Source organism: Artemia sp. Qi Xiang Cuo, chromosome 17 (genome assembly GCF_049724085.1).
Source record: "Artemia sp. Qi Xiang Cuo chromosome 17, ASM4972408v1, whole genome shotgun sequence".
Taxonomy (NCBI): domain Eukaryota; kingdom Metazoa; phylum Arthropoda; class Branchiopoda; order Anostraca; family Artemiidae; genus Artemia; species Artemia sp. Qi Xiang Cuo.
The window spans coordinates 46,230,152-46,302,240 of NC_142810.1; the positions used below are offsets into that span (position 1 = coordinate 46,230,152).

Below are 72,089 nucleotides of genomic sequence, written 5' to 3' on the forward strand. Positions count from 1 at the left end.
TGCAGGCATGGAAGGATGGCTGCTTGTGAAATGCCTGCCTGTGATGGCTTCAAAGTTGGGTTGAGGACTCTGGGTAGTTCCAGTGTAGATGCCATCCCTTTTACTCTCAGTCCCTATCCTTGCCATGCTTGAATGGTTCCAGGGTTTGATGGTCTGATTGCTTAAGGAGTTTCAAAGTGGGGCATCATGGTTGGAAAAGAAGTGGTAGCACCCTCTGCAGTTGGTAGTTTTTTCAGTAATTTTCTGGGAGTTTCCCTGGGCTCTGCCTGAGGCTGGTGGGAAGAAGATTTGAGATAGGGTTTGCAGGCAGATGCTTGAAAACTGTGATGATGGTACCCCTTTTCTTTCAGTAAACAAGGATTGAAATTTTCAATGCTGTAAGCTTCTCATGGTAAGGAAGGGTTCTCAAGTTGCATGGTATTTTGTTGGCATGCTGCTGGACACTTTCAAGGTGTTGTTTATCTCCCTTGAATTGAGGGAAGGCAAGTGTCATACCAAACTCAGGTCTGGGCAAACCATAGAGGTGTATAGTTTTTTTTTTTATAACATGGGGCTTACAGCTGACAAATGTTCTTTTGATGGTGCAAAGACAAATTCCTGTGTTTGCAGCAGCTGAGAGGTTGTGATGATGGAACTTCAGCTGGGAGTTGACCATAACACCAAGATCTTTCTTCTCTTCTGCTGGTCTTAGATTGGAGTTGCTGCCAAGTCTAGGGTTATTTAATTAGTAATGTTGCTTATAGTTATTGGGTCCTTGGTGGAGCACCTTGCATTTTTTCAGCATTATAGCCTACTGTAGCAGCCACTTTTCTGGCAAATAAGCTAGGCTATCCAAATTTTTATATAGAGGCTCTTGCTTCAACAGTATGTACCATTTCTGCAAGCTTACAGTCACCAGCGTAGAAGGCTATTTTATTTTTGTGCAATCAGGGGCAACACTTATATAAATGTTGAATAGTGTTGGGCCAAGCCAAGTTTCCTGTGGTACTCTACTCTTCACTGATTATGGGCTGGGTAAATTAGTGAGCCTCTGTTGACATTCTCAAACAAAGGCTGGATGTTGAGTGGTCCTTAAGGGAGTCAAAACTTGACAGAGAAGTTATTGGTTGTCCTACTAACCTGGTCAATAAACAATATTAAAACAATTTGTTGATCATCAACTTTAGAGCTTCACAAGGAAAAAGCCTCATATTACTCAAAGCTGCAATTTAAAGTAATTTTGATCTTTTGGCATTCAGAAAATATATAGACAAAATTATTTCTCAATTTAAAATTCAATTCAGCATGGTTTTTTTTTTTATTTGTTTGCTTTTTGACCATTACTTCAGAAACAGCTTCTTCTATTTCATTTTGTGTTTCTTCTTTAGGTTTGTGTTTTATGTTGTCATGGGGGCTTTTTTACTTTTTACTGCTATTATTTGTACTGAGGATGTCTGAGCAGACGTTTTAGCTGAAATATTTTCGTTTTTCTCCTTTTTCAGTGGTTGCTGAATCACCTTGTTTTTCTTCAGTGTTTTACATTCTCTTATTTTGCCATGATTATCATGACCCATTTCATCTTGGAAATTTTTCTTAGCTAAAACTAGGTGATAGACATTTTGCTGTCTAGGAAAATTGCTTAGCTTAATTAAGTTGTTCAGTACAACTAAGTTTGTAGCATACCTCAATTATTTACCATACCAATGACAGATAAGGGCACTAGAGTTGAAAAGCTTGGAATTCTGATGGAATCAAACTGGCCTCATTAATGCTTTTCTATTATTTAAGGTATTGATAATGTAAATCTGAATTTAATTTATGAATTTTCAAGGTACCAGGCTATATGTCTACATATCTACATAACATCTAGCATATAACGTCTATTGACTAAAGGTCTTAGGTATGAATCATCCCCACCAGAGCCTTCTTTATACTTTTTGTGGTGACTGAAATAGTAGACCCCTCAACACAAATACTTGACAGTCCAGGTTAGTTAATTAAGAATTTTGTCATCTAACACACTTTTGAAATTATGAAATTTCTATTTTAATAAATTCTCTGAATTTGTTATTCAACAGCTTCATTAATTTGGTTTACATTTGTAATAAAAATACATTAATTAGATAATTTATATAGATGTAGGGTAAAGGACAACTTTTTTCTGTGTTCAAATTAGCTCTATTTTGGAAAGCATGACATTTGAAAATAAAAATATTTTTCTGGTTATCAATTTAATGCATCATTGTGTCATTTGATTTATGGACTTGATATTATTGGGGGAAGGGGAAATTTTCCATGGCGGAAAGGCTTTCTGCATTGAGGGAGGGATTGATCACCAATCTTGAAAACAGAAGTGACATTTGCTGTTTTCTAATTAAATTATCATTTACTAGAGCTCAGAGACAGATTAAACAGTCTTGGAGTGACTCCACCAAAAAGTGACAATTGATTGAGAGAGGCAGAGAGTAAGGCCACATGGGCCTGTAGATTTTAGATATTCGATTTGGAAATTTTTTAAATATCAGAATTATTCCTGTTGGCATGCCACTGCCTAGTACAGTAACATCTTTAGAAGTTTGTGGTTAGAAAGTCTAATTATTCAAGCAGTTCACCTACCTAAGTTCAACATTTTACTCTAATGGAGGCCTAGATGCAGAGATGGCAAAGGCATTTGCCATCTTCTAAGAGTAATAATTCACAAACCCCAAATCAGCTGTCTCATTAAAGTGCAAATCTACTCTGCCTTAGTAGCTAGTTCTGTGCTACACTTGTCAGAGATGTTGTCTATGACCCAGGTGGTGAAGGGAGGTGCCATCCAGATGAAATACCTCCGAGAATCACTGCATCAGATTGTTTCAAATGGCAGAGAATCTGGAAATTCTTTTTTCCTTCAAATTTCCACCCTTGTCCAAGCAGCTGGTGTCTACTTTGTCTGCCCTTGCAAACTCCTGTCCAACTCATCTTTAACTTTGACCTAGCTGCACATGATTGGAAGTGCCCCAGAAGAAAACTGCACACCAGATAGGTAGACATAATTTACATTCAACTCACTCCCAGAAACATCTACCCCAGCAAAGTTGCAGCCCTTGACCACAACATTCCATTATGGGGAAGACTTACGGGGCTGATGGCTGGTTCCCTGGTTAATGCTGCCAAGCAAGAGTTTCAAATACCTCATTAGTAGTCAAAATAACTGATGGCATAGAATGAATAATATAGATTAGTGTCAAATCTGATAATGCATCAAAATTATCAACTGCATAATAGGATGAAAGCTGTTTTTTGATAACACTTAATTTTTCTAGTGTATTTATCAGACCTATGCCACTGTCTTGTAGATCAGGAATTGAATCCCTAATAGTTTTATGCATGGAAATATTATTAATAATTTTTTTTTTCATGTGAATATTGAGTTTTACTCATGTTGGGTGACAAGTTCTTATGATGCCTTTCCACCTCATTCAGGGATGATCTATATTTTTGCCATAGGTGGATGACTAGAAACCACAATATTTGGCCTTATTTCATTATAGCCCTGAAAGTGAGATTGAACCACATTTTTAGTAAATATCATTATTTCATTTGATCTGTCAGTCAAATAAGTATCTAAATGTATCCTTAGACAATTTCTCTGAAACACATTTAACATGACTTCCTCAGCCTTTTGAAGTGTCACATTTATCACATGCTATATGTAACTATTAGAGCCATACTAGAACACTGTCATTGCTTTGACTTCAAATGTTCTAATCTTTGTCTGTAATAAGCTTGTAAGCATAGATTCTGCTTGTAATTTTTTAAAATATGTAGTAGGTGATGTTTTTTTTAGGAATGTTCTCCTAGCTGCCTTTTTTGTTCTCCATTTATTTTGGCACTCATTTGTCCACCATGCTTTGGGAATATTTTCCTAGGTGTTGTCCTGGGGATAGCATGATTAGCTATATTTATGAGTAAAGATGCCAAAATTTCAGCTTGTGTGTCAACTGTTGCGTTTGACATGCATGAATTTTGGGTTAAACTTATAATTTCACCATTTAGCTTATTTTGGAACATAGACCAATTTGCTTTAGTGTTGATATATTTGGAGGTATATGATAGAGTTTCAGCCGGTTCATTAAGAGAGCAAACTATGGCAAAGTGGTCAGTACATAGACTATCAATTTTATTTATATAAATTTTATTCAAAATATTTGTAGGTCAATTGTAGAGAAACTGCCACTTTTGGGGTTGAAATATGTATTCAGGTTTGGAGGGGTAGCAACAGCTAAATCAATATTATTTGAACTCATACGCTCAATGAACTTACCAGCTTTATTTGCTGGTTTATTCCCCCACAAAAGGCTGTGGGCATTAAAGTCTCCACAAATAATTATATTTTTCAACATATTATGCTCTAATCTTTGTCTGCCAAATTATATTCTTATTCTTCCAAACTGTTTTCAACACTTGTATAACTTAAACTGATAAAAAGGCTTAATTTAGACATAACTTAACATATCCTTCAGGTCACCTGCTGTTTTCAATTATATTTTAGTAGACTTTTTAAACAGAAAAGCCTTTAATTTTATTACTCAAAGATCAAATTCATATGATAAGCTGAGGGGTACTGGGACATTCTGGAACTACAACTCTTGCACCCCTCAACAAGGGACCATGAATAAGTGACATAATTTTGCTTTGAAATCTTTCAAAAGACAAACAGGAAATTGCCTTATGGCAATCTACTCTTCCATGGAGCATGAAAGTAGCTTCCCCTGTAGTAATGAATACATTTAGACCCTCAGCTGCTACAATAGTGAACAACCATGAACTTTCAAAGCAAATTTTCATGTTCTTTAGATATGGCTAAGAACTTAATCTACATTGATATAAGACATGCAAGAGTCAATTTGAGTAGTATCAAAACTCCAAAGCAAGCACTCAGAATATCTTGATTCTATTGATGTTACAATGTAAATCACATGGAGTAGGATTGCTAAGTGTTGCACTTTTGCTCAATTGGTGATATCATGACTATTCTATCAAAAAGTGACACCTTTTTTTGTAAATTGTATTTTTTAGACCAAAAAAGGCAGCTCTTTATCTATTTTTTTATAATTTTGGCCCCATTGCCTTAAAAATTCTGTATTTTGACTGATTTGACTTGAAATTGTAAATAGTATTACAATTGTAGTAGTTTTTAGCTATTGATTTTTTGTCAAATTGTTTACTAGGCGTCCAAGAAATTGATTAGTAGGCAGAATTTTCAACTGCATTTGCTACATATTTTGGTTTTGCAGTAACAACTTTAAATTAATTTTTTTGGACAACAATTTGAGTCCCTAAGTTTAATAAGAATAAAAGGGCAAAGCTGAAATCAAATCTTGTTGGCCATGATCTTCACAGCTTTAGTCCTGTAAAGAAACCAGAGAGCTTGGCAAAATCATAAGTAAACTTATCACATTCCTTCTATTCATTAAAAAATCTGCAGTAGTGAGTGTTTTTTTTTGTTTTTTTTTAGTTTCCTTGCTTTCCTTATATGCCTCAAATTTAAGTTGATTCAGCAGTTTTCTGATATGTGTTAAATTATAACTGTTAAATGTAATGGTAAAGCAAGGGTTGGGTATGGCATGTGCTTGTTTTTTGGGTGTTGGGTAATTTGAACCAAGTGGAGTTGTTGGAAACTAAAATTAATGGCAGGGCAGAATCTCATCATAATTTTTTTTAGGAAATGGTATTAGTCTGGTATCCGTGATCTTCCAGCAGTGTTAGTTGTGGTTATAATTTTCAGTAGACCTGTTATATGTAGTTTAATTCTAATTATAGTCCAGTTTTATTTTCATCTGCGCTCCATTTTCCTTGATTCTCAAGGAAAGACTGTTTTGGGCTGAGCTAAGCAAAGTGATTATGTTTTCGCATTCAGCTATTCTTAATTTTATCCAATCAAACATTCGATCGGGTACCGATGATGAAGTTATTATTAATCATGCAGTGGAGTTTTTTCCTGAAAATATTCACAAAGATGATAAAGTTGATTTATGGGCAGAAATACACCACAACAGCAAGACAGCACAGAAGAAAAAAGGTGGTAATCCCTTCGCTCGATATGTGAAATGTATGACGGATTTGCTTTGGAAGTATAAAAATGAGACGTTAACAGTGTCAACGTGCGTAATTATTTCACCTACTGAAGTGCCTGTAATTCCAGCTGTTGTTCATCATAAACTTGCTTCTAAAACTTGTGCTCTGAATTTTGCCCTTAACTTCATCAAACAAAACGTAACAGCTTATGATTTGAATTTCCCATCATTTCCCATTCCTTTTACTACTCCCTATATCGAAAGCACTGCCCCCACTATCATTTCACAAACGTCTACTAAACGACAACCCCTCGAAAGTGGCTAATACTCTAAATAAAATCCCTGGCCATGAAGATATTCACAAGATGAGGCCTTCTGGCAATAAGCTGCTTGTTCAGATTAGTCAATCTGCAGCAAAGATTTTCAGCGGTGTGGTTCCAACCGTATTGAATAGCTGTGACGTCATGATGCACGAAAAGAAAGTTCAGGGCATTGTTAAGGGGGTACCCTCTGATTGTGAGGCGATAATTTTTAAGGAATCTGGAGGTGTCATTAATGCTGAACGTCTGGGAAAATCCCTGGCCGTCAAAAGTATATTTTCTGATGCTGCAGCACAGCGTAAAAGTCTACGACTCGGGCTCAAGGTGGGGTATGAATCCTTCCGGATTTCTGAATTCTTGTGGTTGTCCCGTCGCTGTCATAATTGTCAACCTCCCAAACACCTGAAAACCAAATGGGATAACACAGCAAAATGTAGCAACTGTGCCGCCTCTCATGTATCATCCCATTATTCCCCCTGCGTTTTGATCCAAATTGCACTAATCGTGGGGGTAGTCATGTACCGTATAGCTTAAAACGTCGTATTCTGTGTGATGTCTTCAGCAAATGTGTGATTTGGAAATGACTGTCAAACTTTCGATCTCAATCTGCTCGTTTAATATCAATGGCACGAAAGACAAAGATGGTTCATTAAATCAAAAAATGAATGATTTTGACATTTTTTTCTTGCAAAAACATTTACTTCCCGCCAACTTCGTTAACTCTCTACAACAGAGTAGACACCATATTGTTTTTACCACCAATGCCTAAAAAACAAGAGACCGACCTTCCGGGGTCCTTGCACGTTTTATTAAATGATTAGCCACTTCTTTGTCGCCTGTTTTATTTAATTTCTCTGATAATATTATGGAAATACAACTTGGTCACCTTGTATTTAGAAATATATATCTTCCCTGCGACCAGATACGTCTAGCTTCACTTACTAAGTTTTCTAACGCCTGCTCATCCCTTAAAACTCTATTATGAAATATTGAAAAGCACGGGCCTCGTTGCCTAGTGAAAGGGGAATTCAGTTGTGAAGTTAATATTTTCTCCACTCATATCGCCTTAGACTTAAGTTCGATGTTTATTGGTTACCGAATAGTGTCTACAGCCCTTAATTACAGTTATATTCATAATAATGGAACTGTGACAAATATTGATCACTATATTTGCTCTGCCGATGTTTCCTGTTCTTTCGTTAATTTTGACAAAGGCAAACGTACATTTAACCATCTTCCCCTTTCTCTTTCTGTAAAATGAATCGCCGCTCCATCTTATTATCCTTGTGATGATAACTAGAAACGGTTTCTGATACGTGAGAGGAGTAAACTACATTGGCTCGTAGGTTTTCCTACTCGAACAGCACTGATGTCCTACGTCAAGATTCCTTTTAATCTACTCTGCACGAGTGGTTTTATTCACCACAAGCAAGAGTGTAGCTGAATTTTTTTTACCTTCACGTGGTTAAGTGCATAAAACAAGCTGAGGACGTGGCTGTTCCCCCTGTCCGGGTTAAGTTCAAAATACGGTATCTAATAACGACCGAAAACCAAGGTCGTAAAGCCATTGAAAATCGTGTTAAGGTCTGCATTCACAACTCGAATACCTATGGGTCGCTCTCGCAAGGCTAAGTGTTTGATATAAAGCTTAGGTAAAAAATGCATTTTAAATGGCATCTTCTTTTGGTTAGATATAATGGCGGTGAGTTTCCTAAGAGTGCATTACAATGGAAAGAAGTCATTAATACGTCTAAATTTGATTCAATAGGGACCAGTGATGTTATCCCAGATTCGTCTTGGCTTGGGCATTATAAAAATATTTATTGTAAGATTGAGTATAATGTTCATTATCATTTTCAGTGCTTAATTTCTAAATTTTTGCCACCTAAGGTTTTGCAACGTCATGTTATTCCCATCTCAACTAAAAGTATTGTTAATTGCATGCTTAAACTTAAGTCTAAATCAAATGATCTTGATGGGATTAGCGCTCACCATTTACGTTGTGATTGTCCTGCACTTGTTGGTCAGCTCCAATTACTTTCTCAGTTCTGTTTATCTTTGTCAATAGTGCCTGATCCCTTCCTTCGCAGAATGGTAACTTCGATTCTTAAACGCGGAAGAGACCCTTTTGATTGCAGTTCATATAGGCCCATCACTGTTGCTTGCAACATTAGGAAGGTTTTTGTATATCTTCTGCTCCTATACATTAGTGAACGAACTGCGAAAGACTCAAACCAATTTGAATTTCAACCCCGTATTGGGTGCCAACATACGCATAAGGTCTTAGCTTCAACTCTTTAAGATGCCCAGTCTAAAGGTTATGAATTACATATTTGCGCTTTAGATTTATCTAAAGCCTTCGATAGTATCTGCTATGCACAAGTGTAGTACTCCTTGTGACAGTTACGAATGAAACCTTTCGTCACATATTCGCTTAATATTTGGCACAACAATTCGTAGCTTTATCTGAAATCCGATACAGGGTATTACGGTATACACCATTTCCATCTGAGTTCTGTCAGAGCGGAGTGCTGTTCACTTATGTAGTTAATGCTGGAATTCAAAATAATTTATTAGGAATCAATCCTTTGTATTTTTATAATTTATCTGATGTGTCTTATATTGCGTATGCGGACGACCTGCTAGTAACAAGCCGAACCAAGTCTATTTTGGCATTATCGGTGCAACGTATTTCTATGATGTTTCGGGATGTTGGTCTGTTTTTGAATTTTGATAAATGTGAATATTTAGTTTTCAATCCCAAATCATCAGCTCATAATTTGTCCTGTGGATCCTCAGTAATTCGCAATGTTACGAGTTTACGGTGGTTAGGAATTAGTATTTGTTCTACACTCACTTTTTTTCGACATCAAGTTCTGAGAGATGTTAAAGGAAAGTTGAAGATCGGATATGCGAAAATTGTACCCAACCTTGGAAGATATTTACGCCAGGCCTCAGCTAAAATGTATTCTACACATTGTGAACATTCTGTCTTGTTTTTAACTGGAAGGAATTTGTTATTGGACATGAATGGCTTGACCCAGATGCTTATCACTAATTTTAGATAATGCAAATTTTTATTGTACGTTCTCACTTCATATCGTAATAGACATATTATTGAGAAGTATGGTGCTACCGACATCGTTTGAATTGCTTAGTAATAATTTGACAAGAAATGCCTTTGTGTCCCTTGGCCCAAACCATAATATTATCCGTGTGTTTTTGTCAGTGATTAAGGTTTAAGTTATCTTTGTTTCTGTGTATTTGATTCATTTTTTTCTTCCTTTTTAGTGTGCTTTGCTCCGCTTGTTTTGTATAAAATTGGGTCATAAATAAATTATTATTTTTATTAATTATTAATCTTCTGCGTTTATTAGCCACACCTCACTGACATATATTGACATGAAGATGATCTATATGCTGATATATTTTGCTCTAAATCATATAGAGATAGGTTTTCCGTTTCCTTGGTCTAAGTAAGGACTAAAAGGGACCCTGAAGGGGAGGGATCCTTATATTCCTATTACTTGGTAGAAGAGAATAGACGATCTAAACCAAACTCGTTCAGAAATAAGAGCAATTGTCTTATTTGTGCCTATAGGGTATTATACCCATTTTTACCTCTGTAGAGGAAGGGGATCCTAATTTTTTTGTCATCACAAACATTAGGTTGTCTGATCACTAAGTTGAATTAAATTAAGAAGCAATGCCCAACTATGCTTTTTTTAAATCCATTCATAATCTAAAGTCTGGAGGCGGATGAGGGTCCCTAAGTTTGGGCAGTCCTGTTGATTAGGGTCTCCGCAATCTAGGAGGGGGGCACTGCCTCCCCCTAGATTTTAAGAAGGGCTCTATTTCTGGTATTTTCATTGAAAAAGTGCCGTTTTTGTATTTCCATTGAAATACTGAAAAAACACTTCTTTTAGGAGGGTTGGCAAACTTAGTGGAGAATATGGAAATAGTAGCTAGTATCCCATTTGGGTCTTTTGGCTGTCCAGCTTGATTTTTGCCTTGGTGTGGGGAGAAGGGTCTTAAATTACTGTCATTAGCATGTCTACCAGAAGAAGATTTTTGATCCCAACCAAATTTGGTGAAATATAAGAGTTAACGTCCTAGTTATGCCTTTAGGTGTCTGGATGTACTCTGGCTGCTCTGGAGAAATGGGACTTAATTAGTTTTGCCATCAGGACAATGCCAGAAGATTTTTTTTATCTTAACTAAACTTGGTGAAGAGTAAGAGTGAGATGATTTTAGCAGTTTGGCCTTTTGGGAGTCTGTTGTAAATATGACATTTGTGGAGGGGTGAGCTGTAATGCCCCTTTATCAATGAAATCATAATATATACTAAAACGGGATGCCAGACAAATAAAACTTACTGCTAAATAAGGGCTAGTTGTCTATTTGAGATTTTTTCAGTTCTTAGTGGGTAATGACCGAGTGTTTTTCCTGTCCATAACAGGGGAAACGGTGAAGAAAATTTTTGTAACCATACATCTACAAGAACCAAATATCAGAGTTTGATAAAAATTTAGTGGACAGTGAGTGCTTGAGAACTGAGATTGATATGACGAGTTGAGGGGGAGAAAAGGAGGCCATAAACTTTTGGCATATGCACATATATTAGAAGGATACTCAGATGCCAATCAACTTTGTGAAAATTAAGAAAACAGGTCAGAGATGTGCCTTTTTATGGTCTGCATTGTATCCAACCTATTGTGGGGGTGAGAGATGGAAATAAATTTAAAAAACGTTTGCAAAAGGGAATTGCTAAATTGTTGTGCCATGAATTCACAAAAAGTGATTGTTGGATGTCATTCAAGTTTAGTTGGTCTTCAATGTTTGTAAGTTTATATCTATTCTTATATATAGCCTACATTCTGAACCGCTCCCTGCCTCCGTTTGTTTCTTATTTGGCTTCTTTACTTAATTGATGAAATCGATATTTTTCTTGCATGTTTATTTTGCTGCACAGGGTCTGTTGCTATATATATAGTTACATCTTAATTTTCTTTTTTTTTATGACTATGAAGTGCTTTCCATGTCTTCATTCAGCAGTCAGGTGTTGTGAAGTGCATTTTTAGAGAAAAGAAAATTCTTTCCTTTCTATTTATAAATTGTGTATTTGACGTATCTCTGTTTTGGACAGCCACACATTGATTTTAAGGATGAACATTTATGATTCAGGGCCATTCACTAAATAATCTCCAAATGACAGCCACACATTGATTTTAAGGATGAACATTTATGATTCAGGGCCATTCACTAAATAATCTCCAAATGACAGCCACACATTGATTTTAAGGATGAACATTTATGATTCAGGGCCATTCACTAAATAATCTCCAAATGATTTTGAGCTGAAACAGGTAAAAAATGACCATATATGCAAGATGTTGGGAGGAGGGTGGCTCTTTTACACCTTGATTTCGACAAAATATAATATGTTCGTTTTAATAAAAATACATCAGAATAATCTGTTTTAAGTGGACTGTTTTTCATAATTTTAGCCCTTTGGCCTTGGGCCTGCACGGATCGTTTCTCTTTGGAGCCATATTTTTTGTGTGATTTGACTGTTTTTAGTAAAATGTCTATCTATAAATCTTGTTTTGATACCAGGTAGGTTGTAGGGGTGCTGAAGAAGTGGGAAGTTGCCATCTGATTGTCTTTGCTCCTAAAATGGAATAAAAACTTTTAATTTCGTAATCAAATGAGGCTCCCTTAGGCTCTATGACCATTGGTTATATGTAACGACTGGAGAAAAAGCGCATGTGATATATTACTCTTTACTAAGTCAACAATGTTGAATTGACCATGGTTTGACACACTCTTCATATAAAGTATTTACTTCAGTTTCTAATTGAACAGCAGCATTGCTAAATGCATAGTAAGTAAATCCAGGTTCTATATAAAATACCCACTTTTCAAAAATATGGCTGTATAATTATCAGACTTGATATAAAAGTTGCGTTATTATTATTTTACATTCTTTGTATTTCATTTCTTCTTCTTTTGTTTCAGCAAACGTGGGTTTTTCAGTCGAGACTATTCAACCCTTTTCCTTTTGATTCACTCTGTGAGCTCACTCTGTGAACTGAATTGGTTGCTTCTCAAACCTAGAATCTGCTTAGATTTCTTTCAGTAAATCTTTTTTTTCTAGGAGTTTAAATATAAGAGGATAAACATTAAGTTCTGTGCTCTGTGTGCAGGTATAGTCAGCTAGACTGGGAAGGCGTCATAACATCTATCCATCAGGAGCACTACAAAATCCGTCATAACATCGACATAAAAATCCGTCATAACATCGACATAAAAATCCGTCAGAACCACTAACCGTCATAACGTCTAAAATTTTAAAACTTTAGTTTTTTCGGGTTTAGGGGGGAAAAGGTACCTAGGTTAGGTTAGGTTACGTATTTAATATGGTTCTAGGCAAATATCCCCCCCCCCCCCCGGAGAATACCCTCCCCCCGGAAAATACCTCCTGGAAAATACCACCCTTCAAATAAAAATAAAAATACCCCCCATGGAAAATAAGGCTTTCCAAATTTGAGAATTTTATTTGAGTTTTATTTTTTTAATTTCCGTAGGGGGATTGGTACTTGTGTATTATGCGTACTCTTTCAAGTTTATGCTGTGTACAATTCGAGAACACACCCTCTTTTTTTGTTAGTTTCTTTGTTACTTTAGTAATAAATTTGCGCTATAGATTTGCACATTAGGGGGGGGGGGGTAAGCATAACGGGTCCCAGGTTGCATAAATTTCATTTTGGCAGAAACTGTAATGCTTCCGGGTCGGTACTGATGTTTGTTCAAAAAACACTTAAATGAAACATTACATTTACTTTTATACTAGGATGTTTTTTTTGTTTTTTTTTTAGTTAACAAAATTTCCTGATACCTCGCTATTCTTTTGTAATTTTTTAGTGGTCATATAACTAGAAAGAATTATTTTCTGACTTCAACTATAAAAAAAAAACTGACTAAAACTATAAAAAAAAACTCAAATAAAAGTTTCAAATTTAGAAACCTTATTTTTCACATGGGGGAGGGTATCTTTCACGAGCGTATTTTCCAAGGAGGGGGTTACTTTCCGAAGGAGGGGGGGGGGGGTATTTTTCGGGGGGTTAAGCACACACCCCCCCCCCATTCACTATATTCATTTATGTTATTTTACTGTGTTCATGGCCGTATATTTGGCTTTAAAATACACTTATTTGTCTATCTATCTAATATGCACAATAATTGTACCAAACACATTTCCCATGGAGACCCGTTATGCTTCCCCCTCCCCCCCTAATGTGCAAATCTATATCGCAAATTTATTTCTAAAGTAACAAAGAAACTAACAAAAAAAAACGGTGTGTTCTCGAATTTTACAAAGCGTAAACTTGAGTGAGTGGCGAATAATAAACAAGTACTAAAATTCCATCCCCCTACGGAAATTAAAAACATAAAACTCAAATAAAATTCTCAAATTTGAAAAGCCTTTTCTTCCACGGGGGGTATTTCTTCTTTTTTGGGGGGGGGGGGGTGTTCTCTGTGGGGGGGGGGGTATTTTCCGGGGGTAAACGCCGGTAAACACCATTTAATATATGGTATACTTTACCCCCACCCCCTGATGTGTAAATGTATAGCCGAAATTTTTTTCTAAACTATTATATACTTATTACTATTATATAAACTTAGAATTTTTTAGAGGTTATGTCGGTTAGTGCTTGTGACGGTTAGTCGAAATAGTAGCACCCTGCTAGACTCTTAGCTGATAGTCGAATTTTGTGGTGTTTGAAGCACTTTAACAGTTTACATTGCCGGGGATATTGTGCAGACATCAGCATATTACATTCAAATAGGCAATGGTCAATTATTTCATTTTTTATATTACAATACCTGCAAAGAGGGGAAGAGGGATCTGAGCCACTTGAATTAGGGTACTGATATCAAAACGCCGGAAATTTAGCCCATTTGAGCCAGACCAAGTTCTAAGATAATTTTTAAAAAGGTCTTTATTGGGGATAAAATTGGATTATTCTTATTTAACAATACCTCTGATAATCTCCAGCGGTATATATCTCTAATGGGGATGGGTCTAGTTCCTTAGTCCACTTTGACAAATTAGTGTTTATTATGGGGATTGACCAACTCCATGGGGGGGGGGATGTAGGTGCAATAGACTTTACTGGCTCTGGGAATTTCTTTTGGGCATTAGCATATTCATTTGCAATGCCTCTATACATAGATATATTTCTTAACCAGTTATGCTGGGTAAGTGAGCTATTGGCCTCAATTTTTGTCAAATAGTTTGTTAGAAGAAACCTTTATCTGTCATTCATTTCTGATAATTCAGTCTCATTAAGCAGAAACTTGCTGTTTGTTGGCTTCCGAAAACCAAATATGAGATGGCGTGTTGTTTCATTTTGCGTTGTTTCAATTTTTTGCATCAGGGTCTTTGCTCAAGCACCATAAACAATGAGTTTGTAATCAATATGGGGTCTAATATGTGATTTATAAAATTGGAGTAAAGTTTTCTCATTACAACCCCAGGGTGCGGATAGTAGTATTTTTATTATTCTTATTTTCCTATAGCATTTTTTTATTATGTTTGTGATGTGAAGGTGGAAATTAAGTTTTTGGAAAAGTATGCGACCTAGGTAATTTATTTGACTGTCCTCTGGAATAATTATTCCACTTAGAGTTAGTTTTGCATTAAGATTATTTCGCTTATGGTGGAATTGGATGATTTTCGACTTGGTGGGTGCAATGGGTAAATCATATTTTTGAGAAAAAAATTCAAACTGGAAAAGTGACCTCCGCAAATTTGAATGTGCAACCTCAAAGGTGTTTCCAGTTGCCCATAATACCAGATCATCAGCATAGTAAATTCGTGTGTGGGAGGCTCATGAGGATTGCACCTTGTGGAAGACCTTTGGTTATTATAGTTTTGGGTGAGGAGGCTGAACCTACGCAAACAATGAAACTTCGTTTTTCTTTGAAAGATTTTATAAAAGATACTAGCTTGGGGGGTAGTCCAAGGTTTGCAAGCATAGGTAAAAGGATCTGGTAGTTCACATTGTCATATGCCCCTTCACAGTCGAGGATTGCAGCAACTAGGACATTATTTTTAGATAGGGATTCACTTATTGCATTTATTAACAAGATAAAAGCAACTGTCGAGGAGTGGTGTTTACTGAAACCGGTTCGATTATTTCTAAATAATGTATATTGTCATTTTCTTTTCTTCTTGAAGCTCAACGTCCCTACTATTTAAAGATGGAACTTGTTGAAAGGTTCATTTTGTTGGGGTTTTATATTTGCAAGATTTTCAGAGAAAGATTCCATATTTGTGTTAAAATGAAAGATAACACATAGGCTAATGTTTTTAAAAAATGCTGACAAATTTCAGTTTATCCACAAAGTACTGTCTAAGGTAATTTTTTGAAGCAGATCTTTTAGTGTAAGGTACTCTATCTACAAATATGAAATGGTCTCTCAGTTTTAAACCATTAAAAAAAGTACCTGAGGTGGTATCTTAACAGTATCTTTGGTGGATCTTCCAAAACTCCAGAGTAGAAATTATGTAATCTGGACAGCCTAATGTTCGGCTGATGCATGGAAGAATCAAATTATCTTTGAGGAAAAGTAAATTCAGAAGGTGCTTTTTCCTCAATTTTGGTCTGAATCGTTCAACGTTAATAGTGTATTTTCTTAGTTGTTTAACCCGAGGTACACTGAAAAAAAATCTGGGCATAAAGTATGTGAATCATTGAATGATCTTAGTTATTTTAATTTTCACTATCAAACAGCTCGTGTTCTTAATAAATTTATTCAACCCTTAATATATTAATTAAAAAAGTTCTTTTCAACTCAAAGGAAGGAGCAGCATTAAAACTCAAGACGAACAGACATTATTCCGTAAATGAGGGGGGTTGCTCCTTCCTCAACCCTCGGTTTCAACGCTAAAGTTTGACTTTTTGTCCCAATTCTTTAAGAAAGACTGATCCAACACAAGGGTTGTTGAATTTGAATGATAAGTATTTTTAAAGCATAAACAGTGAGAGTTGAGAAAGGGATAGCCTCCCTCATATATGGAATAATTTCTGTTCGTTTTAAGTTTTAATTTTGCTCCTTAATTTCCGTTTAAAAAACTTGCTTTTTTTTTTTTTTTTTTCATATATTAAGAGTTGAACACATTTAAGAATACACCTCTAAACTAATTTCCAAATTTTCTGAAAACTGCCAAAAAGACACAAAAGAATCAAAGTTGAATAATAACATATAAAAGCAATAAATAAATGACAATAACAATAAATTATTTCATAAAGGAATTCCTGAGCAAGTAAATTTAAGACTCGTATAATGTTGCTTGGTTTGCTGTATGTATCTTGAGGGAAAGAATGAACTACCCAGTTTTTGCAATTCATGTCTGGGACATCAAGTGAACCTTCTTTAAGAGATTTTTTTTTGCGATTGCTTGAACTATTTGCCAGTTGTATCCAGAAAAAAAAAAACAGACACTGACTTTGCCTCAATTTTATAAATAAGTTGTAAAAATTTGTTATGAAAGTTAATTTTGGCAATATTGATGAAATAAATCAAATATTATTGATTAATTAAAATTAAATATAAATACTACGAAAATAAAGAGTTTGTCCATTCTGGTAAACAGAGTAATAATCGTCCGTGCATGATGGTCAATAATGGAAGGTTAATCCCTCTTTTCAGCCTTTCTGAACTAACATCAGATAAAACTAAAAAAATTCATATCTAAAATACACTTTACCCCACTAGTCTTTTCTTTTTTTTAACTCTCAACTCCTAAGGTCTTAAATTATGTTCACATGAAAAAGTATTAAGGGACTTAAAGTAGCGTTTGGTAATGAGCAGGGTTTCTAGTTGTTGTATACAGTTTAATGTAACCTTTATCCTGTCCACAAATTTCAGAACAATTGTTTTGCCCAAATACCATTATTAAACAGCATAGCCTATATAACTAAATTCAAGCTGTATATTTTTGTTCTTTTGCTAATTGTAGTGACTGTTGCTAGATCTTTACTTTATTTTCAGCATTAACTCATGAAGTTTTCAGCTTATGAAATGAGAGGGTTTTATTTCAGAAATTCCAGTCTCTGAGGAAGGCTTCCCCCCTCCCCCTTCAAGATGCTTGAGATTTTGATATGCCTTCAAAACACTTTTTGTTTTAACTGGGGGCAAGTCCTTCTCGGAGGGATCAAAGCTTTATGCCTATGACTACTATTTTGCAGACAATGCACTTGCCTGCGTTCGAAAGCAAAAGTAGAAGCGTGCGCAGGCGTGTTGGCCCCAGACGACTTGGTGCTGCAAAGAGCCGTCAGTAGCAGTAGCACTAGCATTCTTCAAACTTTGCTTTTATTTTCAGAATCAATTGCTGGAGTTTATGTTCCCGTTTTTTTTTCGGGGGGGGGGGGGCTCTGGGTTCAAGTCCCTCTCGGAGAGATTGCAACCTATGACTAAAAAGTACAATTTTGCAAACAATGCGCTTGTATTTGACAGAAAAACTAGAAGCGTGCGGAGGTGTGCTGGCTCCAGACGATTTGAATTCCAGAGAGTTGTCATTAGTAGTACTAGCATTTTTCAAATTATTGACTGCTGTTAAATTTCGCCTGTATTTTCAGAATCAACTGCCGGAGTTTGTGTGTTCTACTCAATTGGATCATGTGAAAAATCTCAATACTGTCCATTTCGTCATGTTCGTGGCGATAGGACAGTCGTATGCAAGCATTGGTTAAGAGGTCTTTGCAAGAAAGGTGATCAGTGTGAATTTCTTCACGAATACGACATGACAAAAATGCCCGAATGCTATTTCTTTGCCCGATTCAACGCCTGTCATAATAAAGAATGCCCTTTTCTTCATATTGACCCAGAAAGTAAGATTCGAGACTGTCCTTGGTATGATCGTGGATTCTGTCGTCATGGCGCTGCTTGTCGACACAGACACGTTAGGAGAGTTTTATGTATGGATTATGTGGCTGGATTCTGTGCCAATGGCTCTGGCTGCAAGTTTGTGCAGTAAGTTGTTTTGTTTGAGGGGTAAAAGGGAATAAGTCACTAAAAGATTCAGTTAGATCTTATTACTGTTCTCTGCTGCCTCATCGCAGTGCTTTTTAATCAAGAATATCCTTATCCAAAATAATTAAAAATTGATTATCTCACTTTGTAATTAATAAGTGTCAGTAGCTCTAGAGAAAGAAAGTTTATAGGAAGTTTGTTCTTTTTTTACATAAACACATCAAAGGTGTAAAATCAAATAACAATCCTGGCTAAATCAAGTGGTAGTGCACCAGACTGTCGGGGTCTTAGCAGGGGCATAATTTGCTATGGGGCAGGGGGGTAACTGCCCCTCCCAGACCTGGGTTTGTCCCTCCCCCCAGATTTCAGTCCCCCCCCCCAGCAGAAATTTAGTTTCTTCAAAAATCTTGTCAAAACTAAGATAATCCTGAATAATTCAAGTATCAACAGAAACGGATCAGTTTTCTTTAGTTTATATTTGCCTTTATAGTACTATAAAGCACCTTTATAGTACCTTTATGCTCCCAAATGGCTTGTTTTTCAGTTTTTACAGTCATTTTCACTTTATTTTAGAAAATTGGATCCAAGTTCCCCCCCCCCCCCACAAAATTACGCCACTGGGTGTTCGGCTTCAGCCCGGTGTTATTTTTTTCCATATCTAAAAAGTAAAATAATTAGAATGTTTTTTGGAGGGAGGGGGGAATAAGCGTTGCTTTTATAGAAGTGAAATCAATTTCAGACTATTTTATGCATGCAGATGAATTAAGAATAAAAGTAGGAGGGATATCTTCCCTTCTCTTGCTAAACTGTCTATAGTCTTTCTCTTCTCTTCCTAAACGAGTATTTCTAAGGTATATACGAGTCTAATCTATGTTGTTTCATGGTCGGGAAATAAACTTGAAACTCTCCAGGACAGTTTTATGGGGGTGGGGGAGTTACCGATAATACTATATTTTTAGGGGGCAAAAATATTTTTCTCCGATCATCAAAAAAGAATATAACCTACAGTTTTTTTTCATTTTTTATGTCATTCGATATGCCCTGCCGCTAGTCAATTCAAATTTTGATGAAATTCTGGAGGGATGTGATTGCTTAAGGAAATCACAAATTGCTCCATTAAAGAGGGGACTTAACCCCATCTTCAACTCATTTCTATAAGTAAATGTGTGTATTTTGCCATTTAGCTTTAACTAATCAAATTCAAAGCAATGACGCGTAAGCCAATTACCATGTTTAAAACATGCATTCCTAAAGTTTCAAATCTCTAAACAAAAATGTTTAGGAAAGTGAGAAATATATCCATTTAAATCTTGAGTAAAACAAAGCTTTTGACTCGCTTCCCTCTCGTCAGTTTGCTAATGGCACTCATGTCTATGTGGCCAGGGTGCAGCATTTCGTATAATACATTGTATGAATGTAAGGCCGGCTGCATGAACTATACCCTAAAATAGTATGTAAAATGTAGCCTGCAATTATAGGTCTTTTCGGGTCTTAACATTTAGATAAGAAAATATAGTATTTTCAACATGCCAATATTTAGGGCAATATGCCAACCTTTGGCATGGTTGTGCGGAGAGGAATGGGTTAGGGATGGAGAGTCACGGGTCCAATTTACGCCTCTAACTTGTTTTTTTCAACAGTCAGGTATAGAAGAATAGAATAGAATTTTTTTTTTAAATTTCTTTCACTCCATGTGTGCCGAATTTGAATTTTACGTAAAAAAAAAAAGCACTAGAATGTGACTTCACGTCAAACATAATTCGTTGTAAAAAAAAAAAAATATATGTAAAAAGTCAACACTTAATTAATTAGAAATTCAAAACTAAAAACAGATTAGAAAACAATAAAATTAATGAAAATACATAAAAAAAATATGATGAGTCAAAAATTTAGTTAAAAAGTCAAAAAGAAAAAAAAATAAATAGATAACAATAAAATTAAAGACTAATTTTCCTGGCTATTGTATAAATCATCAAAACTGGGAACAAAACTCTTCCGATATCTTTCTTGTTTAGTGGGGATGGGAGTCAGTTTGGGGATTTTTTTGGATTTTATACGGGACGGTCTGTTGCGGGTAAGAAGGTAGGGTTCGGGGATGATGGAACGTAATCGAGGAACAGACAGGGTCTTGGTACCGAAGCGAAGGTATAGGAAAGGTGTTAACGTGCCTTTGAAAAGTCTCTATTCAATTTTTTTCAGTTCAACAAATAAGTTAATCCCTCAATATTTGCTAAATGGTGTATCCCATTAGTTTTTGCAGAAAAAACTGATGCAGTGTCTATATTCATCAGCTCTTCAAGGGAAGTCAACCAGCAATAAAAAGACAAATTTGTTTTCTTAGTTCAAGAATGGATTTTCTTGCATTGGGAAAACTTTCCAAATATCTTTACTAAGAAAGAGCCAAATAGAAACTCCTAATTTCCTTAGCAACGAGAGAACCTAAAGTTTAGAAAGAATATACTTTCTAAAGAATAAACTATACTTTACTTTAGAAATACTTTACATTAGAAAGGCTATTTAATATACTATACTTTAGAAAGAATATACTGTTCCTCTACCTCAGAACCAAACAACAAAAATGAAAGGAAGAACTCAATTCAATCCCAAACAGAAATGACTTGTAAAAGTAGATGGCAGCACTTTTGGACCTGTTCGAAAACGCCTCTTTTTAGATATCCAATTTCCTATTAATTATTGTAAAAAAGAATTTTTTTATGGGGCCAGGGAACCGTTCAACATTTTAAGCATTTTAGATTTTAATCTCACTTTAATTAGAAACTGCTGCTTGAATGAAGCTTTCTTCTCAGAAGCAGAAACGTGGCTTGAAAAAACGATAGTGTGAGGAAAATAACATCAGTTAGTCCTTTTTGACATAAACTATCGAAATCCACATCAGCTCACTCACATTTTGCTCTGCCTCAAAGACAAGCAAAAACCACCCTTTTCGGCCTCAGCTATGAAAGATTCGTAGCTTTCCAAAATGTAATAGCATTTTCATCAATCCAGCAGGAAATGCAAAGTTTCAATAAAACCGTTAAGGTTTGACCCTTACCACTTACCACTTTAAACTAAAATTAGCAGCAGCACAAAAAAGGAACAGACCAAAACCAAAGCTGCTCCTGCAGCACATTAAAAAAAAATTAAGGTGGCAATGTCTGAGTGTAAGCAGAAAAGAGTGTAGGATTTTAGCCTGTATAAAGATAGGCCCTTCCCCATACCTGAAGATTACTCGAAAAGGGTTGGTGGGACTTGTGCAATTGCCAAAGTCTTTTTTTGTATCTGTAATGCCGTATTGTCTCCTGTCTGCTTCTGCATATTTTCTTTTTCTTTATTCCCTCTTCTGTCAGCATTTTTGATGTTTTTTAAGAGGTTATGCGCAAAATAATAGTAGTAATTAGAGGGGGGAGGCCCACACATGTAATTAGTGGGGAAGGTACGCACAAGTAATTAAGGGGAAGTGAACACAAATTTCCCTTGTGGCTATAGGTATGTGCATTGTGATGCACAAACAAAAGTAAGCCTCCCCGAATGCTTCCCATTACATTTGGCCCAAAATGGGAAACAAGAAACTAGAGGGCTCAATGTTTAATATCGGTCTAAGATTTATTTGTGAAGGCTTAAAGATTTAAAAACAATTTCAAATTTGGCTGTTTCCATTTTTAAAAATCTTTAAAATTCTTCTTTTGATATTGGTTGCTAATATCTAAGTTTTAAACAAATTTAAATCTGTCTCTCTCGAAAGAGGTAATTCTCTTCTTCCAAGCAAATATTTGTTCCGATACACAAATTTCTTTAAAAACAGGAAACATTCCTAGGGAAAGATGATTTTTTAAAGATATTTCCAAATTGTGATTTTTTATGTTGTTAAATTCGATGTTGGTTTTTAATTCAGAATCTACAAAAAAATCGTCTTTTTTCACAAATAAAATGTAAAAACTTAAGTCCTGAAAACGTCTTTAAAGGCAAATTCATAATTGTTCTATTTTTGTTTTTGTAAATATTTTGAGTACTTATTCATTTTTATTCTGTTTGTGGATTCAAACAAACAAAATGAAGGGCCATTTTTATTTTGCTATTTAATTCCTTTAAGAAAAACAGCACAGACAACAAAAATAGACGCATGGTGGTTTCAAGATTGATCATTGCCCCCTACCCCTCTCATTTTTCGGTTTTGAATGATTAGCAATGCTACAAGAAAAAAAAAGAAAATGTATTAGTTTTTGATAAAAAAAAACTATTATTTAAAGAAAAGTCGTTTATCTGGCATTCAAAAAGAAAAGAGGAAATGCTGGGAGGAAAGCAGTGAAAATTCCGGCGGCAAATACTTGTGGAAATGAAGTTATGCTGAGTAGTCATCACAGAAAATGCTGGTGAACTTGTATAATATAGCATAACTACTAAAATTTAAAATTCAGTTTTAAAAGTTCAAAACAGGCTCATTGTGCCAGAAATACAAATTAAAGTTTTTTAAGTGACAACTTAAAAATTCAAATAATTGGAATTTTTCAATTTATAATATTTTCAAAAATATTTTTTCAAAAATTATTCGGAATAATTCAAAAAATTGTTTCGCAATTGCCACAAAACCTCCAATATGAATCAATTGCTGATAAATATTCAAAGTTAATCCCCTTCCCCATAAAATGACTTCCATTCTATTTGCCTACTTTCCTACTTAAAGTAAAAATCAGTCCAGGCTAAACCTAGACAATGTCTAGTTATTTCTGTTATGAAGGCGAACATAACTTACTTGGATCTTCGGTTGCTAACCTCGCGGCTTAATGGTCGTTGTAGAAAAATTACTTCAAGAAGTTTTGCTAAGAGCAAGGCCGTATTCAGGGGGGGGGGGCTCAGAGTTCGAGCTCTTCCCTCCACCCTCGAAATTTTTGTCTGACCCGTTAAAACGTTTCGAAAATTCATATAAACACATTTTGCGTTTTTTGTACCCCCCCCCCCAAAAAAAAAAATCCTTGATACGGCCTTGGATAAGAGGTATTATCTTATTTTATTAGACCCCCAAGTATGTGTAAAATGTTTATTAGAACATTTTCCAGATTTGCTTGGAGGAGTTATTAGGGGAGGGGCGTCCCTGTGTTCATAGTGCTAATGTGTCATCAAAACTGAACTTATTTTTCGAAAAATGGATTGTTGTTTAAAGAAATGGTTAACTCTTTTAAATGTGAAACGTATGTTACACAATCAGTCGGCTTGAATTTACCAGCAAAATTCCACAAAAATAAGCTTAGTTTTGTAAACTTAAAAGAAGAAGATGAGACGAGTTATCCGATTCTTCTTCTTCTGTAGTTCAATACTTTTCCCTCTTGCCATTTCACATCACATTGAGCATTTCGGTATTTCATTCATATCCTTTTTAAACAACGATTTTTGGCGGTCGTTGAACTAATTTTAAAGTTGTATTGACAATCGGTTGAATAGGCTATTCTGTTACTGAGATTAATTTATAAAGAAAAGCTGGAAGTATTCTCCTAATTTTTTCTTTTTTTTTTCAGTCCAAGATTCGAGCTTCCGCAACTAGACAAAAACGTGGAAGGAGTAGCTAAACCCCGACTTGTGTGCCACCACTGTGGTGAACTTGGCCACAAAATCACACATTGTTTTAAGCTTGCTCCGGAAATTAGGGTTCAAATGCAATACAGTGAACATGCTCGATTTACTCCAAGTGGTGCACCATCTGCCACAGAGTCACAAACACCATCGAATCCAGCCTTCCCTAAAGAAAGAGGACCATTGAGACCTCTTGAAGAAGTAACTTGCTACAAATGCCACGCCAAAGGGCATTATGCTAATAGGTGTACTAAGGGAAATCTTGCTTTCCTGAGTAATCCAATGGTTGGTATTCGACAAGATGTGCAAGAAAATGTTCAAAGCTAAAAATAAATATGTATATATCTGTTTTATTCTTATTTTGTACGCATTTATTACATGGATTTAAAGTGAATCCATAAATGTTTAGTCGAGTCTTATTTTTTGGAAATATCGAAGTACCGAGGACATTGAAAACGAGATCTATGCGTTTTAACTGGTTAAATGGAAACACGCACAATCGCCGTGTCTTCAAATATTAGGAAATATCAGGAATTCAATTTTTAATGAAGCAAACCTCTATATGCAGTTTTTGGTTGCAGTGTGTGCCAATTTCAAAAAAAAGAAGCATGGGTGAAAAATCAGCTAAAAAAGCTGGCATCGAGCAGCTTAAGAAGGTTTAGCTTTCCTTAAAGGTGTTGTTGTCTTTTGGGAATCACCATGGTGTTAATCTTTGGATTTTTGACGGGCAGAATGTGTTGTCAAATTTAATTAACTAATTTTGCTTATTTATTTCACCGATTTAAAGTGGCAACACTGGCGAAAATGTGATACTGCCCTGAAAAACTTCCTAATTATGCAACAAGTTTGAAGCAAGGACCGTAAGATTCAAGGAGCAAAAAAGTTCTTATTTTGATGTCCTTGGTAGTTTTAACATACCTTGATTATTGGGGAGAAGGAGATGGGGTGAATTCAAACTGTTGCACATAATGGATTCAGGACAAACGTTGAATGAGATCAGATTATCCCATTGCTTTAAATGTAGATAAGGGAAAAGAAATCATGGGATTATTACTAATTCTTCTTAGCTACATTAATTATTACATATTATTAATTATATTAAATTATAATCAAATCAATTACTAATCTTTACTAATTACTAGTTTTGCATTGCTAACTATTACGTTACTTTACTTATTACTACATTAATTTTTCAGAGTAATGGATTTATTGCACAGGGTTTTGTAGCCAGTCATGCTTACGCTACTGACGTATCCATTCTGTAATCAATCCATTGGCAAGCAAAAGTCATTACTCGTAGGGCAGGTTAATATTAATCCAAGAATTCCTAATTCAAGTGTACGCGTCGAGCGCTATATGAATGCTGCTTGCTAGCAGTGGCTATACAGATATCAATGAACAAGGAAAGCGTCGACACTTTCATCCACTTATTCCCAACAATTTAAAGGTAACTACATACCAGCGAGTACCTACGATTTTTGCGGCGGGTTGCCTCCCGTTTTTTGTTTGTTGCCTGAGACATCGGTACGGCACTGATAATGCACCTTAAGACTAACGAATGTTAATGACTTCCAGAGTAATGTATGTAGCATAGTAAAATAGCAAAATAGATGGCGCTGGTAAACAAAATAACAGATCTACAGATATACTTGTAAAGTGTATTTATGACTCTTTGGTGACGCATAGTGTGAAAGCCGAGCATATTTTCCCTACAACAACCATAATACTTGGAGGGGAAACACCCAGCACAACACCAAACACTCAAACAGTATCTGCAGAGGAACTAAACAGATGGTACGATAACCTTTTTATAAATACAACAACATTATCCAAACTTCAACAAAATAATGCTTAGACAGAATAAGTTTAGACGATAGTAATGTCGAGCTTTGAACTAGCGCCTCTCAAACCGACAATAGTCGTTTCACCTTCTTAACTTGTCGCTTAGAAGAAAAAAAGCCTCAGCCATGAAAATCAAACAAGACTAACTGCATGATGGCTATATGTATTGTTTTATTTGTGATTCCTCTTCCCTTCGAATTAAATAAATTACGTTAAACAGTATAAAATAACGTACGAATTTGTATTTCAAATAGAGATTATAATTAGTACACACATATATATATATATACAAAGTAATTAATATGATAAATATAGACAGAGACGCACCAATATTTCCTCCTGAATACTTTTATTATTATTTGGTTCTCTTTCCTCTTTTTTCATCTCACGCTTAGTGAATTCTTCGGTTCAGAATATTAATTTCGATAGAATTTTTTTACATCTGGTATTTATTATCTATGTTTATTTTATTATTTTGCAAGCTAAATCCAAGAAAAATCATCCAAATTCTAAAACCATAGGTTAATAAAAGTTATTTGCCCTTCCTTAAATACAGTTCATATCAATTCATTTTGTGAGATGTCATTTCAGTCGTCTTCAGATAAGCCGCGCAAGAGGCACATTTTCTTTGGGAGGGCCTAATACTGAAGAAAACACTGCTTGAATCCCTTTTTGGAAATATTTCAAGATTTTTCAATACTAACAAAGATACATCTTCCATTGATGGCGTTGAGTCCAATACGAATGATTCAACACGACTTAGTGTGGTTCAAGATAGTAAATATTGCTGGCATACATAGTCAAAATACACTCCTCTATTACTTTCCAAAAAGTATAGATATTCCTTTAGTATATCACTTTTTATTCAGGCAGATATTAGTATCTTGATCAGATCACCTTCCGGCTTCATATGAAACTTGTCCTTAGAATACAGACGCATTCGACTGAATAGTGGTTTTATTAGCTGAATATTGAGTTTTCTCTACAGCATATCTCTCCTTGTCAATTTTATAGCGCTCAGTGTACACCTAAAAAGACAAAACAAAAAAGGGTTAAACAAAATTGTTCAGCATTGCAATCAAAATAACCTAGATTGACAGAGAAGCAATTGTTGAGATAAAAATATACAAACCGCTTATCATACAACTAATATCGTACAACTCGTTTTTTTTTTTTTTTTTTTTTTTTTAAAATCGCCATGGATGATGTTAATTCAAAAGCTACGCGTGACTGCAAGAAATTTGACAGTGCAAAAATCCAGTCTGAACATAACAACTAAAATTTCTCATTGGTATAAACAAGACCAAAGATTATAAATTTTTAATAAAATATGACGTGATGTAAGGAATTTATAGATGAAAAATAGTTTAGCGTAATCATAAAGGGCGGTAAAATAACTCAAAATAACTTTAAGTACCAATGATAGCGAAAGTGAGATTTGACTGAATTGGTTTAGAATGAAAACTTATAATAATCATATATAAATTAAATAAATAAAAAACTAAACAATCATAAACAAATAAATTACACAATCAAAATTAGGAAAAATCGGAAATCCAATTTTTAATGAAAAAGGCATCAGTATATAGTTGTGCCGTTTTTGCTAGTAATAGGCGCCAAATTCCCAATAAAAGAAAAATTTTCATTAGACAATGGCAAAAAAGGGAAAAAAATAATTAGAAAAAAAGAAAAAAGCTAAAATTTAGTTGTATTTTTATTTAAATCTGCCTATTTTCTTATAAAAAACATGAAATTGTATAAACTCTTTGACCCTCCAAAATAAATGCTTTCCCTGAATAATTTTCAGACAGGGCCGGATTTAAAGCTTTGAGATTTCTAGACCCAAACGTTTTTGCCGCCCCGTTTCTGTGAGATTTTCGAGGAAATCCCAAAAATTCGGGGGATAGTGGAGGCACTGAACAGAACGCAACTGATCAGCCAAAAGTAATGAAAGAGAGGTGATACTGAACTTTCGGCTGCTATTCTTGGGTGACATCCGACAGTTTATAAGTGCTCACAGAATTCCTATGTTGTTTCAAAGTCACTTTTCTGTGAATAGGCAGCGCGGCGGCGGAGTACACCTGGCACTCTGACGATAAATCAAATAATGCCCAATTTTGTTCAGAAAAAAATTATGCACTGATCATTTACTGCACCCTCTGGCATTGTGCGCCCCTTGGCCCGGGCCTCTTGGTAAGTCCAGGCCTGGTTACAGGAAGCCTGTTTTGTTAAGAAAGCCTCACTTCAATTCATTCCTTACTTTTTATGTTTTATTTGAATGTTTGAATTAAAACAAAAAAAGTTTTGGCTTCGTTTCAGTTTTCCAAGGGCGAAAATGTCAAGAATTTTCAACCTCAAAAGAAATTTTACAGAGTTCATCTGGGTTTAACAAGTACTAAGTAATATGAGGGGAAACAGCCAAGTATACAGGGATAAGGGATGCTTTGCAGCTCAGCCCCCCAACAGTCTCAAGATTTTTACAATGTATCCTATATGTTGCCTGTTTTTTATTCTGTTTGAATCCCCCTCCCGCCAGAAAAGAATCCTTTGTACATTCCCGTGTGCAACATTGCTACTACGTAAGTTCCTGCGATCCAAATTCCCATCTAAAATCGGGCTTTCTATAACCTTATGAAAATCATACTTGGCCAAAATGTTGATATGTTGTTGCCCAAGATTTGATTTTTTTTTATTAGTAACTATATACTCAGCCTTGTTGACGTGTGTTGACTAACCCAAATGGCAGTGAAAATACCTTTTCAAAAATTCGTATGATTCCATTAGAAGGAAGTTATCAAGTAACCCCCATAGCTGAAAGGATAGACAGGTTAGAAATTGGGTTTCCAAAGTTCACACATACCTTCATCAAGAATTTAGACAGAATTTTGGCAAATTTTCAAAATGTAAATTACAGCTTTTGTATAAGGTAGTCCCAAAATTATGTGCTTAAGTAGTAAAGGTTGTAGTTTACATTTACAATTTTATATTACTCACAGGATTGATTTTTTTATTTCGTTTCATTCGGGCTGATTTAAAATTTTTGCGCACGTTTTGACAATCCAATTTAAGGCCTTTTCCGGCGACATCGTGGATCAAAAATTTGGCGATATATTGCTGAACAACAAACAAGATCTAGCGACCAACAAAGGTATTTTTAACCAAAAATCGAATTCGTTGTCCGCCAAACTTGTTGCTCAAGTTTAGCATTGCCGATCAACAATTTGTTCGCCAAAAAAGGCCTTTAATTCTGCTCGCAAGTAAATTGTCGATTGTTATCGTTACTAATTTTTTTTTGGGGGGGGTGAGACGGAGGGTCAGGGGTCAGATCCCTTAAGTTTTGGAATTGAATATCATTAATCAGTTTTTTGGGAGGGGAGGGGGTCAGGATCAGCTCTCAAAAGTTTTGGAACAAAATATTATGAATATTTTGGGGGGAGAGGAAGTCAGGCCATGGAGGGCCAGGGGTCCGCTCCCATAAGTTTTGGAATAAAATATCTTATCAATCTATCCAAAATTGTCGATTCGAAAATCTAAATAAGAATCAAACTGTCATTAAACATTCGATTCTCACAATTAGAACGTCAATAAAAACAGGAAATCTACAATGCAATGTAAAAGGAATTGAAACGTCGAGTTTACAGAGTATAACTTGTGCGTCAAAATTGAAAACCTCCTGTATATTAAAATCAGAATGGCAGTTTATCAGTCAGCTAATGGAACTCAATCTAAGCCTCCGCCTATCAGCAGCAGATAATCAAAGTACCTTCTTTTCCTCTTCTGGAAGTTGTTTCCATCTACCAGCTAAAATCTTCATTAGTGAGGGTTTATCTTTCGAATCATCTTGTTCTGATACATTCCCTAAAAAAGGAGAATTATTCTTTTAGAACGTTTCATAGCTGCATCCTAAGAGATAGGCTAACACTCACACAGAAGGCTAGCGCTCGCTTTTTTTCATTATCAGCCTTTAGGACTAGATTTCGTCTTTTCTGACAGCAAAGAATTTTAGCTCTGGATGAAACCATTTATTAAATCTTTTATCATTTTATCACAACCTTTGAAGTCCTTCTTCATTTTAAAATTGTGAATTCTTTTATCACTATATGATGATTACCTTTCGAAATTCTTCTTCATTATAAAATTTGGAAATCCCTTATCACAGTTTTTCAAAATTCTTCTTCATTATAAAATTTGGAAATCCCTTATCACAGTTTTTCAAAATTCTTCTTCATTATAAAATTTGGAAATCCCTTATCACAGTTTTTCAAAATTCTTCTTCATTATAAAATTACCAACTTACTATTATTATTATTATTTATTTATTACCTGTCAAAAAAAGATACAAACGACGGAGTATCACTAAAAAAGAAAAAACACAACAAAAACAAAAAAAAACACATCAAACAAATTACAAAGACGAGAGACCAAAACTCAATTATACACTGCACTGCAGGTACGTGACATGTTTTTGTTTTTAAACTCCCAAATACAGAAAAAACATAAGCAATATGAGCATCGTTGCATCAAGCCGCAATTGGCAAAAAATTAAACCAAATAATCATCAGTGAATTTACAATACACAGTAGATAATCATATCAACTAGTCTAAATATGACAAGAAACGGTAAGACAAGTAAACGACACTTTCGTCTGGCTGGTCTTGAATTAAGATCACTCTCAACTAATGATTCATTTACTACGAAATGCATAAATATCAGAAACAAGGAAATTATTCAATCACGGATTTTTTCTTTTACTTCATTACATAAAAAAAATGCTTAAAACACTGGATGATCAAATGAAACTTACATTGTTAGTAGCGTCCGCAATAGAATGTCAGAGCGAAATTGAGATCAGTGCTGGGAGCACCCAGCGGAAAACAATTTGGGCTTACTAAAATAGAATATAAAATAACTAAGTTTAAATTTTTAAAAACTGAAATGTTAACACAATTGCAGCTAACTAAATCAATTATGTAGCCGACGATAAAATCATAGACTTGCACTTTCTAGATTTAAGGCAAGAAAGGCTTTCCCCATTTTTAATTAAATCTTTATTTATTTGCAACCCGTCAACAACAAAAGGAAAACACAGACGGAGTATAAACGAAAGAAAAAAGAAGGGACGAGGCACTATGGCGAACAAAATTAAATGGACATCGATCCATTGTCGTAGCAAACAGTACCAAGGTTGGAAGGACACTTTTTCGTTGTATTGTTGAAATTGTTCAATTATAGCTGCTATCGTGTCCGCAATATCAAACTTTTTAAAAGGGTGCGAATTTCTTGTCCACGGCGGGAGCCACAACAAGAACTTCCCATACTTAAAAAACGCGGATCTGAGCTTTCTTTTCTCTGGCTCGGAGAAAACTTCTCCAAAATGGGCTTAGGTAAAGGAAATGGGGAAAGGATACTCCGTTATAAAGTCGAGCCAGAACTAGACGGTTGAAACGGATTTTAGATGAAACTATTCTACTGTAAGCAAAAGCCAGGCGTTTACGGAGATGATCAATAAGAAGGGAGCGGGTAGTTTTGAGATCCTTTCCAATTGGTAAACCAAGGTAAATAATTTCGGGACAGGGGCTACAGACAGTTCTCCCAGCCTCAAAGACGAGACCTCTTCTTGGCGCCAGTTGAACAGAAGAACCTCCGACTTCTGCGGGTTAAACTCAAGGCCAATGCGACTGTAATTTGATTGTAGTGTGGAGAAGGTGGTCTCTGTACCTGCGACTGTGCGGCTGGGGTTCAGAATGTCATCGGCGTAGGCTATCATTGTAACGTCTATGCCACGAGCTATGCATGTTGTCTCGATAGTAGACATGATACAGTTACTAAAGGCATACGGAGATGTGACTGATACTTGTCGAGCACCCTTTTTTACTGGGACTACAGGTTCCCTCGGTAGGACAGCATCGCGTCTGGTGTATATTCAGTGAGGGCTCGACCACGGCCAGGAAGTAGGAGTTCAGCCTGTAGGTGGTCGTACATGTCTTTAATGGTTAGTAGGATGTCCTTCTGTACACCTCTCTGTCCCATATCCAGAATGAGTTGGTCATGGACAAGTGAGCCGTAGGCACGACGGACGTCATGTAGACCCATAACAATGGACTTCTTCGATTCATCAGCGTCAATCAAGACTAAAGCCAAAGCAGAAATGGCGTGGCCGTAACCAAGACCCTTCTGGAACCCAAACTGGGAAGGGGGAGTCCAGCATTTTTCCTGGATCTCATCAATGACCAAAAGTTCGAAGACTTTGCAAAGCGTTGGTGCCATTGTGATCGGTCTGAACGAAGCACATTCCGAAGTACTTTTTCCTTTCTTCGGGACTGGTCTAAGGGACCCAGTAATGGATGCCGATGGTACGATGGTGAAGATCATCTGAAAGAGAAGAGTTAGATGTCCCAAGAAAGTCGGGCTGCAATGGCTAAGGTGAAGGGCGGATACACGTTCAATGCCGGCCGACTTCTTCTTTTTCAACCGTCGGATCGCGGACGCCTCCTGTGATTTTGTAACTAGGAAATCTGTACCTGGAATTGATGAGAGGAGGGATGAAAGCTTTTCTGAACAGAAATGTTAAGATCCTGTTTTGGGGCTGAAAACTCATCAAGGTAATAGTTTATCCATGTTAAAGACGGGATATCTGACTAGGAACCCACTAAATCCTTGTTATCAAAAATTTTGCATAACAGATTAGTATCTTTAATTGCTTTCTCAGTAAGCGGAGATTTCAGTCGCGCGCGATGAAGAGCAAGTTCCTTCCCAAACTTACGCTTAGATGCAACTCTGATCCCTTTAACTACTCCTGAGCGTGGTTTACCACATTCTTTCCATATCCCGTGCCAGAAGGAAGCTCGGTCGCATACTAATTGTAACAAAGGGTTAGAAGACCATCCCTTTTCTTGAGTTCCTTGTTTGACACGAAAGTTAGGCACGCCCTGAGATTCGGCAAACAGAAGAGCATGGGTTAGTTCGGTGTAATAAATATTAAGACGTAGCCGCACATCTCTTTCATCACGATGAGAGAGCGTCATAAGTAGGTCAAACGGCAAACGAATTTTTACAGAACAAGATCACAAGATTCTTGAAACTTTTCTTTATCAATTTTACGCCAAACCGGAATCTCATGCCATCTCTGAGTGAGTACCGACGAATTATTCGCAGCGGAAAACGAGGTAGGTCTACTGATAATACACTGAAATGGGAAATGATCCGAAGTGAAACTATTCAGAAGGACAAGAACCTCACGTACTGGCAAAGAACAAGAGCTAACAATATGGTCTAGATTGGACGTAGAACCAGATTGGGGGATATACGAAAAGTCCTGGTTTTTCCGGTGAATAGTGAAGCGGTTCTCAAGTATCCCTATTAGAATGCAATACCGACTGTTTTGGGCACTTATATCAACTTCTAAATTACAGTTAAAGTCACCCACAATTATGCACTCAAGGGACTCGCGCTCGGCTTTCTTAAGGCAGCGGGCTAGTTTGGCACCACTTATAGCAAAAGCACTATCAGATTTGTCGTCACGGTAATCAGTTGGAAGGTACACATTTATAACTAGCAGGTCATCTAGTCTAGTTACAAAAAAATTGTCACTGATATCATATACTTCGCATGCGAGACGATTGCTAACCAACGTGGCAATACCGCCAGACGGACGGCCCCGCGGAGATGAACGTTTTGCAGGCACGGAGAACACGAGTAGGACGGCCAGAGATTTAGTAGGTTTAGGACAGCTTCTATGATGAAATGTTCTTGCAGGCATATCACATTATATTTATTCACAAACTGGTCAATCACAAGAGACCGCTCGGAAAAATTTTCGTTTATATTCCAAGAGAGTAGTGAAATGTCAGAGATTTCGTTATTCCGCATGTTAATGAGTTGGCTTTTCCTTGTTTTCCCAGACACTTCACGCTATATGACCCGCTTTCTTGCACGAAACGCAAAATATAGCACGAGCACACTTTTCTATATAGTTCGTTTTGAGGACATGGTCACGCGCACCGTATCTGGAACAGTGAAGGATATTAATGCACTCGGCACCTAAGTCACCTTGGCTATGGCCCGGGTAGCAACAACGGGGTAAGAAACGGAATTCTTCAGTAGGCAGTTTTTCGCAATAGATCTTCACAGAGTCCTTAAGAAATTTATCCAAATCCGATCGACAGCTGAAAAATACCTTGAACGTACGGGAACGACCAAGCTGTTCAGACTTCGTAGCTTTGGGGATCAGTGCAGTTAGCTCATCCGCTGATACGTCAGAGGGGACTCGTTTCACTACACCAATATAGTTAGGGCTCTTTATGGCAGCAGAAATCTGCGGCTGGTTGGTCTTGATTGACTCAAATATGGTTTCAGCTGTGTCTTTCGAACGAGCCATTATCTTCCAGTCCGATTTGGCTAACCGTAACTCATATATGTCACTATTATCCACACATACTGAGTTTACAAACCTCTGACGCGGACTGAGGTTATAACTCGGCTCGAGTAAATTTTTCCGGATCATTGCCTTGAAGGTCTTAGTTGCATGTTTTGAATCGCTTAGCCATTCGATGGGTTTGTTCGCATTAATAGAAAAATGGTCCTTAATAACTCGAGACAATTAATTAACATTAATAGCTACGGTTGCTGCAGTAGCTTCACTAGTAGCTGGGACTGAACAGGGAAAATCAATAACGAAGGTCGGCAATTTGGTCTTCTTGACGTGAGCTTGGTGAATCCATCTGCAAATGTGCGTGAAATTCTCTTCATATTTTGCGTGAATTTTACAGCGTGGAACGATTTTGTTGATGGAGCGATTCTTTTGCTTTCAAAATTTCTTCTGGTGTGAAAAATCCGATACCTGTGTCAACTATTCGCTCCAGTTTTTCTCCTCTTTCCATACTATGGTTCACGAAGTTCAACACACTATTCCAAAATGATTTTTCCTCCATTTCGATCGACATCCCGAAACCAACGCGGTACTGTCGGCGCACCTTAAGAAAAGGCTGAAATTTGCTTATAAGATTTGCCTAATAAAATCTTCTATTGGCAACCTCTAATCGGCAACACTGAGTTAAAATAATTGTTCCCAGGGGATATCACAGCGGTCAAAATAACCAAACCATAGATAAGCCAATTATAAAAAAAAATCTTCAAATAAGTGTCCACTGGGAAATTACTCACAATGTAAAACAGGGTTTTATCCAAAAAAGAGTTCTTAACATCACACGCTCTAGATCAATTCTGTATTACTTTTTCACGATCCTCCGATTTCGTTGTTGATAATAAAACTATACAATCCTTTATGACTATCCTTCAAAATTCTTCATAATAAGTTTATCAAATCCTTAAGGACTTTATCACTATCTTCCCAAATCCTTTTCCATTATATAATCCTCTATCACTATATGATTATCCTTCAAAATCGTTCTTTATTACAAAATTATTTAAATACTTTATCACATTCCTTGAAATCCTTCGTCATTGCATAGTTATGAACTTCTTCATCACTTTATTAGTACTCTTTCAGATCTTTCTTCACTGTAAAATTATGTTTTATCACTTCATTATTATCCTTTGAAGTCCCTGTTCATAATTTTATTGAAAAAAAAAAAAAATTTAACTGAAAGTAAGGAGCAACATTAAAACTTAAAACGAACAGAAATTATTCCGTATATGAAAGGGGCTGTCCCCTCCTCAACGCCTTGCTCTTTATGCTAAAGTTTTTATTGTTTTAAAAAATAGAGTTGTGAGAAAGAGTCAAACTTTAACGTAAAGAGCAAGGCGTTGAGGAGGGGACAGCCCCTTTCATATACGTAATACGGAATAATTTATGTTCGTTTTAAGTTTTAATGTTGCTCCTTACTTTCAGTAAAAAAACTTGTTTTTTTTATTTAATTTTTGAACGTTTTTGAATTAATGCAGGTTTTGATTTTGGCTCACCGTACATGAATAACTAAAACAAAATTTGCATACTAATTTTACTTTTATTTGGTTAAATGGCTTTCTCGAAAGCTGTTTAATTTTATTTACGAACGTTTTTATTAGTAATAAATATACGTAACTTACGTAACGAACCTCTATATTCTTATATTTTTAATACGTATATTAGAGGGTTCGCCCCCTAGTCAATACCTTGCTATTTAAGCAAAAGTTCGAATTTTGTTCCAATTCTTTAAAAATGACCCCTTAGTCACAAATGCCGTTAATTAGAATAAATAGCTATTATGAAAGTACTAAATAATCTTTGGCTTAAAGAGCAAAGTATTGACTAGGGAATGAATCCTATACGTAATGTTTTCTGTCGTTTTAAGTTTTGATGTTGCTCCCTACTTTCAGTTAAAAAACTTTTTTTTTATATATAATTTCTGATCTTTATTTAAATAATGCTGGTAAATCCGGCGCCCCCTTCATAGCAATGTCCCTTCTCCCATGAAAACTTCCTTCATGGTAAGATCCTCCCACATAACCCCCGACCCCCCTCCCGCTACCAGAAAAAATCCCCCCTGAAAACGTCTGTATACTTCCCAATAACCAATACTATATGTAAACAATGGGTAAAGTTCATAACTTTCAGCCCTCCCCCCGGGGACTTTGGAGGATTAAGTCATCCTAAAAGACATATTTATTATATTTTGACCATGCTGAACAAAATGGCTACCTAAAAATTTTGATCGGGTGACTTTGGGAAAAAGTGAGCGTTGGAGAGGGCCTAGTTACCCTCCATTTTTTTACGCTTAAAAGGGCACTAGAACTTTTAATTTCCATTCGAATGAGCCCTCCCAAGATATTCTAGGACCACTGAATTGATACGATCACGCCTGGGAAAAAAAAAACAAATAAACATGCATCCGTCATCTTTCTTCTGGCAAAATTTACAAAATTCCACATTTTTGCAGATAGGAGCTTGAAACCTCTACAGTAGGGTTCTCTGATACGCTGAATCTGATGGTGTGGTTTTCATTAAGGTTCTATAACTTTTAGGGGGTGTTTACCCCTTTTTTCGAAAATCAGGTAAATTTTCTCAGGCGCGTAACTTTTGATGGGTATGGCTAAACTTGATGAAACTTATATATGTGAAATCAGCATTAAAATATGATTCTTTTGATGTATCTATTGGTGTCAAAATTCCGTTTTTTAGAGTTTCGGTTACTATTGAGCCGGGTCGCTCCTTACTCACAGTTCGTTACCGCAAACTGTTTGATATAATTATCAAATTTTTGTCACTATCTTTCAAAAATCTTTTTTTTATAAAATTATACTTTCTTTTCTCGCTTTAACAGTATCCTTTGATGAAATCCTTTATCATTTTATCAATATAGATCAAAATCTTTTTTCAATTTTTTAATTATGAAATCCTTTATCACTAACACTAATGATATCTATTTAGAGGTGCGGAGGAAGGCACTAGCTACCCAGATTGACAAATGCGGGTACCATACTTAAACATATATCAAGAACTCGCTTAAAATTCTTGACCATTAGAAGTTAAAACGTCTTTAGCCTTTGATTACGGGCTAAAGAAATTTAATTGCTTTAATTGCTTTTAATTTTAATTGCTTTTTAACTTTAATTGCTTTTAACTTGCTTTTAATTGCTTTTAAATTGCTTTTAACTTTAATTGCTAAAGAAAACTACTGCAATGATATTCCCCCTCTACTTGGGAAATCTTCGACAAAGCTGACATCTTCAGCGTTCACAAACTTGCCCCCACCTAAATCAGGGAATAGCCAATAGCAGCATACTGAAAACTACTCACTTTTAATTACCAGATTGCAACACAAACCCAACTCGAAAAGACTATCAACTCATTATGAACTGAACTAAAATCATGAAAGCAAGTAAACTCGCCTTTTTCACGGTCCAGGGGATACGGACTAATCAAGGGATGGGTGAATTGAATGGACCAACTTTAACTACATTAACAACTCACTAGCTTTTTATAACACGCTCTGGCATCTTGAACTCGTTAATGCAAAGCCAATGTATTTTCAATCAGCTTTAAAGCTTTGAGAAATCAATACTTTTAAGGAGCCTTGGAAAGCAAACTTATACAAGAGAGAAAAAGACAGTTTAAAGAGCAACAGAAAGCAATTTTGTATAAAGACAGAAATGGTCTCTTAGAGAGTACATGAAGCAAGTAAGTGCCATCATTCTTACTTTATACTTCTTCAACTTCTTGCTGAAAAGAGACTTTCGGGTTCTAGCCCATTAGGGCCTATTTTTTCCGCAATTTTTTTAAAGGCTAATCGCTTATTAGGCATAGTATTATCAGAGATCCTATTTGGTTGCGAAATATTATTTTGTGGATGTTTATAAAAAAAGATCGGAATTAATAAGTTCATTATAAATGGGGCTTCCAGTGACTCTATTTGATATAAAAAAAAAGATACAATTTTGGTCAGTTTTGATGCTATTTCTATGTATACATCTTGTGATATTAAAAAATGTGAACTGCTCTTGAGAGGAAACTAGAAGATAATGTTAATTAAATGGACTACAAAACATTAGACATCGAAAGTATTATGCATCAGTCCATCTTCGCGGTGTTTCTTCCTCATATTTCCATAAATTAAGATTCCATAAATAAAAAGAAGTTTCAACAAATTCCATGTAAAAAGTGGCCAAAAAAGGTGAAAGGCTCGTACCTATTGGTAGACCCATAATTTGGGTGAGAAATTGGTTATTATATCGAAAATATAAGGAAGAAACATTGCGAAGGTGGACTTGACGCATAATACTTTCGATGTCCAATGTTTTGTAGTCCATTTAATTAACATTATCTTCTAGTTTCCTCTGAAGAGCAGTTCACATTTTTTAATATCACAAGATGTATACATAGAAATAGCATCAAAACTGACCAAAATTGTATCTTTTTTTTATATCAAATAGAGTCACTGGAAGCCCCATTTATAATAAACTTATTAATTCCGATCTTTTTTATATACATCCACAAAATCATATTTCGCAACCAAATGGGATCTCTGATTAGCCTTTAAAAAAGCTTTACATAAAATGAAAGTTTGAAATGCCATTCACCATTGTATTTTTTATTCAGTTACCCTTTCATCGCTGCTTCGAAAGAGTCCTTATTTTAGTTTCAATGTTTGTTTTGAGGCTTGGTTTTTATATTGCCCCGTGGGCATTTATCAGTATTTTTTATTTCTAATTCTGCACTGAGGACGGTTGAGCGGAGGTCTCGACCGAAATATTTGCATAATTTTTCCTTTGTTTTTCACTGGCTGTTATTGTAATCGTCTCTCTCTTCTTTGCGATCTTTTCGTTTTGTTTATATGATCTGTACCAGTTGTTCCCAACCGATTTTGTGCCATGCCCTACCTAGACATTTATAAAATCCTGATGCCCCCCCTCGTGATATTGATTTTTTTCAATATTTTATGTGTATTCAACTTGGTTTCCTTTTTCGGGTCGTCCTTTTGGCATCTTTTAAATTAATGATAAATATCATCCAAATACTACGACACCTTTTATACAATACTATCATGCATATTTTTTGCTTTCTAAATGCATATGAATGTGACGTCATCCTCGCGAATTTTTTCTTTCAAAATTAAGGCTCTGAAGCACAGTCCAACGAAGGGTGCATGTCCTTCCCATGACCAACCAAAATATTTCCATACCCCAATGTGGGGTATAATTTTTATGTTCTAAAATGCCAAATCAGACTAGAAAACAAAGCAAGGTAGAGGTCAACTACAAGGAAATAAGTTAGAGGCAGGTAAATAAAAAGATACAAGCAATGACGAAACAAAATACAAAATAGTATTTTCACCAACGTCTTAGTATTCTAAGAATTTGCAGAAATCCAAATAAATTTTATTAGAGTTCATAACATTAACAGGGCTATTCCAGAAATATTCAAATAGACCGTTGTATTACAGAGTATATGTTTTATTAAAACTAAGACATTAAACTTTAGCAATAAAAAGAAATGCATTGGATTATAATCTTGATTTTGAGATTTTAAACTGCGCCATTTGAGAGGGTTTTTTCCAGAGGCCTTGCTCATTTCCCTATTAAGTGAATTTTTACCGGATTTTATAGCCGATATTTGCTAAAATCTAGAGTGAATCAGATGACTGAAATCAGGTTGAAAAATTAGCCAAAAATTAATTAATTAAAAAAATCAATAAAATTAGTTCTGAGAACAAATACTGAAATAGATAGAAAGAATCGTAATAGAAAAGCGATAGAACTTTGGTAAAGAAAAACAATAATTAACAACAATAATAAATAATTCCCCGTTCATACCAGCAGCATGTTCCTCCTCAATAACACTTCTTTGTTCTAAACAAAACTGAACATATGGATTATTCGGCTTCTTTGGCATATCTTTGCTTCTCCATTTATCCTTCTTCTTGTTATCGCCTGACATCTTCTTTTTTGACCTGGAAGTTTCTTCATTTTCCGTGGATGGCCCTTTTACGACAAGATTGCCGTCTTCTACCTTAAAGAAAGAAGTATTCATAATCATATATACCCAATACATAAATCAAATTGAAATCATTACATGGTCCCTATTTAAATAAGGTGAGATTGAAGTACCTTTCCAAAAACAACTGGAAATGGGTGCGGACTAAGTTCAAATTTAACGTATCTCAATTTTATTCTCAGTTTGAACTGTGCTTCTTTTTTTATTACGCCGGTCTTCACTCTAAGTCCGTCTTTTCTATGTGTTTTCACATTATATCATGATTTAGCTTGCTTTTGTACTGAATAAAAACTTAGCCCCCTCCCTCTGTGCAAATACACCTTGAGACTTATAGCAATCGTCTGGGGGAAAATCTAGGTTCTAGAGGGTATGTCTTGTCTAAACACTTTTCTATACTTTTTTGTCTAAAAAGGCCTTTTTACTTCTTTTTTTTTTCCAATTTGACAAACTGAACAGATTATGTGATAATTATGGTAAATCATGAGACAAATAGTAAAAAAAAAATCCTGCGCCTTTTGTGACAAGATTATCTGCTTCTACCTTAACAAAAGCAACATTCACAATCAAAAGTAAGTAAAGTATAAGCCCATGGTTACCAACAAGGACATACGCCCTTGGAAGGGACTATGGGGGTTACGGGGGGATTTGATAATTTTTCAAACCTGGTTAAAAATCCTTCAGCTTTCCTCCAAATAAATAGAACATTCTTTGAATAATAAAAATTGCACTAGAAGCTGTAATTGTAGTTCTAATTGAGTGTAATAGTTATAATTGTAGTTCTTATTAAATTTATTTAGTCATAATTGTAGTTTTGATCAATAAGATTGCTACTTGTCCTGGTAAAAGACTCAGCAACCAAAACGTTGATACGACACCCTATGCCACAGCAAAGGCTCTGGAACCTGGAAGATATTTATTTGTACACCCATAGCATTACATAGGACATCTAAAATTACATTTTTATTATGGGAGTGAAATTACTTCACAGCACCAATAGTACTTCACTGTACCAATAGCGAAGTTGCATCAACAGTATTAACAGGACAGCTGAAGTTCCATTTTTATCAGGAGAGGGAAGTTGCTTCACTGCACCAATAGTACTTCACTGCACCAGCAGTGAAGCTGCACCAATAGTATTACACAGGACAGCTGAAGTTCCATTTTTACCAGGGGAGTGAAATTACTCCACTGCACCAATAGTGAAGTTGCACCAATAGTATTACATAGGACAGCTAAATTTCCATTTTTATTATGGGAGTGAAATTACTTCACAGCACCAATAGTACTTCACTGCACCAATAGCGAAGTTGCATCAACAGTATTAACAGGACAGCTGAAGTTCCATTTTCATCAGGAGAGGGAAGTTACTTCACTGCACCAATAGTACTTCACTGCACCAGCAGTGAAGCTGCACCAATAGTATTACACAGGACAGCTGAAGTTCCATTTTTACCAGGGGAGTGAAATTACTCCACTGCACCAATAGTGAAGTTGCACCAATAGTATTACATAGGACAGCTAAATTTCCATTTTTATTATGGGAGTGAAATTACTTCACAGCACCAATAGTACTTCACTGCACCAATAGCGAAGTTGCATCAACAGTATTAACAGGACAGCTGAAGTTCCATTTTCATCAGGAGAGGGAAGTTGCTTCACTGCACCAATAGTACTTCACTGCACCAGAAGTGAAGCTGCACCAATAGTATTACACAGGACAGCTGAAGTTCCATTTTTACCAGGGGAGTGAAATTACTCCACTGCACCAATAGTGAAGTTGCACCAAGAGTATTACATAGGACAGCTAAATTTCCATTTTTATTATGGGAGTGAAATTACTTCACAGCACCAATAGTACTTCACTGCACCAATAGCGAAGTTGCATCAACAGTATTAACAGGACAGCTGAAGTTCCATTTTCATCAGGAGAGGGAAGTTACTTCACTGCACCAATAGTACTTCACTGCACCAGCAGTGAAGCTGCACCAATAGTATTACACAGGACAGCTGAAGTTCCATTTTTACCAGGGGAGTGAAATTACTCCACTGCACCAATAGTGAAGTTGCACCAATAGTATTACATAGGACAGCTAAATTTCCATTTTTATTATGGGAGTGAAATTACTTCACAGCACCAATAGTACTTCACTGCACCAATAGCGAAGTTGCATCAACAGTATTAACAGGACAGCTGAAGTTCCATTTTCATCAGGAGAGGGAAGTTACTTCACTGCACCAATAGTACTTCACTGCACCAGCAGTGAAGCTGCACCAATAGTATTACACAGGACAGCTGAAGTTCCATTTTTACCAGGGGAGTGAAATTACTCCACTGCACCAATAGTGAAGTTGCACCAATAGTATTACATAGGACAGCTAAATTTCCATTTTTATTATGGGAGTGAAATTACTTCACAGCACCAATAGTACTTCACTGCACCAATAGCGAAGTTGCATCAACAGTATTAACAGGACAGCTGAAGGTCCATTTTTATCAGGAGAGGGAAGTTGCTTCACTGCACCAATAGTACTTCACTGCACCAGCAGAGAAGCTGCACCAATAGTATTACACAGGACAGCTGAAGTTCCATTTTTACCAGGGGAGTGAAATTACTCCACTGCACCAATAGTGAAGTTGCACCAATAGTATTACATAGGACAGCTAAATTTCCATTTTTATTATGGGAGTGAAATTACTTCACAGCACCAATAGTACTTCACTGCACCAATAGCGAAGTTGCATCAACAGTATTAACAGGACAGCTGAAGTTCCATTTTCATCAGGAGAGGGAAGTTACTTCACTGCACCAATAGTACTTCACTGCACCAGCAGTGAAGCTGCACCAATAGTATTACACAGGACAGCTGAAGTTCCATTTTTACCAGGGGAGTGAAATTACTCCACTGCACCAATAGTGAAGTTGCACCAATAGTATTACATAGGACAGCTAAAGTTCCATTTTTATTATGGGAGTGAAATTACTTCACAGCACCAATAGTACTTCACTGCACCAATAGTACTTCACTGCACCAATAGCGAAGTTGCATCAACAGTATTAACAGGACAGCTGAAGTTCCATTTTCATCAGGAGAGGGAAGTTACTTCACTGCACCAATAGTACTTCACTGCACCAGCAGTGAAGTTGCACCAATAGTATTACATAGGACAGCTAAATTTCCATTTTTATTATGGGAGTGAAATTACTTCACAGCACCAATAGTACTTCACTGCACCAATAGCGAAGTTGCATCAACAGTATTAACAGGACAGCTGAAGTTCCATTTTCATCAGGAGAGGGAAGTTACTTCACTGCACCAATAGTACTTCACTGCACCAGCAGTGAAGCTGCACCAATAGTATTACACAGGACAGCTGAAGTTCCATTTTTACCAGGGGAGTGAAATTACTCCACTGCACCAATAGTGAAGTTGCACCAATAGTATTACATAGGACAGCTAAATTTCCATTTTTATTATGGGAGTGAAATTAGGCCTACTTCACAGCACCAATAGTACTTCACTGCACCAATAGCGAAGTTGCATCAACAGTATTAACAGGACAGCTGAAGTTCCATTTTCATCAGGAGAGGGAAGTTACTTCACTGCACCAATAGTACTTCACTGCACCAGCAGTGAAGCTGCACCAATAGTATTACACAGGACAGCTGAAGTTCCATTTTTACCAGGGGAGTGAAATTACTCCACTGCACCAATAGTGAAGTTGCACCAATAGTATTACATAGGACAGCTAAATTTCCATTTTTATTATGGGAGTGAAATTAGGCCTACTTCACAGCACCAATAGTACTTCACTGCACCAATAGCGAAGTTGCATCAACAGTATTAACAGGACAGCTGAAGTTCCATTTTCATCAGGAGAGGGAAGTTACTTCACTGCACCAATAGTACTTCACTGCACCAGCAGTGAAGCTGCACCAATAGTATTACACAGGACAGCTAAAGTTCCATTTTTATCAGAGGAGTGAAAAGTCACTTAATTAGCAAAGTAAAATAAAGTCAACAAGACATTCATAATTAGGGGAACCTTTCAGATCTTTGGCTCAAAATATTTAGTTACTTCTTGATTAAAAACTAAATTTGATTAAAAATTTCCAACTGTTTCTTAACAGCAAAATTTCTTTTCTGTTATATTAGAGAAATATGACTTAAGGACGTTTAAGATCGCTATAGGCATATCACGGTGGGGGAGGTTAGAAGCATTAGGATTAAATAGAAACTTACACAACATCTGGCCAAAAAGGCCTTAACAGTTCTAAGCCTTTTGTGGGATTATAATACATTTTGCACGTAGAGCAAAGTCTTGAAGAAAAAGGCAAGGAGTTAGTTCAGAATTCAATTGGTTTAAATGCAATTTAATTCTCAGGATACCCTCTTTTTTGTGAAAAAAAAAACGAAGTCATACCAGAAAGTTTTATGTGATTTTATTCCAGTATTTTGTAACGATTATCATTACAGTAATAACTATTAATTTGCTGCCATTATTAGCTTTGTACAGGGTTGCCACCACTAGTGATTTATCGCCATTTCTACTTATTTTTTTATTTGCCTTAAAAAAATCACTAAATAGACCAAAAAAGCACTAAAATCTAGTGATTTTGTTTTTCACCGGGTGGTAGCTCTACCTTTGTAGCTTTGCTGGATCAAAAATCAGATAAAAGTCAGCTTTGCAGAAGAGCAAAGAAACATATTTTGGCAACTGGATTTCTGTTTATTCTAACCCAAAAATTCTGGCCCTCCCCTGGAATAACAAGATCCTCCAATTTTACTGACATTGACATGACATGACATAGTTACATAACATTCTTGACATTTACTACAAATATGCTCACCTGTGAATGTTCCACTTTCAAATAGGAATAATAGTTTTTTGCTGCTGAGTGATAATTGTCTTTATGAAATTTTAATCTATCAACCAACAAACACCTTTCACTTTGAAGTTTTGTCAGGTGCCACAGCAGTGATTTCTGCCTTAGGACTAGTCTTTCATTTTCCTGTAAAATAAAGCCTTAAATTAATGCTAATGCTACTAACAACTCATCAGAACACGAAGTTGCCTAAAGCCAAAAAAACAACAAATGCTTCTCCATTGCCCCACTCAGATTTTCACTCTCTAAGGCCTCCCATGAAGGTTTTAATCTTCAAAATAAAGCACAACTAAATATATAAACTTGCCCAGCAGCGAGGACACTCAACAAAATGCTCGGGCATGAAACTTGTACTTCTATAATTGTTTTCTTATGGCCTATTGAAAGGGCCATTTAATTGTTATGGCCTCTTCCATATTCAAAGGGCCATGATTTTCGATTGGTGCCATCTAGAAAGCCAAATCATAAATTAAGAGGATTAAATGCACAGTATTTCCTTAATATTTCACTGGAAGAATGGCAACATTCTATATATTTTAAAAATTATACCTTGAGACAGTAATTTTATAAGTCTTCCGGGTAGCATTCAAACAACATTCACATCTCATTGGATTTTTTGAAGCAAAGTATGTATTCTACTTAAAAAATATTTTGTCTCACAAAGGATTAATTTATTTTAGATATATCAAGTAGGATGAGATTTTACTGAATTATTTAATCAAGCCCTCAATTAGATCATCAGCAATAGTTTTAACGCTACATCTTAAATAAATAATAGTGCCAAAGAAACAAAAAAAATTGCACAACAGAACTTGTTAACACTTCAGTTATTTTACATAACAAATAAATATATATTGGGCTAATAAAGAAATATAAAATACTTTATTTTTCCAAGACAATGGAATAGAAAAAAACTCTTGATATTGTGTAATAAAATCTATACTGATCAATAGCCTTAATTTGGAGAGGCCAAGATCTACCAAACACCGACTATCTCTTTGTTCAAAATTCTTGATTAGTTTAAATTAAACCACTGCTTATCATGATACAGACAGAGAAAGGAAAGGCAATGAAAATAGAACAGAAAACAATTCTAGATATTTTGAGCATATGGTCAACAATCATTATTGCCAGATATAATATCAAACCATTAGAATAAAATTAAATATTTTGAAATAAAGTATACATAATAATGTGAGCCCAACCTTCCCAACTACAAACACAAAAGCAAGATTAAAAAGAAAATAATATTAGGTCAATCCCAGGGAAGGTATCACCACTTCATTTCAGGCACGATCCTAGCTATTCTCAAAGAACCTAATTTTGTTGTATTTTTATGTATTTTATTATAAAGGAGTTTATTTTAACTGAAAACTGGACCAGCAGAAACGCATTTTGTTACCAGTAGTTTAATTTACTAAAAATCTAGTCAGTAAGGCTTGTTTCCAGTCAAAACAATCTAGAAAGAACTGGACTTTTGGTCCTGCAACACCCCATGAGGTGTTGCAGGACCATGGGTAACAGTTTAGGAGCAAAACCTGAGACTATGTCTTACAAAAGGAAATTGTATGTTCCATTTCAGGTTTCCCTGAAATGTAGGAGTGCCTGTGGGGATACTACTATGGTGGCTGATTTCCAAAACCTGCAACACCAATAACATGCTGCATGGAGAATTTGGATATACTTTTTGAGAAACGTTGGGAACAAAGCAGATAAAATAACACCAACAAACGCAACCAACAATCAACAACCACATCCAAAACCAACAAACATAACCAATAACTAACAAACATAACAAACAATCAACAACCAACAATCATATGTTAATTTCATTGTGTTAATCTGCTATGTGCGTTGTAGAAGTGCCTCTGGGGATACTACTATGGTGGCCAATCTCCAAAATCTGAAACACCAATAGCATGCTACATGGAAAATTTGGATGTACTTTTTGAAAAACATTAGGAACAAAGCAGATAAAAATAATACCTAGCAATCAGAGAAGGTCAACTACAAATTTACTAATGCAACATGGCTGCATTTATCCATACTTAAATTCATTCAAACTTGCTAAAACTTAACTTAGACTTAAATTTTGTTTAAATCTAATGATACCTTCTGGAAGACATCATGATGGCAATAATTTAGGTTCCCTGCACTCAACAAACAAGGAGGTTAGACTGTTTTGAACACTAAAATAAAGGTACTTGTGCACTAAATGAATACACACGAAAGAAGTCAAGTTTGGTTAATGCTAATAAAAAAAAAAAAAAATAGAATGAATATATAATAGTTTACAAATAAATTTGCTCAGCACTAAGATTGGGTTGTTTGCTCTGCTCGTTATGTGAAAAATTAAAGTCAGTAGTATCTCTTGTGGTGTGGTACAAAATTTTGTAGAAAGTTATCTTGACTTGAAGCTCTTACTCAGCGACATTGCCAGCAAAGATGGAACCAAATGCCAGCACCAGTAGTCCTCTCCAGAGTGTACTGTCCTGGGCAAGGGTTGGAGCTTCATTGGGGTCAACATTCTGGGTTGACCATGAATAATGTCTACCCATCTTGTGCAGGGTCTACCTCTGAGGCATTTCAAGTTGCTTGCATTTGATCAAAGTTGGAAATGAGTGGGGCAGGTGAAGCAGATGACCACAGCAACTCAGCAAGCAAGATTCAAGCTGCTCAGACAGGGGCAGCAATATAAAGGACTGGGAGATCTCCAAGTTCTATACTCTGTTAAACCATCTAAAATGTTCAATTTTGCAGTGGTGTTTTGTCTGGACAGCATCTACCTTCATCCTCTGCATCTGAGTCATGGGTCAAGTCTATGACAAGCACAGCATAAGGCTAGCTATCAAAGAAGAGAAAATTTATACTTTTGTGATGCAACTGATCTGGGGTTTATGAAAAACTGTTCTCAAAAGTCAGAATAAGAGAGCATTCTCCTTTGCCTTGCTTATATCTCTGCATCTAAATCTCCATTTGGGGAGATAAAGTTGATTTGAGCAGCAAAGTATTTCAGACAAAGGCCTATGACTAAATCTGCTGCAACAAAACCAGAGAATTGATCAAAAAATCAAGAAGTGATGGTTTTGAGGAGATTCTAGTAGATACTAGGGAGAACAGAAAAGATCTTGACATTCTGGCAAAACCTAAACAAGGTTTGACCATACAATATTTGAAGGAAAAGAGGTAACTATTTTTTTATGAGTGTAAAGGGCCCACTGCAGGATACAAAACACAAATTGAAGGTAAACTTTTATTTTATAGCCCTGGATTGTAGTTTTAAATGAATTACCAGCAAAGTTCTAAATGAGCTACAGCACAAGTAACCCCAAAAGACATCTTTAATCTTACTTCAAATCTAGCTTGGAAGAAAATCTATATAATCTTTATTTTGCATCATTTTTAACCATTATATTACAGCATCCAAAACAGAAATGAAAGATAAAACAAAAATTAAAGATAAGCTTTTATATTAGAATCCTCGAAACTGGATTGTAGTAGGCCTACTAAATGAGCTACTAAGCTAGTAACCCCAAAGACATAGCTAACTTTATCTCATTTTAAAATCAAACTTGGAGAAAAATGTACATCATCTTTAGATTGCTTTGTAGGCTCTCACATTACTACTAATATTCATAGCATCAGGGGAAATATATTCTGCAAAGCTAAAACTCATAAAAACTACATCTAGTCATCTATGACCAAGAGACATTGGTTGAGCCAGGGTTAAAATTCATTTAGTAAGATCAGGCGAAAAAAAAACATAGTTTTAAGTCTTAATGAGACTCAGTTTTATTTTTTGTTTCAACAGAGTTTTTTTTTTTTTTGAATCAACCAAAGAAAAGCCCAAAATCCAAAATTTAAATTTCTGTTGTTTTTACCTTTAGAAAGTGTAAATGGTGGTAAATTTGTATCTTTTCAAAAATATAAAGAAGAAGCCATCAAGAATGGGTTTTTTTTAAGGCCAAACAAAAATACTGAAAAAAAAACACACAAAGCAATATTTCGAGAGGACAACCACCTCTCTTCTTCAGCACAAAAAAAAATATTTAAGGAAAATGCCAGAAAAGACAAAGAAAAAACAAATCAAACATGGAAAGTCAATGTGAAAAAACAAAACCAATAAAAACCAACGAAAAAAAAATTAAAAGATGTATAAAATTCAATAAAGCCAAAATTAGGAGAATTAAAACAAAATACCTAACAATCATTAAGTCAGTCATTCACCGATATCTGCAATTTGCAAAAAATCCAAAAATTTGAACTGTCATCAACAGATACTAGCAAACAACTGAGAAATAAAAGAAAAATTCATTCACTCAAATAAATAAAACAGCAATTAAGTAAGTTGGAGAACTATGTCACCTGATTTTGATTTTAATAATAGCATTCCTTGCAGACACTCTTTGAGATCTAAGATGTTGATGGTGCATTTGATTATGTGATTATGAAGGGGGTTCAAGGTTCATATCAGGGATTAATAAAGTATTGGCTTCTCTTTTGAGAAAACCTAAATATGACTCATATATTCTTAAATCACTGGAACCCCTGTTCAAAGCTAGACTAAAATGTTGGTATTTATAAATTTCAACAGCTTCTCTGCAGTGCTGGACAACACCTTTGTTGTATGAAACTAAGCAAGCTTGGTTAAATAAAATAATATGACTCAGTATAACTAAGCACAGGCTCATTACTAGCCAAAATGTTGGGGGAGGGGAAGAGGTTTTGTTAACTGGCTGGTCATTTTTCCAGACTGTTTTTGTAAAAAATTAGCATAATGTCCGTTTTCAATACAAAACATAAAATCACTGCACAAGTTGGTAAAACCACTGAATTTACAAACTGAGATTGAGATTTTGGTACATATCATGTCACTATTTTAATACTGTTTATTTTACCGAATGCAAAATTGCAGTACCATCTGTAAAATAATGGCAGGAGTCAGTAAAACTGCTGTGTTTACCAATCAAGCTTGAAAATTTTGTAGATGATGCCAGTATTTTTGTGGTCTTTATTGAACCAAAAAAAAAAAAGAATTTTAGCAGCATCAGAAAAATTGCAGCATAAAGCGCCATCATTCTACCAACTTCTTTTTTTTACCAAGTGACCAAAAATATTCATCAAAGGTCAGGACCCTCTAGAGGGAGAAGGAGTGGAGGTAAGTCCTTGAAAAGGTAAACCTGCAAAATACATGGGTTAAGTTAATGGCAAATTTGCAGTGGGCTATATAATTTAGCAAGGACAAAAGTGATAACATCCCTTGATGCTTTTTTTATGCTCTTTTATAACTCATACAGATACTGTTGTATTAGCTGGTACCCAGACAATAATGCAAAGATCAGATAAAAACCTGTTAGTTCTGAATGATAAGTGATTGAATGAATATAGATGTTAAATTTACAATTTAGGATTTGTCAAAGACAGAAAAAGACAAACCCAGTTTATTTTAGCGTGATTGTGAAAAACATTTGGGTATTCTGGGCACATAACTGTAATTTGTAAATCTCATAATTTTGTTCATAGACCATTATATTTTTATGCTATTTTGTTTTATTTTAGTACCAGGTATCTGTCTTGTGTGCTGCAGACTAACAGGTTTTTATCCTATCTGATCTTTGTGTAAAGTTCTACCAAATCATATTATTGAGTTAGGAATAAAGTGAATACACCAATCTCTGCCTTTTTTTATGCTGATTATAAATATAATAATCATTTCTATTGTTAATGAATTTCAGCCCCTCCCCCCCCCCTATGTTTACAAAAACCAACCAAACCCTGAATTGGCAACGATAGGGAGGGGGGGGGCGGAAATTAATTGATGTTAGAAATTATTATTATATTTGTAATCAGCATAAAAAAAGGCATCAAATGGTGTATTCACTTTAGTCCTAACTCAATAATATGATTTGGTAGAACTTTACTGATCTTTGCATTATCAAGTAGGTACCAGCTAATACAACAGTACCTTTATATAAAATATGTTCAGGGCCCCTTTAAAGGCTCAAGATACAATTAGCCCCAGAAGCAATTAGGCCTATTGAATTATGAAAGAGCATAAAGAGGCATTAAATGATGTTTTCACTTTCATCCTAACTAAATTATAGGGTAAATATCTACCAAATCATATTATTGAGTTAGGAATAAAGTGAATACACAATTCAATGCCTTTTTTTATGCTGATTACAAATATAATAAGCATTTCTATCGGAAATGAATTTCAGCCCCCCCCCCCCCCCATATATACCTAACCCAACCTAAACTAAGCCTGAATTGGAATATATAGGGGGGGCTGAAATTCATTTCCAATAGAAATGCTTATTATGTTCGTAATCAGCATAAAAAAGGCATCAAATGGTGTATTCACTTTAGTCCTAACTCAATAATATGATTTGGTAGATATTACTACTGTGATCACGCAAGCAATAGGAAACCTTCAGAGTAGTCTCTCCAATACCATTGCGCAAACTGAGAGTGCACTTAGAGCTGGGCTAGGTTCTATAAAAGACAAAGTAAATAGTGTGGAAGTGGCCCTATCCTCAAAATGTAGCGTGGATGAAACGAAGCAAATTGTGCAAGCAGAAGTCCGAGCACTTAGTGCTAACTTTCAGCAGTTGTTAGAATCCGAAGTACGACAGATCATCCGTGCTGAAAAAGACCGAGAGTCACGGAAAAACAACATTGTTGCATACGGTATCGATGCTTCCATTGATGACACTAACGCTCTCAAGCAGTTTTTATCAACCGAGTACGGAATCAATTGCGGTCCCTTAACTAATGTCCGTCGCCTAAAGCAGAATATACAGGCTAGCAATCCAACCCAGAATACGGCACCGCCCCTTTTGTTTACTGTGTCATCCTTTCAAATTGAAAAACAGATCTTGAAAGAGTCTTTCTCAAGGAAAGGAGCAGTACAGTTCCGCCATGATCGATCGAAACAAGATCAAGAGAGATATAAAGCACTTGTTGCAGAGCTTAAGGACAGAATAGCTGGTGGTGAAAAAAACCTCGCAATCTGTGACCTCCGTATTGTATAAAAAAAACCGAAAAGCGGAGGAGAAGTCCCTCCTCCATACCCGATGCAGATGTAGAATTCCAAGTTGTGAACTGTGTAAATAATGTAAATATGGGTGTTACCGAACATGTTAGTGCTTTTTCTACGGAAAGACTCTCATCCATGACTAGTGACAGCTCATAGGAGAGCAAAACAAGCTCTGGAAGCTACTACACTGCTAACTCAAAAGCGCCAGCGACCACTTTAGGCAAAACAGATGAGGACTCAGGTCAGCCGGGCAACGGGACCAACGACCGGAGTAAGCAACACCAAAAACGAGTAAGTACAGATTTTTATGCTCTAATTACTAACGTTGACCAACTTCCTAACAAATTGAACGAGTTAAAATCCATGATTTATTCCAAAAATTATGATCTGGTCCTATTGACTGAGGTTTGTCCTAAGTCCAGTAGAAACAGGCTCAAAGATTCCCATGTTAAGATTCCAGGGTATGGTGTCATGTCAAACCTACAGTCTTCAGAATGCAGGCGTGGTACGTTGGCGCTATTCAAGACATGTTACAGTATACGATCATTATGTCTCCCAGGTTACTCACAATTTGTCGAATCTGTATGGTTCGACCTATGTGATGACGGCAGTGGAGCAATAACCAGAGTAGGCTGTATTTACAGAAGCCCATCTGCCTCAGATTGCCAAGAAACCAGGTGGACAATAGCAACAATGCTGCATAAAGCAACTATGAATTACACGGGGAACCTTTTTATAGCTGGTGATTTCAACTTCCCTGACCTCATATGGAAGGAGGGATATCCGTATATACCTGTACTTACGAACAGAAGCTATTCACAGACTGCCTTCACAACCTTAATCTCTACCAGATTGTTGAACAAGCTACTAGAGGCCAACTTTTCCAGAGACCGACTCTACTGGACCTAGTGTTCTTAAGGGATAAAGACCAGCTTCAGAACATAAATTACTTACCTCCTCTAGGAAAGAGCGATCATCTAATCCTAGAAGTGAATGTGTCATTTCGTAAGATAAAAAATGATTACATAAAGAAAACTTATGTAGACTACGGGGTGATCAGAAAAGAGCTGGAAGGCATAGTTTGGTCACCTTTACTTCAAGGGGACGTTGACCAACAATGGGCTAACCTAAAGGACAAGCTACTTACACTTAAAAAAAACACACGTCAGTAAAACTCACGCCAAAGCCCAAAACACTGCCTTTCATGACCCCTAAGATACGTAAGGAAAGAAACAGGAGGGGACGGTACTGGAGAAAGTACAATAAAGGAGGGAAGGAAGAACACTACCAAAAGTTTGCGAAAGCTTGAAACAAACTAAGAAGCCTAACTAAACAACTTTACGCATGGTACGAGTCCAAGCTAGCTGATGATAGTAAGAATAACCCAAAGAAGTTCTGGAAGTATGTATCAAGTAAGGACCATAGCAGACGGTCAGTAAAAGCACTCAGTACAGATGATAGCAAGGAAGTGACCAACTTGAAGGACATCACCAAACTCATCAACAGGCAGTTTGCATTGGTTTTCACCAATGAACCAGATGGTCCTCTTCCTCATAGCCCACCATACAACATCCCTAACCCAATGCCACCTATTCTACTCTCCCCCCCTGTTGTCCAAAAGCAACTTGAAGTGCTAGACGTCAATAAGTCCGCCAGTCCTGATAACTTGCACCCAAGACTATTGAAGGAGCTTGCAAAAGAAATTGCATAACCACTATGCAATATATTCCAACTGTCACTTGACTCAAAAAAGGTACCCAAAGACTGGCAGCTGACCCATGTCACCCCAATATTCAAGAAAGGTGACCGCACCAAAGCCATAAACTACAGACCCATCAGTTTGACCTCAGCGGTGGCAAAAACCCTTGAGCGGATTGTGAATGCTCATATTTTGACACATCTCCGTAATAACAATATACTTTCCCCAGCCAGCACAGATTTCTGCCAGGAAAATTGGTTGAGACCAATCTCCTTGAGACATACAGCACCATAACAGATCACCTGGAGAAAGGAACCCCTGTGGACCTGATTTTACTGGACCTAGCCAAGGCTTTCGACAAGGTACCACACAACCATCTCAGATTGAAACTTTCAGCAGCAGGTACCCACTTGGACGTGGTCGATTGGGTCATGGACTTTCTGACTGGTTGGAGTCAGCAGGTTCGACTCTTCACAACTAATGTCGACAAGGTCTTCTCCGAACCATGTGATGTTGTAAGCGGAGTCCCCCAAGGTACTGTCTTGGGCCCTACCCTATTCCTTATATACATCAACGATATGATGAACGGAACAGAAAACAACATCACTCTCTATGCCGACGACTCCACGCTGTTTGGGCCTGCAAACCAACAAAGTCTGCAGCGTGACCTTCATAAAATCCAAACATGGGCACAAGACTGGCTACTTGAATTCAACACATTGAAGTGCAGTGTCCTTCACTTTGGAAGCAACAACCCCGTCACCAGTACAACATGTCCAATCCCAATTCACTGTCTAGCTTAGTACTAAAGACAAGTCCCGAAGAAAGAGATCTGGGAGTGCTGATAGATGAACAACTGAAGTTCCACGGCCACTGGCAACAAGCAGTTTCAAAAGCAAATTCAATCCTTGGTCTCCTCAAACGCACTATAACTAGCCGCTCCTGTATAGTTAGACCCGTTTTGGATTTTGGTACGTGTCTCACCTCCCCTTCTTATAAGAATGATACCAGTATAATTGAGGGAGTTCAGAGACGTGCCATGAAGTGCATAGCTGGCCTACGAGATCTCCAGTACAACAAGAGACTGGAACGCATGCAGCTGCCAACACTCGTCTTCAGACGCCGCCGTGGTGATATGATGCTGACCTACAAGTATAATGCACAACCAAATAACCCCCTCTTTACCAAACATTCAAGTCAGCACCATACAAGAGGACACTCACATAAGCTGTCAAAACATGAAAGTGGCAACCCTTCTTTTCCAAGTGTGTTGTCAACAATTAGAATAGCCTTCAAGCTGAAACGGTGACTGCACCTACGGCTGCATCCTTCAAGTCCAGAATTGACAAGGAATGGAATAACAAGCCATGGAAATATGAGTGGGACTGTCTGTCCCACTCAACTACTGACTGATGCCAACTTTATCATAATGAGTGTCTTGCTAGGAGGCTGATGCTGCTTGTCATACCCAACCATCTCGCATACTCAATCCGAAGTTGCTGCTGTGCAGTGCTGTCAGCTCTACACCACTGAGAATGGTCTTTACAGGCCATACCTACCTCTTGGCCACTGCTACCAAGTGGGCTTAAATTGCATCTCTCCAGCAGACCTCTCCTATGGCGTGTCACTGGGCCCTAACACAGTGACAAATTTTTGCCATTATTGACCTAGAGCACAACAGATCCAGTATGGACCTTAATTTGCTCCGAAGTGCAAATTAAGGTAATTAAGGTAAATTAAGGACATACTTTAGCATGTAGACCCATCTCTGAAAGTTTCATTTTCCTAACCTAACCTCTTTCTATGAGATCCAAAGGAAACTAAAGTAGAATTTTACCCTGTTTACTGTTTCTTGTTTTGTTTACAACCTAAGGTTGTAAAATAGCCTATGGTCTGGGGATGTATTGTCAAAAATGGAAACAAAGCCATGAAAACAAGCATCAAAATAGTAATCTAAACAGTCTCTCTTTTTGTTCAAGCATATCTTCTTCTAGAGAGCCACCATTATCCAGGTTTAAAAAAAACTTACAGCCTCTTCTAAAATAGGCATGGGATTTAGGCTAGTTGGTGATTTTCATTGATCCCAAGATAATAGCTTCTTAACTAGCCAAGAAAATACCACTCTAATGTTTAGGAAGTAAGATAATACCTAGTTTCTTCTAAAATCATAAAATAATATTACTTTTTTCCAGAAGTTGCATCTCTTTTCTATTGCCTGCAGCTTTTTCTGAAGGATTTCGATATTCATTAAAATCCTTCTGCGTGGTTTTACTTTAAAATTAACAGAAAACACAACAGCGTTTATACTCCCAAGTTGTAAAGTGAGAGACAATTCTTCCGAATTCAAGGAACTTTCGGGGGAAACAAGAAATAGAATTTTGGCGGGAAAATCTGGGAGCCCAAATTGGCTTTAGTTTTTCTTTTCAGGCTCAAACACGGTTTATATTCTCCTTAGTAAATCAAGCGCTTTAGAAAATAGGCTCTATAACCGTAATGCTGATATTGAAATTTGCTTATTTGAAATTGGTATTGCAACAACTTATTGCTGATATTGTGGAAAAACTTTAAAATCATTTTCAAAGAAAAAAATAGCCGAGATATACTCTGATTACTTCTTCTTCTATTTAACAGCAGGCGGGCTTGTCAGTATAACTATTTAGCCCTTTTCCTTTTGCTTCACTCTGTGGGCTACAGAGCTACTGGCTTGATTGCCTCATATTTATTAGATATATTCAGATATCTTTCAGCAGATCTTTCGACTCTAGGAGTTCAAATATAAGATGATAGATGTCGATTTCTATGCTCTGTGTGCAGGTATAGTTGGCTAGGCTCTGGGCTGATCGTGGGATTTTGTGGTGTTTGAAGTATTTTAACAGTTTACAAAGCAAGGTATGTTGTGCAGACGTCAGCATATTACATTCAAATAGGCAATGGTCAATTGTTTCATTATTCATATTACAATGCCTGCAAAGAGGGGACAGGGGAATTGAACCACTTGAATTAGAAAGCTTATATGAGAATGCAAGGAAATTTAGTCCATTTGTTCCAGAACGAATTCTATGATAAATTTTAGAAAGATACTTATTGGGAAAGGGAGAAAGGATAGGATTAATCTTATTAAAATTAATATCTGATAGCCTCCATCGGTAAATATCTCTAATTGGGATTAGAGATATTTACAATTGATTACTTCTTCTTCTTCTTCTTCTATTTAACAGCAGGCGGGCTTTTCAGTAAAACTATTTAGCCCTTTTCCTTCTGCTTCACTCTGTGGGCTACAGAGCTACTGGCTTGATTGCCTCATATTTATTAGATATATTCAGATATCTTTCAGCAGATCTTTCGACTCTAGGAGTTCAAATATAAGATGATAGATGTCGATTTCTATGCTCTGTGTGCAGGTATAGTTGGCTAGGCTCTTGACTGATAGTGGGATTTTGTGGTGTTTGAAGTATTTTAACAGTTTAGAAAGCAAGGTATGTTGTGCAGACGTCAGCATATTACATTCAAATAGGCAATGGTCAATTGTTTCATTATTCATATTACAATGCCTGCAAAGAGGGGACAGGGGAATTGAACCACTTGAATTAGAAATCTTATATGAGAATGCAAGGAAATTTAGTCCATTTGTTCCAGAACGAATTCTATGATAAATTTTAGAAAGATACTTATTGGGAAAGGGGGAAAGGATAGGATTAATCTTATTAAAATTAATATCTGATAGCCTCCATCGGTAAATATCTCTAATTGGGATTGGTCTCCCACTTGGCTGGTCAATATTTATAGCATTTTTTGCTATTTCATCAACCTGATGATTACCACTTATGCCAGAGTGGCTTGGAATGTACTGAAAGTAAGTGTTTATGCCACTTGAAGCAAGATTATCAATAATACTGAGACAATGATAAGTGTCAATGTCCAATTTATATTGAGGAGCTGAGGCCAGCAACTCAAGGCTTGATAAAGAGTCGGAATAGATGATAATATTATTCAATTTTTCAATCAAAGATTGGTTTTGCTTAAGGTGTTCTAATGCCATGATTATGGCATTTAACTCAGGAGACATTATAGATAAATTATTAAATAATCTCTCGCCGATTTCAATTTTCAGGTGAGGAAGGAAAACACCACTTGCAACATTCTCATTCATTTTTGACCCATCAACAAATATTTGGTATTGGTTTTTATAGGTAATTGTATTAAGTTATGCAAATTTTTTCTGAACAAAAGCAATGGGGGTTAAATCTTTATTCCATTTTGAAAATTCAGTATTTATTATGGGAAATGACCAATTCCATGGAGGGGATTGGGGGAAAGTAGGTGCAATAAACTTTGCTGGTACAGGGAACTTCTTTTGAATATTGGCATACTCATCTGCAATACCTCTATAAATGGCTGGATTTCTTAACCAATTATGTAATGTGTGTGAGCTATTTGATTCAATTTTTGTAAGATGTTTTATCAAGAGAAAGCTACGTCTCTCCCTTATTGTTGTTAATACACTCTCCATAAGCAGAAAATTGGTTCTTGTGGGTTTACTAAGACCAAATATGAGACGTATTATATCATTTTGTGTTGTTTCAATTTTTTGCATATAGGTCTTTGCACATGCACCATATACAATGAGCCCATAGTCAATATGGGGTCTTATATGTGATTTATAAAACTGGAGTAAGGTTTTCTCCTTACAACCCCATGGTGTGGAAAGAAGTCTTTTTAGTATATTTGCTTTTCTGTAACATTTTTTTATTTTGTTTGAAATGTGGAGGTGGAAATTAAGTTTTTGGTCAAGCATGAGACCTAGGTAATTAATATTATTATCTTCTGGAATAGTTGTTTTATTTAGAGTTAGTTTTGCATTAACATGGTTTCGCTTCCGGTGAAATTGGATTATTTTTTACTTGGTGGGTGCAATGGGTAAATCTGACTGTTGAGAGACTTTTTCAAACTGGAAAAGTGACTTTTGCAGATTTGACTGTGCTATCTGAAAGGTGATGCCAGATGACCATAGCACCAGATTATCAGCATATTGTAGATTCGTGTGGGGTAGGTTCATGTCCCAGAGATATAGGGCAAATAGGAGGCAACTGAGGACTGCTCCCTGAGGTAGGCCTTTGGATATTGTCTTTTGGGGTGAAGAGGCTGAACCAACACAAACAATGAAACTTCGCACTTCTATGAAGGATTTAATAAAGGATACTAGCTTGGGAGGTACTCCAAGGTTTGCAAGTTTATTTAAAAGGATTTGGTGGTTCACATTGTCATATGCTCCTTCAAAATCAAGGAAAGCTGCCACTAGGATATTATTTTTTGAGAAAGATTCATTTATTGCATTTGTTAGCAAAATGAAAGCATCTGTTGAGGAGTGGTATTTCCTGAATCCAGTTTGAGTGTGTGGGATCATGTTATTTTTCTCAACAAACCAGAGGAGTCTGTGATAAATCATTTTCTCCATTATTTTCCCCATCACAGGTGTAATCATTATGGGCTCATAAGACTCAGGGTTATCTTTTGGTTTATTTTTCTTTAGGATTGGTAGAAGGGATGATCATTTCCATATATTGGGGAACCTAGACGATGCCCAAGCGTGATTATAACAATTTAGCAGTTCTTGTTTGTATGAAGGTGTGAGATTCTTTATCCATGTAGGGTGTATATTGTCATAGCTGCTGCTAGTTTTGGACCTAATATGATGTATTGCATTATTCAATTCCTGGATTGAAAATGGATTAGTTATGTACTCGGATCCTGGGCGTGGTTGGTAACTAGGGTTCATAGGAATTGTGGACAGATTGCTTTGATTGTTTGATGTTAGCTTATTAACAAAAAGAGTTGCAAATAGGTTAGCCTTTTCAATATCATTGTCATAATGGGTATTATTATGTATAAGATCATAAAGGAGTGGGTTGGGAGAAGTCTTTTTCCCACAAATGTGGCTTATGACTTTATGTATAATTGGCTCATGCGTTTCTCTGGAGAGATTATTTGCAAAATTATTCCAGTATTTATATTTAGCATCTATTATAGTCCTTTTTAGATTAGATTCTGCTTGTAATTTTTTTAAATATGTAGTAGGTGTTGTTTTTTTTATGCATTCTGTCCTAGCTGCCTTTTTTATCTTCCATTTATTTAGGCACTCATTTGTCCACCATGCTTTAGGAATTTGTTTAGGGAATGTTTTCTTAGGTGTTGTCCTGGGGATAGCATAATTAGCTGTATTTATTAGTAAAGATGTCAAGGCTTCAGCATGTGTGTCAACTGTTGTGTTAGAAATGCATGAACTTTGAGTGAAACTTGTAATTTCATCATTTAGCTTATTTTGGAAAATAGACCAATTTGCTTTAGCGTTGATATATTTGGAGGTATGAGATGAAGTTTCAGCAGGTTCATTTAGGGAGCAAACTATAGCAAAGGGGTCTGTACACAGACTATCAATTTTATTTATGTAAATTTTGTTCAAAAAATTTAAAGACACAATTTGTAGGTCAATTGTGGAGAATTTGGCACTTTTGGGGTTAAAATATGTATTTAGGTTTGGAGGGGTAGCAACAGCTAATTCATTATTATTTGAAGTCATATGCTCAATAAATTTACCAGCTTTATTTTCTGGTTTATTCCCCCACAAAAGGCTGTGGGCATTGAAATCACCACAAATAATGATGTTTTTTAACATATTAGAATTATTTATATAATTAAAGAAATCCTTGGCATCTGAAGTTTGGCCATTAGGGTTATAAAAGCTTATTATGTAGGTTTTTAAATTATTCAGCCAAACACTTATACCAATTACATCAACATCATTTTCAAAATCTGGAAAATTGATGCCACAAAATTTTATATTATTATTAACTAATAAAGCTACACCACCTCCTTTTCTCTCATTGCCTTTTGATTACATTGGCCTTTTATTACGTTATCTTCTTCTTCTTCTTCTATTTAACAGCAGGCGGGCTTTTCAGTATAACTATTTAGCCCTTTTCCTTTTGCTTCACTCTGTGGGCTACAGAGCTACTGGCTTGATTGCCTCATATTTATTAGATATATGCAGATATCTTTCAGCAGATCTTTCGACTCTAGGAGTTCCAATATAAGATGATAGATGTCGATTTCTATGCTCTGTGTGCAGGTATAGTTGGCTGGGCTCTTGGCTGATAGTGGGATTTTGTGGTGTTTGAAGTATTTTAACAGTTTACAAAGCAAGGTATGTTGGGCAGACGTCAGCATATTACATCTTTGTTAGTCTATTCTTTTAACCTGAAAACAAAGCTTTTAGGATGCTTATTTTCAGAAAGATGGCAAAAATATTGCATAGAAAGACAATAATCAGAGGTACAGCATCAACATCTGCAATAATTTCTCTGAATTAATGAATAATCTTCGGTGAGCAGACATTAAATTACGCAAGGAATGTCTGCTATATTTACATAGATCATTAAATGGTATATGGAATTAAAATCGTTATACATTTGGTTTATTATCACGTAAAGCGAATAAGTAAGTAAGTTTATTTATAAGCCGCAATATAAAATAAATGCGGAGTAAAAAAGAAAAACAAAATACTATTATCAACAAAGAAATAATAAGAAAACAAAAAATAAATAACATGATAATTTTTATAAATCTCTAATCTGGAAAAAAATAAACAAGGGGGTTACTGGCACCTATTCTTCTGGGAGTATTGATACTCAGGTTCTTAGCAATGTTGTCAAGCAGCACTAGAGGGTCAATAAGTCCAAAATGAGAAATAATCTTGTGATATCTGTACCACCTTGGTAAATATAGCAGGAATTTACAATATTTAAAATAGCCTCTCCTTAGCTGAAGACGGTCTTTTTTGCGTATTAAAGGCTGCAAACCGGAAAGAAAAGATTTGTAGGAGAACAAAAACAATGGTAAAGTTTACATAAGCCTTGGCGGCTGTACCTCCCTCTATTAGGCGAGATTTTACCATATGAGAATCGAATACAATGCAGAGCACTAGTAACCAGAGACAAGCATGTAGTCGAACGTTTATCAGAAAAAGTAATCCCGAGCCATTTCAACTTTGAGACACAGTTGAGTAGCATTGTACCCACATGTAAAAGAGGAGGAGTAGAAATTTTTAAACACAGAAACTCACATTTTGAAGCATTTATAGAAAGCCCAATCATACTCAAAGCATTTATCAGAATATTTAGATTTTTTGTGAGGCCTGACCTAGTATGTCTAACTAGCAGAACATCATCAGCATAGGCAATGTGACCAACATCAGTATTTTCCAAAAACCTAGTACGAGACAGCATTCGCAAACAGTCCGCAAGCACAATTTTAAAAATAAATGGAGACAGCACACCACTTTGCCTGGCTTTCTTCTTTATTGAGATAGGTTCAGATGTATCAGACATCCATTTTAACCGAACCAACGAATTGGAATATTAATATTGTAGAACTTTTACTACGGAAGAATTAACTTCTGCTTTAACTAAACAGTGAAGTGCATGCAAATATACAACGTTGTGAAAAGCGCTAAGGATATAAAACCGAGCAAAAATAAGGTGGCCTTTTTTGCATTTTTGCCGAGACTAGCAACTGACGAAGCATATGATGGGCTTGAAAACAACCAAAACCAGCTCTGAACCCAACTTGATAGTCAGAAAAATAACATTTAGTCACAACTTCAGGTAATACGGCATACTTGAATAGCTTGCTCATGAAGAAGGACACTGTAAATGGTCAGTAACTGGAACACTGATCTGCGTTATTTCCCTTTTTCAAAAGTGATGTTACAATTCCCAAAAGAAAACTATCTGGAACAAAGGACTGGGCTAAACAAATCTGGAATATGAGCTGAATGTGTGTTAACAATAATGAACACTTAATAATGAAGTCATTGTAACACAGACCCTCCTTATCAGGAGCACATGATTTCTCAACACTCTTAAAAGCCCAATAGATATCACCACTAGATATTGACAATATATGGGCTTGCCAAAGAACTCGAGAACAGGTGCCAAACGAGTGGCGTTCTCGAGCCAAATCGGGAAGGGTGTTCCCTGTCAAATGACGCACAATGTTATGTTCAAACTGCAATGAATCACAACATCTATAAGACAAAAAAAAGAAAGAGAAACGAAAAACAATTAAATGAAAAAACAACTACCAGCAGGCAAAAGTAAAGAAAATTAATCACACGAAAACAAATATTTTTTTTACTATTCTTTTGAAGGTGCCAAACGAGTGGCGTTCTCGAGCCGAATCGGGAAGGGTGTTCCATGTCAAATGACATGCAACAAGAGGATTAAAATCGGATCTTATTGTTGGTGTATGGGTCAGAGAAAAGTCCATTTGCGTTATCTTAGGAACGGCTGATGTTATTAAGTTGTTATTTTCAGACAATAAGAAGGTGATAATTATACCAAATTGAAATATACTCGGTCCGTTAAAATTATCCTGATATAACACAGAAAGAGATTAAGAAATAAAACCAAGTTTCAGGGGAAACTTTAAATCTTTTAGAAGTATGACTTTCCTTACTTTTAGGGACAGTTGATGAGAATTTTGAAGGAAGTCTCAAGTCAATCTGTGCATCCACATTATCAAAAGGGCAGAGACTCAATTCATAATTTGAAAAACATATATGTCAAACAGAAGTAGCTTCTTGTTCAATTTTGTTTGTGAAAAACCCTTTTTCTAATCTTTCACAATTCATTTAAATAGCATAATTTTAGCACAGATAAGTTTTTTTCTGCAGAATTTTCATTGGTTTAAAATAATTCTATATTTGACAGATATAACTTATCTATTTCCATATATTTGGCATATAAACCTTGACGTGTAACAGTTCCCTAAAGTAATAAGGGTTAGCATCTGTCAGCTACTTTGAGTGATTTAAAGGTTGCAGAAAAATAAAAACTCCAAGCAAAACATTTCTTTGTACATGAAAATGTACAAAAAAATTAAGCGATTGACGAAGCTATCAGAAAAGATTTTAAACTTTAAAAATTTTATACTTGTGTGAGAAGGTAAAATGTATGACAATGACGTGAGGTTCCAAAGGCGTCCCCATTCCTCACCGCCTCTCTCCAGTTCATTTAAATCTAAAAAAAATTACACATTCATTTTGGCTATAAAGGTGTTGATGGCAAAAAGTTTAACTCCAGAGAGGTGGGATCTAAGATACAATAATGCTAAAATTGAAACAATTACACCCCTACTTAACAGAATTCATTACCAGTCTGAGCTTTCAACTTCGTCAATCAACTTCGAACATGTGTCAACACTGGCTGATAGCTTACAGCCATCTTACCAATTTCCCTCATATTCCCAAATATGATATTTCACATCTTTGCTACTATTTGGCAAAACTAACTATTTATATATTAATTGTTTCTTTGACTTTACTTTCAGTTTTTAAATTGTCTTATTCTTTTGATGCTAAAATTTTAATATTCGAAAAGTTGTTTAAACTTTTAACATGTTCGACGTATTGGTCTGTTTTATAATTATTATTATATTAATTTAGCACCACAGATTGATGAGCGCAAAGATACGGTTCTTCTTTTTCTAACATAAAAAAAAATCAAGGATTCCAGAAATATGTTCTTGAGCAAGATCACCTTCCAAACTGACTCAACCTTTTTATCAGGGCTCCTTGAGTAGTTTCTGACTCTGGGAACAGTAAGTAGCGTGTATATCATAAGATATATGAATACGAAACTATAAAATTTTGCTTAAACAAGCTTTTCAATATTTATTTAGATAAAGAATAGAGAAAATGCTTGTAATTTATATAATGCTTGCACATGGCGTAATTTATGTAAACGACGTATATATGAGAAATTGCTTTTGAATGAGCTCTTAACCATCTCTCGATGATGTTCTAGTGACCCGCTAGGCCTGGAAAAAAGAAGAAAAAAAGACAGTTTTAATATTTTTTAACTTTTAGATACTGTGGGCTGTGGTTCACTCTTTACTAGGTTGCACGTAATGCTCCAACCATGATAAAGAGTTCATTGCAAAATCTCCCCAGAGACTAGTTAATATTGATATCTGTGAAATCTAATAGATAGAAGAATTTGTAAAAACCTAGTAGATATAAGCAATTGCCTTTAAATGAGCCATTAAACATCTATCTAAGATGGTGTGGTAGCCTTCTTTTGTTTCAGTAGCTTACTGAGGAGCAGAAAATTTATAAAACATACTAAGGGGTTGGGAGGGGTTCTTGTAAGCCTTCAGTTAAGGGCTCAGGAACATAACTATTACAATAGTACCTGTTTTGTACTTCAGAACTTTTCTACTTAAGAAGTGGCACCAAAAGTGTTGTTTTAAGTGCTAAATCAAAATTACGAATGGTAGAATTGATTAAAAAAAAAAAACAAGTGGAAATAAGGAATAGCTTCAAATAAAACATTCAAAATAACTCTTATATATTCGGTTAGCCCAATAGCCCCAGCTTTTCCACATGAGCCATTTCACCAAAAGTGCTATTTTTAGGGCCAGTTGGAACTTGCAGATGGCAGAATTTATAGGAAGAACGTAGATATCAGCAATATCTTCCGTATGAGCTATAAAAAATCTGTCTTATGATGTTATGGTAGCCTGCTTGTGCCACACCTAGAACAATGGCAAAAAAGTGCCATTTTAGTGCGAAATGGCACTTGCAGTTGGCGGAATCCATATAAAGCACGTAGATTTTAGAAATAACTTTTGAATGAGCCATTAACAACATTTCTATGATGCTCTGGTTACCCGCTGGTCTGGAGAAAAAAAAGGAAAAAAAAGGGAGACAGATCAGTGCTATCGATGCAAAAAAGTGATTATCCCTGTTTTTCAGGGAGGAGGCTGTAATTTACTTATATTAGGTTTTCAACCATGCTGATTCTAGTGGTACACTTTTAATTTCGATTTGACGTAATTTTCGAGGGGTTTCAGGCTTAATTTTTTAATTCACGATAAATTTACTCTTGTAATAAACTTTTACTTATAAGACAAACCAAAATAACAATTACTATTTCCTGAATCAATGGCAGTCTAAAATTTAGTTTTTGTTTTTTATGGGATGTTGATCATTCTTTACTAGGTTGCAGCTACCGCTGCAACCATGATCAGTTAAAAACCCAAGATCTAAAACCCACTGATTGTTTTAAGGTTCGGGTATTACCTTTGCTTTCATCTCCATGAAGTTAAAAATTTCTTTCTTTAAATAAAAAAAATCGTTGAAGCATTGATCATTGGCTATCTTACTTCATAGTAATACATCACGTTGCCAATTTCAGCTTGCGTATCTTCAAAAACTTTTCAAACTGGCGGCGAGCCCATTTTTTCTTATAAAATTAATAACATATAATGAACAACACCATGAAATGTATACGGAACTTCAGGTCCCCACTCCTGAAGTTTGCTGTTGACTCTTCCAACGACACCTTTATTATGACCACGCAAGTTTTTTCCCACCGTCCGTGTCGATGCTGTTTAATTTATCCCAGCTCAAGCCGCATTAAACCAGAGCTTGTTATAAGTGGTGAAATAAATTCTCACCCTTTGCCAAAAAAAATCATATGCATGAAATTTTTCACAAATCTCTAGCAAAAATACTAGAAATTGTTCCTTATCCCACACATCCGTACTTTCGTCCATCGCAAGAGAGAAATACGTAAAAGACTGCGTTTGTTGTTCAAACATGTAGAAAAAAAAGTGAATTTGTCAAAGCTTCATTAAAATCAGTCTGGCATCAATGATTGTATAATCTGTATAATCAAGGAGTGTATAAATCTGCAAATCTCCAAATCTGCAAAAATAGGAAATAAAATATAGGTTTGTGTTTATCTCTTTGTTTTTAGGGAACCTATCAGCCAGTCTGTCTCTAACTCTTGGGAATTGCTCCAGTTATGAAAGATTGTCTTCTTGTTTGCAATGGGAAAGTAGTTGATGCAGTAGCATGTACTGGCTAATGTTGTTACAAGTAATTGTGGTTTCAGCTGCAATCATCACAGTCACAAGTATTTGCAGTTGCAATTAGTCACAAATTCAAACGGTTAAAAGCAGTCACAGCTTGAAAAAGTCACAATAGCAGTTGTACTAATTACATTAGTAGTACTTGCAGTAGCCCTCAAAGGTTCAATTTATTGCTTTAAGCTGTTTCTCAGATACTGTTCATGCGCCCTTTTGATAACGTAAATGCATAGTGTATTTTGATTTATTCAATACATACTGCAGTATCCCCTATTAGTTGTAATTTAATGCCCTAAGCCATCTCAGATATATTGCAGATATGCCATTTCAACATCTATATTTAGCTATAAATCCCCCTCAACAGGTCGTGAGTTCTCAACTTAATATCTTTATCTGTTCGTAAGATGCTGTAATATGCCCTAATGATAAACTTTGATGGACAAAGCATCATTCGATTCAGTTCAACATCCCCAATTATATCATCTAAAAGTTCCAGCGTACTACCCTTTTTTTCCTTTCGTATTGCACATACCCCCTATTTCGCAATCTGGATAAATCACCCTCGATTTTATAGATAGGTGTCTTCTTGTACATGCTGGGATATTTCCCAGTGTTTACCATTTTTTCCTGTCCCATTATATACCAGATGACATCCATCTACAAAATCATGTGATATTTTTTTTTTAATATTTTGCCGCAAGATGGCGAAATAACATGACCAGATAATTTGGCTCTCATATGGTACAACAAGCACTAAATTTTACTGAACCAAAAGAATAAACAAAGAAAATCTAAAGGCAAAATGTTTTTTAGGGTATATCCTAAATTTTGAGGTAGGTTTACTCAAAAAAAAATTGTAACATACCAAAATAAATGGTCTAGATGGTCGAATATCAAACTAACTAGGCTAGTGTTTACGGATTTTTCCGAGAATGCTAGATGGCGCCCACTCTCACTCAGTTGAGTATTGGTAGGGAGTGTAATATAGTCAGTCAGGTGCGTTTCGGCGAGGATCTTGCGGGCCGCACTAAGACGCCTCACGGGCCGCAAGCGGCCCACGCGTTCCCGATCCATGTTCCACAGAATGACACTGAAGATATACATGTTAGCTTTTCCAGGGTATCTTATATATAGCTCATGTTTTTCAGCTCTTCTCTCGGTCAGCGTATCGAGCGCCTTTGTGATTAATGTATGGTTGATAAGCAAAAGAAGAAGAAACACACACATCTCCAACACTCTTTTGACAGCTTTTTCCATTAAAGATCAACATTTATTAACTTTTAAAGAAGCGTATGAACCCCTGTTCAGCAAATTCATGCAATTAATAAAGACATTTCTGTCACTTACTGTTTCCTGGGACAGATATTCTCAAGTCCTTTATAAGAGACTCAAGGCCATTAGGTAGAGCTTCTATTGCATTTTGTTCGCAGTACAATTAGATGTCAAGTAAAACCCAAAAGAAACAAATCCAAAATGTCGTATTTAAGCTTTACTTCAAGACCTCTAACAATGTCAGTTTTCAATGACAGGTTGTTCTTTTTACAGGTAATTGTAGATCATCACTTTTAACCCGCGGCTCCAAAGCGTCCTCAACTTCTAGTAGGCCAACAAATTCCTCTAGAACTTTTTCAGTAGAGTATTTCCATCATTTAACAATCAAAACAAGACACTTTGCTTTTTTTATTCAAAAACTGTCAAATTAATTTTCTGGGAGGAAAAAATTATCAAAGAAGGACCATAGGAAAAGTTTCTCCTTCGATTTTGGACAAATATTATTCATACTAACAAAACATCTGCCTTAGAACATTTACTTTTATGCCATCTTTAGAGAAAATACTTTAAAATGAACAATAGATACTGCTACTAATTGATGTATCACATTTAAAAACTTATAGGGTTTAGACGTCGAATATATCAACAAAATACACCAGAATTGAAAATAACCGTCAAAAACAATCATTAGTTGTGCTTAAAAGGTGGTAATAAAATGATATTAAACCTTTTTCTTTGCAAGAGATTTTATAAAAATTTCTTAATATACGAAGTCTAACAAGCAGTCTGAGATTGAGGCATATTCTGTTATTCTGATTCAAGCAAAACCAACAAGCCTCTACACTTGCAAAAATGTGTGGGGGAATGCGGTAAATTTGACTTTTGTGGACGAAAAACTGATACGATTTTCCAACCTTGCTCCAAAAATTCTTCATTTTTATATTTATGAGCTTGAACTGTTAATATTCAATAAAAACAAACACAATTTTTTGGGATTAGGTGGCTCTCCGCCAACTAGAACTTATCCTCAGTATAAAAGTACTGTATACATGAATTCTAGCCAACGTCCTTTAAAAAAGGAACATCTAAAAATCAAAGATACACACAAACTACAACAAGCATAAATCCACCCCTTTAGGCTGTCAAACTTAAAATGATCAGACTTCTTTGAATGAAGAAATCGAGGGAAAAAACTTGTGCTCACAACTACGAGTCCCCAAAAACGTTCACATATCAGATCCAAGGTTTTCTTCAAGGCTAAATTATAAATCTTGAAAAAACTCATCAAAAATTTGTTTATATGTATTTTTTACGTTTTACGAGTCAAACAGTATTTTTTTTGCGGGTGGGGGGGGGGGGTCACTGTTTCTTTAATAAAGACAAAATATTTTGAACTGAAAATATCGCTTTGACTATTCATTTTTCTGTACGAACAATATTTGTTTATGCATATATATATATATATATATATATATATATATATATATATATATATATATATATATATATATATATATATATATATATATATATATATATATATATATATATATATATATATATATATATATATATTCGTGACTGGTTTCTTTGTAAATGCCCATATAATGGGAAAGTACCAAAACAACCCATAAAATGGGAAGGAGGGGGACCGAATGAAAACAACACACTCGTGCACATGAAGGTCAGAGAAAAGTGCATTTGCGTTATCTCAGGAACGGCTGAGGTTACTAAGTTGTTATTTTCAGACAATAAGAAGGTGATAAGAAGACCAAATTGAAATATACGAGATCCGTTCAAATTATCCTGTCATATAACAGGAAGAGATTACGACATAAAACCAAGTTTCAGGGGAAACTTTGAGAATCTTTCAAAAGCATGACTCTCCTTACGTTTAGGGACAGTTGATGAGAATTTTGAAGAAAGTCATAAGTCAGTCTGTGCAGCCAGGTTGTCAAAAGGGCAGAAACTCAATTCATAATTTGAAAAACATATATGTCAAACAGAAGTAGCTTCTTGTTCTATTTTGTTTGTGAAAAACCCTTTTTTAAATCTTTCACAATTCATTTAAATAGCATAATTTTAGCACAGATAAGTTTTTTTCTGCAGAATTTTCATGGTTTAAAATAATTCTATATTTGACAGATATAACTTATCTGCTTCCATATATTTGGCCTATAAACCTTGACGTGTAACAATTCCCTAAAGTAATCAGGGTTAGCCCACAAAATTTAGGGAGTGGGAGGGTAAATGTACTTTTAAAAATCTGAAGGGATTTTGTTCGTTAATTTTGGGGGATCTAGAGAGGGGGCAAATCCCCTTCCCTTGTTGGTGCCACTGAGGTTCCCAAGAACCTCAGTGAGGTTCCAAAGGTGTCCCCATTCCCCACCGCCTCTCTCCACTCCATTTAAATTTAAAAATTTATTTTGGCTATAAAAGTGTTGATAGTACAAAGTTCAACTCCAGAGAGGTGGGATCTAAAATATAATAATGCCAAAGTTAAAATAATTACACCCCCACTTCCTAACAGACATCATTGCTAGACCAAGCTTTCAACTTCGTCAATCAACTTCGAACTTGTGTCATTACTGGCTGATCGCTTACAACCATGTTAACAATTTCCCTCATATTCCCAAATATGATATTTCAGATCTTTGCGACTATTTGGCAAAGCTAATTATTTTTTTGTTTGATTGACTTTATTAATTGTTTCTTTGATTTTACTTTTAGTTACTAAATTGTCTTACTCCTTTGATGCTAAAATTGTAATAATCGAAAAGTTTTTAAACATTTAACATATTCAACGATTGGTCTATTTTATAATTATTATTCCATTAATTTAGCAGTATAGATTAATGAGCGTAAACCTACGGTACTTCTTTTTCTAACATAAAAAAAAATCTAGGATTCCAGAACTATGATTTGGAGCAAGATCACCTTCCAACTGACTCAATCTTTTTTATTATGGCTCCTTGAGTAATTCCTGACTCTAGTGTTAGTATGTATATCTAGTAGTGTGTATATTATAAGATATAAGAATACGAAACTAAAATTTTATTTAAACACGCTTTTCAATATTTATTTATATAGAGTAAATAAAACGTTTGTATAATTTATTTCTTGTTTTCTTGCTTATTGACTGAGGTAAGATTTCTTGGCTGAGGAGCAGAAGCTGGACAAGGAGAAGAAGAGCTTGAATGAGCAGTAAATTCGCTTAGCAAGGGATGAACAAAAAAGATGATTTGTTGAAAAAAGTAAAGGGTTCTATTTCTTTAAAATGTAAAAGGGGGGGGGGGGGCATAAACAAAAAAATTATGGAGAATAGAACTAATTTAAGGTTAAGAACCCTTGATTCTTATTTTAACTCTACAATTACAAGAAGCCATGTCTGTTGCAACGACTTTTTATGTAAAACTGAACACCTCTACACAAAAAGACGGCAACAGTATGCAAGCTTATACTAAATTTCGAAATTCACTGCTCGGCTCTTTAATTTCTTAGCCTAGAAAAGAAATAGGACGTTAATCGATTGAAGAAAAAATACATATAAAGAAGTGATAAAAAACAACAAACAAAGAAATATGTATGTATACATATTTCGAAATACTTCAAAATATGTATTTGTTGTATCAGAAGAAACATGTATTCTCTCAAAATATGAATAAAAAGATATGCATTTATTTTCTACGAGGCTTAGTGAAAACAGTATAGAGAATAGAGCTGACTGGGGGGAAATACAAGCAAGACGGAGTTGGCGATAATTTTTTCCAACGTTTTTTTTTCTTGTCTTTCTGCCCTTTCAAGAGGATTTTTCCTCCAAAGTTTAAAGTTTTATTTCATTGTTATATTCAACTAATATGTAACTCAGGTGTTGTCTTACAAGTAAAACATAAACTAAAATAATTTATCTGAAACTAATTCTATTCTAAAGTTACCAATTAAAATCCCTGAAAAGAGGTTTTTGACAGTAATAATATCTAGGTGGCGACCCTGACCCCAATAGTACTATTCTAGGATAACTATT

At 35.7% G+C, this 72,089-nt stretch overlaps 2 protein-coding genes across 3 annotated transcripts in view; one reads left to right on the forward strand and one right to left on the reverse strand.

Moving 5' to 3' along the window:
* Clp (Cleavage and polyadenylation specificity factor subunit 4) overlaps positions 1–24,313 on the forward strand; it is a 49,362-nt gene extending 25,049 nt beyond the window's left edge. Inside the window, exons 2-3 of the mRNA XM_089103657.1 lie at positions 18,007–18,400; positions 23,911–24,313. Coding sequence (XP_088959783.1) covers positions 18,007–18,400; positions 23,911–24,292 — 776 coding nt within the window. The 3' untranslated portion in view covers positions 24,293–24,313. The remainder of the gene's footprint in view (positions 1–18,006; positions 18,401–23,910) is intronic.
* A 1,704-nt stretch (positions 24,314–26,017) lies between these two features.
* Positions 26,018–56,148, reverse strand: LOC148942258 (uncharacterized). Of its 2 annotated transcripts, XM_089103090.1 has the most exons (6): positions 56,046–56,148; positions 45,090–45,251; positions 40,059–40,254; positions 29,571–29,665; positions 26,706–26,835; positions 26,018–26,671 (listed from the first exon to the last, which is right to left on the reverse strand). In XM_089103090.1, the coding sequence occupies exons 1-5, from the start codon at positions 56,109–56,111 to the stop codon at positions 26,731–26,733; spliced, it is 624 nt and encodes a 207-aa protein (XP_088959216.1). In that variant the 5' UTR covers positions 56,112–56,148; the 3' UTR covers positions 26,018–26,671; positions 26,706–26,730. The 2 variants fall into 2 exon arrangements, with proteins under 2 accessions (XP_088959216.1, XP_088959215.1); XM_089103089.1 differs by having other exon boundaries at positions 26,020–26,835.
* Between the last annotated feature and the right edge of the window lie 15,941 nt (positions 56,149–72,089).

Coding starts and splice junctions, on each gene's coding strand:
- LOC148942258 (XM_089103090.1), bottom strand. CDS start 56,111: ATGAATATCGAAATCCTTCAGAAAAAGCTGCAGGCAATAGAAAAGAGA. Junction 29,666..40,058: donor TGAGGAGGAACATGCTGCTG/GTATGAACGGGG, acceptor CTCCTTTTTTAG/GGAATGTATCAGAACAAGAT. Junction 26,836..29,570: donor TTCCAGAAGAGGAAAAGAAG/GTACTTTGATTA, acceptor TTGTCTTTTTAG/GTGTACACTGAGCGCTATAA.